General features: G+C 47.0%; 6 protein-coding genes across 7 annotated transcripts in view; 5 read left to right on the top strand and 1 right to left on the bottom strand.

Moving 5' to 3' along the window:
• The first annotated feature begins 10,378 nt into the window (after positions 1-10,378).
• cxcr4b (chemokine (C-X-C motif), receptor 4b) lies at positions 10,379-12,551 on the top strand. The gene is made up of 2 exons (XM_084478689.1): positions 10,379-10,450; positions 10,838-12,551. The coding sequence occupies exons 1-2, from the start codon at positions 10,433-10,435 to the stop codon at positions 11,948-11,950; spliced, it is 1,131 nt and encodes a 376-aa protein (XP_084334815.1). The 5' UTR covers positions 10,379-10,432; the 3' UTR covers positions 11,951-12,551.
• Positions 12,552-15,553: 3,002 nt separating this feature from the next.
• Positions 15,554-40,009, top strand: dars1 (aspartyl-tRNA synthetase 1). Its single transcript, XM_084478038.1, has 18 exons — positions 15,554-15,692; positions 18,088-18,184; positions 19,825-19,854; positions 20,558-20,615; positions 21,564-21,656; positions 23,453-23,555; positions 26,725-26,827; positions 28,134-28,214; positions 29,504-29,563; positions 32,870-32,981; positions 34,920-35,054; positions 36,749-36,896; positions 37,608-37,754; positions 37,933-37,975; positions 38,063-38,143; positions 38,539-38,650; positions 39,229-39,300; positions 39,397-40,009. The coding sequence occupies exons 1-18, from the start codon at positions 15,670-15,672 to the stop codon at positions 39,486-39,488; spliced, it is 1,590 nt and encodes a 529-aa protein (XP_084334164.1). The 5' UTR covers positions 15,554-15,669; the 3' UTR covers positions 39,489-40,009.
• Positions 40,010-40,796: 787 nt separating this feature from the next.
• LOC311358899 (protein lifeguard 3-like) lies at positions 40,797-43,757 on the bottom strand (the record flags this gene model as incomplete). The annotated part of the gene is made up of 11 exons (XM_084478999.1): positions 40,797-41,011; positions 41,188-41,241; positions 41,477-41,572; positions 42,326-42,413; positions 42,516-42,553; positions 42,720-42,759; positions 42,849-42,899; positions 43,004-43,057; positions 43,155-43,219; positions 43,301-43,368; positions 43,478-43,757. 11 exons carry the CDS (start codon positions 43,755-43,757, stop codon positions 40,862-40,864), a joined length of 984 nt encoding a protein of 327 aa, XP_084335125.1. The 3' UTR covers positions 40,797-40,861.
• Positions 43,758-45,203: 1,446 nt separating this feature from the next.
• Positions 45,204-49,745, top strand: pnkd (PNKD metallo-beta-lactamase domain containing; the record flags this gene model as incomplete). Of its 2 annotated transcripts, XM_084478494.1 has the most annotated exons (10): positions 45,204-45,361; positions 45,524-45,639; positions 45,848-45,960; positions 46,351-46,409; positions 46,679-46,771; positions 47,130-47,293; positions 47,741-47,827; positions 48,085-48,200; positions 48,501-48,694; positions 48,737-49,745. In XM_084478494.1, 9 exons carry the CDS (start codon positions 45,204-45,206, stop codon positions 48,672-48,674), a joined length of 1,080 nt encoding a protein of 359 aa, XP_084334620.1. In that variant the 3' UTR covers positions 48,675-48,694; positions 48,737-49,745. The 2 variants fall into 2 exon arrangements, with proteins under 2 accessions (XP_084334620.1, XP_084334619.1); XM_084478493.1 differs by having other exon boundaries at positions 48,501-49,745.
• Positions 49,746-51,898: 2,153 nt separating this feature from the next.
• Positions 51,899-57,126, top strand: tnfaip6 (tumor necrosis factor, alpha-induced protein 6; the record flags this gene model as incomplete). The annotated part of the gene is made up of 6 exons (XM_084478001.1): positions 51,899-51,998; positions 52,916-53,053; positions 53,960-54,121; positions 55,569-55,797; positions 56,529-56,569; positions 56,832-57,126. 6 exons carry the CDS (start codon positions 51,899-51,901, stop codon positions 56,951-56,953), a joined length of 792 nt encoding a protein of 263 aa, XP_084334127.1. The 3' UTR covers positions 56,954-57,126.
• A 1,508-nt stretch (positions 57,127-58,634) lies between these two features.
• The window catches only part of rif1 (replication timing regulatory factor 1), a 21,775-nt gene continuing 9,649 nt past the window's right edge, over positions 58,635-70,760 (top strand). Inside the window, exons 1-25 of the mRNA XM_084478274.1 lie at positions 58,635-58,690; positions 59,510-59,641; positions 60,316-60,394; positions 61,456-61,552; positions 61,671-61,801; positions 62,268-62,362; positions 62,628-62,817; positions 63,496-63,588; positions 63,738-63,876; positions 64,032-64,183; positions 64,338-64,455; positions 64,998-65,177; positions 65,502-65,612; positions 65,691-65,753; positions 66,335-66,441; positions 66,655-66,741; positions 66,827-66,900; positions 67,124-67,304; positions 67,749-67,856; positions 68,244-68,393; positions 68,494-68,593; positions 68,877-69,166; positions 69,619-69,821; positions 70,094-70,187; positions 70,317-70,448. Coding sequence (XP_084334400.1) covers positions 59,526-59,641; positions 60,316-60,394; positions 61,456-61,552; positions 61,671-61,801; positions 62,268-62,362; positions 62,628-62,817; positions 63,496-63,588; positions 63,738-63,876; positions 64,032-64,183; positions 64,338-64,455; positions 64,998-65,177; positions 65,502-65,612; positions 65,691-65,753; positions 66,335-66,441; positions 66,655-66,741; positions 66,827-66,900; positions 67,124-67,304; positions 67,749-67,856; positions 68,244-68,393; positions 68,494-68,593; positions 68,877-69,166; positions 69,619-69,821; positions 70,094-70,187; positions 70,317-70,448 — 3,090 coding nt within the window. The 5' untranslated portion in view covers positions 58,635-58,690; positions 59,510-59,525. The remainder of the gene's footprint in view (positions 58,691-59,509; positions 59,642-60,315; positions 60,395-61,455; positions 61,553-61,670; positions 61,802-62,267; positions 62,363-62,627; positions 62,818-63,495; positions 63,589-63,737; positions 63,877-64,031; positions 64,184-64,337; positions 64,456-64,997; positions 65,178-65,501; positions 65,613-65,690; positions 65,754-66,334; positions 66,442-66,654; positions 66,742-66,826; positions 66,901-67,123; positions 67,305-67,748; positions 67,857-68,243; positions 68,394-68,493; positions 68,594-68,876; positions 69,167-69,618; positions 69,822-70,093; positions 70,188-70,316; positions 70,449-70,760) is intronic.

Raw genomic sequence — 70,760 nt, 5'->3', positions numbered from 1 at the left:
AGCCTGAGGCCACGCCACAGAGGCCCGCTCTAATTCTATTAGTCTTTGACACACAGGAAAACATACATCACACAACCCTCCCACACACACACACACACACACACACACACACATGAGCGCACACACACACACACACACACACAATCAGACACACAAACACTTGCACACACACACACACAAACACGCACACAAACCCATGTACACACACACACACACACACAGACACACACACACACACACACACACAAACACACACTTAATGCACAGAAGGAAACTATAAACACAATACATACACTCATTAGGGAACACTCACACAACATGCACAAACAGATACACACACACAAACACACATGACCCACATCTTACAAATAATCATTAAGTTGCTGTCACACAAACATACACACACAAAGACACAGCAGACACTGTACACACCCTCATTACTTGGCACAAACCAACACACACACATTCATGTAACATATACTTATTATGGGAGCTACACACACAAACACACAGGAAAGTGTGTGTTCCAAATATTTCAGACACAGACACAACACACATCTTACATATACTCACTGCTGACAGACACGCATGCACATCAACAAATGAATCAACACATGCCAGACGCATCATTAATGTGTCTTGTGTGCCGTGCACATGCATTATACACACACAAAAACACACAAACCATGACACAATAAACAGTTAACTGAAATCAATACACCTCCCAAAACACACGCAGATTCCCATGCAGACAACATGCATACAATGCATGAGCAACATGTACGATACAGAAACCCTGTGCACATACACAGAGGGAAAACACACACACACACACACACACACACACACACACACAGACACACACACACACACACACACACACAGACACACACACACACACACACACACACACACACAAAAATGAAGTGCTCAGCCCAAGTAAGTTTGCGAACAGATGTAGCGAGCTGTCTCTTTTCTGTACAGATCCTAAAGCACCCCCCCCCCCCCCCCCCCAGACACACACTGCAGCTCCCCAGGGGGTAAAGTTGCCGTGATAGATCAGACATTGATTTGATTTTAAAGCGAGGCTGAGCGGCAGCTGCCCGCGCCCTCTCTGTCAGGGAGGTGAACGATGATTGAAGGATGAGTGTCTGGGGGGCGGGGGGTGGGGGCCAGGGGGGGCAGGAAACTGTAAGTGTGCAGGCTGGGGCCTGTGACAGACAATCCTCCTTCTTGTCCAAAAGGGTTAAGAAACTGAGCTATTGCTTCAGTGCAGACAGACAGAAGGCACCAGACAGAGCAAGGAGAGGACGTCTCCCACGCGTCTCTCTCTCTCTCTGCGATCACAACAACGCCAGGGATTTACTGGCTGTGCTGCTCAACAGGTCATAAGAGATCGGTTCACTTCAGACGCAGCCCGGAGGAGGAGTTGCAGCCTTGCGTTGCAGAGGTTTTGCGGCTGGACCTGGTCACGTGTTTTGATCAATATCTAGCGTGTGCACCATTGGGAACAGATGCAGTAAACCCGATCAACGCAGGAAACTCTGTGTAGCTTTACTGGTTCTTTGCTGGTTGGTTAAAAAAATATGTCTACTTCGTAAGTAGTATGTAGTATAAATCTACTTTGGACACAATGAGTATGTCCGAGGATGGGCCCTTCTCTGTAGAACAGATGTGGAAGAGGAGGAAGAGGTTGATGGCCATAACCGGGACCAAAGAGCTGCTATATTATAATTACATTTGCCCGTACTATTTGTATATGTGTGTTTATGAAACAGGAGTCGTCAGCGAAATACTGTCTTTTTGACCCAAATGTAAACTGTTTGTGGTTGGCAAAAATTCTAATATGATAACTTAAGTACAGGAAAATACCCATGGTCCTTCTGGGGAACGGCCATAGGACACAAGTGTTCACATTGGGGCATGCTGTTAACTGAAGCACACACACACACACACACACACACACACACACACACGGAATGGTAGCTGTGGCGGTTGTCCAGATGTTATGGATGATAAGGCCCGAGCCTGCGAGTCTCCGCGTAATGACACGCTCCGTCAGATCATCCCGGCTGTGTCTCTCTGCTGGCCCAGAGCAAATATCCTGAGTCTCCCAGCGGCTGGCAGATAATAACTGCTCTAAACAATATCGGTTCATAGTTCCTCATTCCTTTAACCTTTCTCTCTTCTTGTCTCTGTTTCTGTCCCTCTCACTGTAGCTCTCTCTCGCTCTCTCTCTCTCTCTCTCTCTCTCTCTCTCTCTCTCTCTCTCTCACTCTCTCTCTCTCACTCTCTCTCTCTCTCTCTCTTTGTCTCTCTCTCTCTCTCTCTCTTTGTCTCGATATCTCTCGTCCTCCTCCTCCTCTCTCTCTCTCTCTCTCTCTCTCTCTCTCTCTCTCTCTCTCACTCTCTCCCTCTCTCTCTCTCTCTCTCTCTCTCTCTCTCTCTCTCTCTCTCTCTCTCTCTTCATCTCTGTATCTCTCTCGTCCTCCTCCTCTCCCTCTCTCTCCCTCTCTCTCTCTGGGAGTGTAAAACCTCGGCCTGTCAGGGGAATGGCAGGAGCGTTATTATAACCGGCACATCACATCCTAGATGTGGCTACACCATAAATCAGAGATGGCATTTACTGACAGCCCAGTTATGTGAGCAGTATATCAAATAATTCATTAATGGGCGAATCTGCTGCCGTTGCTTCAGATCATAGACAGAGGGAGGAAATGTTGGCCCCGCTCCTCAGAACGCGGCCTCATGTCTGGACTGGAGCCCTCGACACGACACTTCCTCCATGGTTGTAGCGCCGGGGACCAGAACACGGGAGGCAGGCGGCGGGGAGGGAGTTGAGCACACGCAGCGGCACTCTGGAGTCGATGGATCAATCCCCAGCAGGGGGGGAGGAAAGTTTTACTGGTTTACTGGTTTTACTGGTTTGCTGATGGGGGAACACCGGCCAGCCTTGTGTCATAAACCGAAAAACGAATCCTCCACCCTGCTAAATAATCAAGGAGGTCCGGCTCTCAGGATGTTGGACCACACATTTATTATTTACTTTGACTTGTTTGTTTGTGCCTCAAAAACACAATAATACTCCCGGGTTTGGGGATGGGGGAGAGGGGAGGGGGGAGGGGGGGGGTAAGGGAGGAGAGGGGCGGCGGGGGGGGAGAAAAGGGATACACTTCCTATCAGTGGAGGGATCTCTACAGTCCTTGCGGCCCTTTAGAAAAAAAAGAAAACAATTCAATTGTGCTGGAAATGCTGAGAAAATAAACCCAGAGGCGGCCCCCCAACACAAAGACCCCGATGGGGCTCTCAGCCGCGGGGTCTTTGGGATCCGACCTGAGAGACGACAGAGGGAGGAAATTCTATCAGCTCAGCTCGGGGGGGGGGGGGGCTGTCTGTGTGTGAGGGGGGGGGCAGGGCCCACTTGTTCACTTATCCTTCAGAAAACAGTCTGTTTATGTATTTTTGTATTTATTCACAAGGGATTTTGCCTGGATGCCCCAACTAAGAAACAAACAAATGGGCTTCTGCCAAGGGGCTTAATGTGTTTGTCTTTTTTGTGTCTTTATAGATTTTATGTTCGGTATTCGCATATAGGCCGACAGGTATTTTGTTTAATCATTGAACTTCACAAATAGGGCATCGGCCTCCAAGGCTTTCAAGAGTCAACATGACTAGTCTCGGCTTCAGGGAAAAAGTATTATTCCAAGCTTGAGTGAACACTTGCTATTCCAAATCAGATCGATGACACACCATTCATGTTGCGCATTGCTTGATTCATCGCGCCGAGTAGACTAGTAGTCAATGACTCACCAACTCTAATGAATAGAAAAAACATGTTGTCGTTTTTGTCACTCACTCCCTCCCGGAGACGTTAGTGAGAGGAAATTTAAGAAAAAAACAACCATTCGTTTTCGGGGGGCTTCAGGCCCAGAGCGCAGACGGTATCATCTTTCAGACGACTTCAAAGCAACCCGCAGTGCGGACGGTTGTAAAGAGCGTCCCCTGCGCCCCGGCCGGAGTCCATCCATCCCCCAGATCGTCCCTTCAGCCGTCGGCCCGTGCTGGACCCAGTGTTGCCAGATTGGGCAAGATTCTCGTCCAATCTGGCAACATTGGCTGCAGCGCGCTGCGCGCCGAGTTAAGCAATGCTGTCAGGCTCTCCTAATGGCAACATAAGCCTGGTATTTTTTCCCCCACGTCTAAATAATGAATGGGATCTTAGTGCGCTTAGTAGTATAGCGCCAATAAATCATCGCTAAAAGCAACGTGTGCCGACGGCGACAGACTTGGCTCGCTATACTGACGGGTTGTATTTTTCTAACAAATTGGTTGACCTGCATAATAGGTCCTGTGACGGTGGACGGGGCCAGCATGTTTATAGACTGGTTGACTGTACAGGTTGAATAGAACATTGGATGTGTATTGATTGATCGGATGTATGCCTATTGGTTGATTGATGGATACAGTATATTAAGCGTTTCCATCCAAATTTTTTTTTTTTTTTCAAATACAATATAAAATGGGCTACAACATAAATGTATCTTTACAAATAAAAACATGTGTTTTCAGAAATACATAATCTATCTATCATGCCTGCCAAAAGATTTTGCAAAAAATATGGCATGTCTTATAGGCAGGCCTTCAAATCATATGGGGTTTAATCTGGGTTTAATCTGGGTTTAATCTGGGTTTAATCTCCATCTGCGTCGGTAGACAGAGAGTTTGTCTGGCAGAAAGCAGGCACCCTTCTCCTCCATCTCAGCCTCTCAGAGAAGAAGTTATCTTTCTGTCATCTGGCCCATTGTCCTCCTTATCTGAGGTGATCGGGGCTAAGCTAGGAGCCTTAGACGGCCTTAGACACACACACACACTCACACAAACAAGGACACACAAACAAGAACACACACACACACACACACACTCACACAAACAAGGACACACAAACAAGAACACACATACACACACACACACACACACACACACACACAAGAACACACACACACACACACACACACACACACACACACACACACACACACACGCACGCACACACACACACACACACACACACACACACACACACAGACAGACACACACACACACACACAGACAGACACGCTCCCTCCAGAGGCCCCGATGCAGGAGCATATGGAGGATCTGGGGCCATACTGAGCTGGATGAAAGGAGCCGGGCTAGGATCCTTTACGTGGGCCTTCTGTCACTCTCCAGCCCTGTGAAGAGAGCTGCCGGGGCCCTCGGAGTGAAGGGCTGGCCCTCACGCATTCAGGGGCCTTCATTCAGGAGTAGATGAGGGATGCGCTGAGTCTGACTCGGACACTGAGCCACATGTGGTCGTGGCTCTTCTGTCTCTTCTCTTCTTTTATCTTCTACTTTGGAAAGTGTGACAGACATTGATTTAACAGACCTGCCACACACATGTAAATGGCCGGATTCAAAGTGATTACGGTTAAAGGTGGTTCATTTGCATTGAGTTTGTGTGTCAAATCCGCTAATCGCCTTACAGGATTGGAGAGAAAGTGGGTGACTCTATGTTGTGTGTGTGTGTGTGTGTGTGTTCACATGTGTGCATTTGTATATATGCGTGTGCATGCATGGATGCGTTCTGGCCTGTGGTTGGAACGCTTGCGAGCACCAAAACCGCAGTTTAGACGTTGGTAGATGGAGCCATTGAAAGCACCCCTTTCCTACACACCAGCAGGCGGCATTTGCCAACCACGCTGTTGGCTGTTTTGGACTAAAGCCCAAAGGAATACCACATAAATATGCATATGTTATCTATATGCATCACATACAACACATGGACAGACACACATTCACACACGTTAGCACATGCGTGCCCACACTTTCCTTAACCGCTGCAGAGTACAGTGTCAATCATTTAAGTTCAATACATGATTCACTCTTTTTCTTCTCGCTGTGGAGAGATTGAGTGTAATCACGCTGAAGACACTTCTGTCCACTTCCTGTTGTTGTTCACGACTGTTAAACTGTATTTCGCATGGGTAGAACACATTGTGCGTTTAGTCTGAGCCAAACATATAACCGGTGTTTAGAGCAGTAATACACTGGTGTGTAATTCCACAGTTACCAGATAAATGAATCAATTTATCCACTGAATGGAGAGCATGTTCCCACGTAGAAACGTGCTTCAAAATGATCATGGTGAATTAACATTAACAACGTTCTCTTAAAGTGTTCCCGTTTAATTTCCGTTCTTCAACATTCGTCACGCATAAACACACTTAAACAGGTATGTTGTACAACGTGCTTAAAGGATACGCACGTATCCGTACGAGGGAACCTGTACACTATTTAATTGTAGTGCAACTTGTTTCATTCTTCCAAAGCCTGGAACAGTAAATGCCATGATTTAATCTCTTTTAGGATACGCTACAAAATCAAAACACATGGTATTGCTTTGAATGAATGTAGCATGAATGAATTGTAGGAGCATTGAGGCGTAGGCCTTGACATTGTCAATGCTACTATTGAGTCCTTAGGTTCAAGGGGAGGGTTTTTCAGAGCACACATATGGAACGGAAAATGCACCAGAAGTTTGGAAGTTTGGAAGGGGCTTTTTTAAGATAAGTGAACAGCTTTGTCTGCAAAGTAGGTCTATTGTTCGAATTATACATGAGCCTATGAGTATGCATTCAGAGATCATGAACTAGAGGTCTGATTCCACTTCTTCACCTTTTTTTAATAGATTGGTTTACTTTGCTTTGCATAATAGCTCCTATAACCCTGTATGTGGGGATTGCCATGTTCATGTCTGTTTATGTCTGGTGTCTGAAACAAATGCACAATACAACAACTACAACCAGTGAAAAGAGGGATATGTTCACTTTGCCAACTGTGTTATATTTAAAAACATGGAGGGATAATTTCTATGCCATCTTTGTAGTAGAGTCTTTCATTAACGGGGGAGAGGGAGTGAGATTAGGTTTTCCAATAACCAAGCTTATGTTTTCTTCAACATTTCAATCTATATTAAACAAACGTGTTGGCAGCAATGAAAAGGTAACAGTGCAGATTTAAATGAACATGCCAGTGGCAAATAGGCTTAACCTCAGATACAGACTAAGACATTATGTTGTAGCATAAAAAAAATGAGGTAAGGTAAGCTTATGGGGATAGATATCTCTCCCTTCCCTGACACAACCTATCCCAGAACACTAGACACAGACAGACCTTGGGGAGATGTGTGAGGGACGGGGTTGTGAGGGACGGGGTTGTGGGGGGCGGGGTTGGGTGCATAGCCATGTGATATCACTGATATCAAAGTTACAAATTCCAACATGAACACTGAAAATAACTGGGTGCTCAAACATGTATAAGCATTCCAGTGCTTACTTGTCATGTAAAAACAGAGAGATTCCACGCTGGAATGTTTCACCGTGAACAAAATATTGAAATGCATCCAATTTTGAATTCAACGGTTATTAATAGTTGGGTGAAGGAAGTGTGGATACATACTTTATATATATATCATATTTTCATTGGCACATGGATGATTCTTGTTCACTGTGATAATAAAAGAGAGCATGCTTATATGGAGTCAGACGATGCATCCCTTTAACAGTGTTAGTATATCTTTATTTTAGACCCTTCAGTTCATTTGAATAAAGTCACACACTAGCTTCCATCATAGCCACCCGATCCATAAAAAAGTGTTCCTATCAAACACGTAGTTCAGGACTCTGGAACTCCTGGTGCCGTCAGCACTTGTGACCCATCGCTGACCCACCTCCACCTCCGTGGGTTTGGAACCAGAGGATCTGCTCCTCCCTGACGGAGTGGGGCCTCGCATTCCCCTCGCTATCTTGCAGCCATTCTTCTGAAGCATTTCAATGCCCATTCTCCACCGCCGAGCCCCCCCCATCTCACTATGGTTCACACCGTTCTCTCAATTTGTATTTTAAATCTGAGTTGAGCAACTGCCAAGTGCTAAAAAAAAAACAATAGTTGGGCCTAAACTGAAATGAACAAATATCATAAAAGTGAGATGTAAATAAAATGCAAATCTACTTTTGACAGTTGTAATTTTACAAGCTTCAACGGCGCAAATCAGGACAGCCTCATTATGCACAGGATGACAAATGTTTGCAAGGAAACAATATTTGGCGTTGTGTGTGTGTGTGTTGTTAGGGAAATGGTTGCCCCAGTTGGATGGTTGACAAATGCTAAATCTTCCTCAGGGAAACTCACTTCAAACATTTTTATTTTTGGGATGCTTTGTTGCAGTTTTTAAAGGATAACAACCCACAAGTAGAATTTATAACAAATACTCCCCATCAATTTCGATTGGGTCCTTAGGGACCCAATCATGAGTAATGACTCTAGAATACCCTGTAGTACTAAATAGTCACATTGAAACTCACATAAATGAAAATGGGTGTGTTTTGGAAGGCTTTTTTACCAGTAGAATGTGATTGCAGCAGCTACCACACTGCTGCCTGACGTATCCCTTGTCATCGGCAGAGATCTTTTCAAGTGGCTCTGTTCACTTTTCACCACCGAACTAAATCCCCATTGCCCTCTAAGTGGTCTCTTAGCAACAACAAAAACATCAATCTCTTTCCTCCCCATCTTTCATCTTCTGTTTTTCCTAGATAGCTGTTGCTTTTTCATCCTCATTATTGGGACACAAGCGTGTTGTAGTTCTGATCCCCAAGGGTAAGCAGCTGTAGCTGAGAATTGAGACTGAGGAAAATGTGTTTGGATGAACATGCAGCTTATAAAGAGTACATTTTGGAATATATTTTGGAGTCTTCCATGATGTTAAAATTGGAAACTTGTATTGTATTGAAACATTTTGTTTAGATGTGCCACTATTTTGTCTTGTTAATTGGTTCTTATCATTTATAAGTATGTCCTCATAACACAGGACATAGGACACAGTCTGCTATTTTTTTCAAGGCTCTATAATGTGTTTATCAATGTTCAAGAATATTCTTAAATGTCCTTGGTTTTCATTGCCAGACTGGCTATACATAGCCTATGATTCCAAGACAATTTTAGTATATGTTCTTTGGTAGAATGAGACGGTTCGAATGAGACGTTTTCCCCCAATAGTGACTAATTACATTATTTATAAAGGATTGTGGTGTGCACCCAATGAAGCCGGATAAGGAACCACTGTTGGCCCCTGAGGGTGATAAGAGCAATACACCAATACAGTGCTCATTCTATTCGGCAGGAACTGTAGACAGAGAGAGACGCACACATTTGTGAATTGAGACAAAGCAGTATTATTTTTAAAACAACTATAAACCCTAAAATGCAAATTTAATTGGTCCAAATCAAATCCACTTACCTTTCTTAAAACGTGTGTCCTGCATACTTGATGACTGAATAAATACTACTGGATTAGGCTATAGGTCGGATTCTTATGTCACTCTAGTCCAATTGTTTCGGAATGTTTGTTTACTACAAATCACCCCGTTCCACAATCGGGGTGCTCGAAACATTTACATGAAAATATAAATCAGAGCAGGCGAATCTACCAAATGCTCTTCATTACTCTAAATCCCACTGTTATCGTGTTTCAAGTGACGTCACGTATTGTGGAGCTGCGATGGTCAGTTTTTTTTTTTTTTCTTTGCTTTAGCTGAGATCATAGTTATGTAGGCTAGAAGGTGCGAAGTAGAGTGTGGCCGAGCCCTGTCAACGCCAACTTAAGTGAAATAAGAGAGGGTGGGAGCGGTGTGGAGTACTCCTGGAGATGGATTAGGCTGCCCTCTGAGGCTATGAAGTGTTTGATTCAAGTCCCCGCGTGAGAGGGTTTGGGTCTCCTTCTCACGTGTGTGTGTGTGTGTGTGTGTGTGTGTGTGTGTGTGTGTGTGTGTGTGTGTGTGTGTGTGTGTGTGTGTGTGTGTGTGTGTGTGTTTGAGAGAGAGGGGGCAGGGTAATTCGGCACTTGAGTGCGCAGACCTAACACTTGAAAAGTGAAAAGACCCGCTGGAGGTAGATATTCAACCCACGTCAGGTGATAAATGAGTTATAATCCCACGTCGGTTGAATCTCTACCTCCAACAAGTGATAAAGATGCATGTGTTCAATGCCCCTACACCAAAATCCACGTTAAAAAAAAATGCAGGTGACGGACCTCTAAAACCAAGTTCGACTATACAGCTGATGCACTGGTGGGTGTTTGAAGGGTTTACGTTCCTTTATAGGCTGCCAAGTATAGCGACTTCCACTTTTCCACGACTCGCAGGGCTCCTCCTCCACTTGAGGGGGCGGGGGTGTATCTGGGGGTATGTCACTGGTTAATGGGAGGCGTCTGGAGGGCTGGTGGTAGGCCTATATCTATGCCCCCACCACCACACTGCCTCACACACCTCTTGCGCTCAGTCCTGCACACGCAGGTTACCAAAAACACATAAGAGAACGGGGTGACTTTAACAAAATGGATTATTACGATGAGGTAAAGTTGAATTTATGTTTTTGATTGATTGTAATTTTTTTTATTTGTTTTGCCCGTTTGTTTCTAAAGGGTTTACATCGCCATTATGGCTACTTAAGATATCTCCCATTGGCCCACGATTCAAACTTTTAATGATTTTTCTAATTGGCCATATCTTTTTTGTTCGTTATCTGTTCGTTGCAAATACTAAAAGTAAACGTTTGTAGTTTGTTATGTAAAGAAGCCGAGAGCTGCCATGGGTGCTGTAATATTTGTGTGCCCGTTTAGTCCCGACAACGCGGTAATTAACACGTTTTGACGAGATAAGAGTGGATGGGTTTACACCGTTTTTTTAAATTTTATATTAGGTTTTAATCTTACGATTGTTTTTTTGCTTGTTTGTTTCAGCATTTAGTGTTAGATAACTTTGACAACACCTCGGATGAGTCCGGGGACTTCAGCACCATGGACTTCAAGGAGCCGTGCGGCAGGGAGCTCAGCAACGACTTCCACCGGATATTCATCCCCACCGTCTATGGGATTATTTTCTTCCTGGGGGTCGTTGGCAACGGACTGGTCGTGGTCGTCATGGGCTACCAAAAAAAGATCAAAACGATGACAGACAAATACCGGCTTCACCTCTCCGTGGCCGACCTGCTGCTGGTCCTCACGCTGCCCTTCTGGGCCGTGGACGCGGCCAGCAACTGGTACTTCGGCAAGTTCCTCTGCGTCTCCGTCCACGTGATATACACCCTCAATGTTTACAGCAGCGTGCTGATCCTGGCCTTCATCAGCCTGGACAGGTACCTGGCCGTGGTGCGCGCCACCAACAGCCAGGCCACGAGGAAACTGCTGGCCGACAAGGTGATCTACGTGGGGGTCTGGCTCCCGGCCCTACTGCTCACCGTGCCCGACCTGGTGTTCGCCCAGGTGCGGGAGAGTGAAGACAGCGGCATGCGCTTCTACAACGTAGGAGACACCAGTGAGGCGATGGACTCCAGGCTGATCTGCGAGCGCATTTATCCCCAGGCGTCCAGCAACATTTGGATGGCCGTGTTCCGCTTTCAGCACATCCTGGTGGGCTTCGTGCTGCCCGGTCTGGTCATCTTCACCTGCTACTGCATCATCATCATCAAGTTGTCCCAGGGAACCAAGGGGCAGGCGCTGAAGAGGAAAGCCCTGAAGACCACCGTCATTCTGATCCTGTGCTTCTTCTGCTGCTGGCTGCCCTACTGCTTGGGCATCTTTGTGGACACCCTGATCCAGCTGAACTTGCTCTCCTCCGGCTGTGTGCTTGACCACTGGGTGCAGAAGTGGATGTCCATCACAGAGGCGCTGGCCTACTTCCACTGCTGCCTGAACCCCATCCTGTACGCCTTCCTGGGGGTGAAGTTCAAGAAGTCGGCGCAGAACGCGCTGACACTCGGCAGTAAGTCCAGTCAGAAGAAACTCATGACTAGGAAGCGGGGGCCAATCTCCTCGGTGTCCGAGTCGGAGTCATCGAGTGTCCTGTCCAGTTAATAAACATTCTTTAGTACAGGTAACTGTACTTGTTACTCTCAGGAGAGAAGAACCAAAAAACTAAGCTTTTATGTCAGCGGACTTACTACGAGTTGTACATGTTTGTAAAAATACTTATTCTTGATTATTTTTTACTGACTTACTGTAGCTATTCTTGTCTCTTATGAGGGTTGTTATTTTTTTTTACTTTAAATTTTTTTTATGATCGGGCAGTGCCTGATTCGGTCCATTTGTCATGTCTTTTGACTGGCGAAGGTGTAAATTATATTGTCAGATAGCAACGGATGACTATTCCAGCTGTCTGTCTTTTTTTTTGTATTTTTCTTACGTCTAATAGGGGAAGCATTCAAACCCTTTTATTGTTCTTGGAGTGGTTGACGCTTGAAAAATGTGTGTAAATTGTGTAAATATTTCTGAGCATTTGTGTGTTTGCACTTAAGATATGTGGTTATCTAAAAGCTATTATTTATTTCGGTCACTCACACTGGAAAAATATGCCTGCTGCTTCTTTTTTATTTGTACCAAATGCCCACGGTCATTTCAAGTTTGTTTGTGTTTTGTTGGGTTGTTTTAACAATAAAATATCCTCCTGTCCCTAGAACGAGTGTGTGTGGTTTGCATTTCTAGCCAGCCATCTCCCCTTGCAGCCTCCCCCCAGGGGGTGAAAGGGTTGGGGGGGGGGTGTCTCATTCTCTATTGAAACACAAATGTCTCTACCTGATCCAGGGAGAGAGAGGCAGCAGAAGGAGACTGAACACGTGGTCTGTGTAATTACTAGAACATCTGTCCGCTCTTACGTCTCTAGCAGCCATGACACAAAAGCTGCGGCCATCATGCAGGATTAGCACCCATATGGCTTTCTTAAAACACATAAATAACGTGTCCTCTATGTTTTTTGTTGTGAATGGGGAAGATATACTACCCTCAGGGCGGTAAACAAGTGTATTCTTTATCCACCCCACAAATTGAATCTCAAATGGGTCAATGGGTTAACCAGCCCCGTCCTGGAGCCATGGGTGCAATATAGGGGATCTAGCCACCCATAAAACATTCAAATGAACACCATTCAGGAGGATCATGGGTGATATCAGACAAAGAGGGAGAAAATACAGCCCTTACATTGGTTGGGTGGCTGCGTTTTACAAGCTGTAAATGCCCAACAGTAGATTTCATTGACTCTCCTAACGACTGGTTAAAGAAAGGTCATTAAGCGCCTGACTGTATACAGTCAGAATGACAATTCAATTGAAATATATATATACATTTTCACGGTTCCTTCTTCATCATTAATCCATTGTGCTGTATTATATTCTGCCCTGCCGCCTGAATCGCATTGGAGCCAGAGACCAAAGGAAGCAGACAGACAATGGCAAGGGAGAGGACTAGAGCGATAGCTCCTACGCATTGTGAAATTTGCATGCAGGACACATTTCAATGTCTTAAGCTGTGGGAAAAGGTGTTAAGTGGTCTTTTTCAGGTTTATGGGCATTTATATAGAGAAAATAGTCTAGTTTCTTACAAGCAGCTCACAATGAACAGGATAGGAGCCTTGTCTCTTTGCTTTTAGTTGTTAATGCTGTAGAGACATGATGTATAGATTAGCATAAGGGCTCTGCAGCCTCATTTGGCATTAATGAGGAGAGTGGCATTAACACATTACTTACAGTAAGTGCAATTGAATCCACCTCAACCCCCGCTTTCTATATGGCCCCAGAAGACCTTGTGGAAGTTTAAACGAGACCAGAATAAAGATTGACCATCGCATTCACAAGGCATTCGCGATTATAACCTTTATTTTCTGTATTTATTTATCTTGTTTGGTGATCTGTTTGTGCATTCCTACACACATAGGCAAAATGTGTTATGTGTTACTATAAATTGACAGATAAAACAATATACTTTCTATGCATGTGGAATTATCTTATAAACAATTGAAAAGCTGTGTCTACCAGTTACTTCACATCGTTTTCTGTGCCATAAATTATATCATGTTAAACACAATCTTGGGGTTGACTGTGGGACAATTTGTGGACATGTAGACCAATCTATATATGTTAACTATATGGATTGGATACACAGCACAACCAGACAGGCTAACAAGACACTACCATCCTCCTATAGTAACATCACAGATGTGAATCAGTATATCCTTTTATCCAAAGTGACCTTAATTGTTGTGGACACTTAAGTGCACACATTTTATGTTTTTATGGCCCCACTGGGAACGAGAGGCCCTAACCTATTCAGTGCCATGCATCAATCATCCATTTGCACCAAATGCTGTGCTTCTCCCAAACCGGCCTGTTTAACCATCAGGGTTAGGAAATGAGCTTTCCATCCTTTCTAACTTTTACTTCTCTGTGTTGATAAAGTTTATAAAACTATAAACTATTTAATCATGTTACTTTGCCATTTTTGTGCTTAAATAACTATAACCTTCTCTGATCAATCCCACTTTGGGTGCATTCCCATGTGAGCTTATTAGGAGTCTAACTGTCATTTTGTTGAAAATTGTATGATAATAATATGATGAATAAATTGTTTATTATACATGACATCATTTCTAAATAGTACTTTTTTCTGGATATAACCGAGTAATTTTTTTTTGCAAGACACACAGATGCCATGATGTCAATATCCAGTTTTTTTTTGCCAGGTTAAAGGCCAAAGCTGTTGAAATGAACAGGAAAAGGTCTCTGCCGGTTATTTAGTGACAATGTGCTTCCTTCTTCCGTTAGCTCAAGGCTAAACCGTGTCGGGGTCTCAACGACTCTGTCCCATGGACATACATGCGTATCAGAAATGGTGCTTGACAATAAGTTCATATCCCAACTCTCCTTGGGATTCTGCATAATGAGAGCAAACACACAAGTTACACAAGCAGTTCCTGTCGGGCCTTTACCTTAAGAACAGCTGGACAATGGTTTCCTTGCTGCTATGGTCAACAATCAAAGGGCATGCATGAATGATCATGGCCAACACCTTAGATTGCTGTGCATGGACGGTGCTCAGAAATGACCTCTGGGGTCCTGGTGCAGTATGGAGTCAGGAAAGCAATTTCACGGTAAGTGTGGTGGACGGCAATAAAAGACCTCCCATTGTGTTTGTTTAAATAGGAGAGAGGGAGTGGGAGAGAGAGTGTGTGTGTGTGTGAGAGAGAGAGAGAGAGAGAGAGAGAGAGAGAGAGAGAGAGAGTGAATTGCGTGTGGCTTGTGCACGTGTGAAAGTTGGTAAAGAATGAAATGTAATTTTAAAATGATTCATCGATTATAGTCAATGAGGACCCCAGTACTACTATATGATTAAATGACATTCCAATGCTCTCAGTGGCTCTCGGTCTCTCTCCTCCTCTCCTCTCCTGTATTTATCATATAATTTTATTCTTTAAGTATTATTATTATGATTCATTATTATTTTGCTTTTTTTAAATGTGTTCAAATCACAGGTAGAATCCTATTGTTATGAATCTATTCTGGACTAAATTTTTAAAGAAGGTGAAAGAGGAGAGGACCAAGTGCATCATTTCAACATTTGGAGGGGGGAACCGTAATATTTCGTTTGTTTCCAGCCGGAGCGCAGGAGGACTCGTGTGCATCAAGCATTTCCTTCCTCCCCCTCCCCATGCTCTGTCTGTGAACAGCTGATGAAGTGATCCTGCAGCAAACTTTCTAAGAAACGTGAACTATTTTGACGTAAACGCAAGGACAAAATCAGTTGACATGACTAAAGAGGATGCCCAAGGGTAAGAATGGCATGGCCGAGTCGTATCAGGTCGCTTAGAAGAAGAACTTTGCCCACAAGATCATGTTTCTTGTAGCTAAATAGCCCAAACATGCTAGCGTTGTGTGGTTTAAACCATTGCTCCAGCCGTAGGGGTTATTGCATCATCTGATGGTGTACGTATACCTATACACAGGTCTGTCTTATATGTAGTGACACTACTTGGGTCGAAGCAACACACACTTAAGAGAACGGGAAGCCACACAAAAAAACGAGTTGGACGCTCCCACTCTTAGGAGTTTAGATAAATAAGTCGTCGACACACAGACCTGGTGCTGAGAACCACATCTGGGTTGTTGTCAATTTAGTCAACATTTACAATGCAGTTTAAATAAAAAATGGAGCCAAGGAGCCTCGTTATGGTGTTTAGACGTACGGCGCATTCACAAGACCTGTTCGAACCTTAACAGTTCTTTTAACAGTTGTTGACTCATCACCTTTATATTAGGTGAGCTTTCACCATTTCTCAAGCTGAAGGGCAATCCTAATGGCTGAATGACCGGTTCTGCATATCATACATTTGATGTGTGTGGATAGAAGGAATAGGTGGGCCTGGCTGTAGTGTAGTAGGCCTATATGGAGATACGATGGTTCACATGAATGAAGTGACAGCAAAGAGGTGGGGCCATGGAGTGGTCTGACAGAAGAGGTCTTGCTATGCTGCATCAGAGGGTAAATAGCTACCCATATACTTAAGTTTATTTTGCAGAGCATAAATAAATTATTAGTGAACCTTGAAAATATTTTAAACTGTAAGCATAGGTAACCATTAGGAAATAATACATTATATGAAAAACCCAAAGGAAAGTTCAGTTTGTCCTAGAGGGAAAACTGTTTTTTCATGAACGTATGTTTGCCATATAAGCAGTATTTGAGCTGCATGTTAATTTGTCGTTTACTTATTATTGCATATTAATAATTTGACATTTAAATTAGCATAGTCAATATAAGTTTAATAACACAGGTTGCTGAAATGGAAAAATCCATCCAAATGGTGACATTGCTAATTAGACACAAATTCCACATTTACTGCATTTTGATGCTGTCGGTGAACCTTGTGAGGCAGTTGGATTCGCTATATAACAATTCTGTGGGAATTGAACTGGCCAGGCTTTAAGTTATGTGTTTGTACCAATCAGTGTCCTCTGGGAAACTAAGTCATACAGTGATAGACAGATGGTTCATCCAATCACATGCCAAGTATTTTTTTTGGATGTGCCTGCCTTTATCCAAACAGTTTGCACGGATGACTTCCCAGAAAGTATAATGTCATGTCAGGCCAGGGTTGGATATAAAATATTCAATGTGTGTATATATAATGCAATCCCAAACATTTGTTTGTAATGTTTATATGACCACTTTGTCATCCTGGTATAAATACACCATGATGTGAATATCCCTGGTATATATTTCCTGTTTTCCAATGATAAAAGGAAATGCAGTTAATAATAAACATTTTGTTTTGGCTGGGTTAATCTCAGCACTTGATCTTTGGTTAGTGTAATTTCCTGTGACAAAGGTCACGTACATTTTCTCATCAGACACCTGGCCATTGAGAAAAACAGCAGGCCGGGTGAATCGCTAATGCACGCTAATGCACAGATTCACAAACAGATTCTACTGTCAGAACTCATTAATTATCTGCAATATTTTATATAATCCATAATCTGTTTAGTGCAGACACACGACTTGGGTCTTGCCTGAAGGCCAACATCAAGTTTTTTGTTTTGTTGCGATAGAAAAAGATAAAGAGCATTGTCAAGAGAGCCAATAAAAATTTAAAATTTCTGATTTGAATGCTTCATTTCCTTTGTTTATGTTTACAAGACATCTAATACACTTTCAACCTGTGTGTGTATATGTGTTTACTTGTATACATCGCATTCTGTGGAACAATAAAGAGCATCCTGTATGTAATCAGAGTTGGATAATCCATAGTCCACTGATTAGAATAGGTGAAGCAACCTCCTTCCCTGCCATCACATAGCCCCCTTCCAGCCAACAACCCCTTCTGGGTCTCATTCCTCTCAGTGCCTGTGCCTACAGCTGGGTGGTTGTTTTGTTCCGAGGAGATATAAACAGGGGCTGTGATGGTGCACAGCCCACAGCTACTAGCTGCTTTAAACAAATTTGCTCACACCCTGCCAGTCGGCTGCTTCCTGCATGTGGAGGAGAGCGGGGGGGGGGGCCGGGTCAGAGAACTGGCAAGGGGAAGTGGACTCACGTGTGTGTGTGTGTGTGTGTGTGTGTGTGTGTGTGTGTGTGTGTGTGTGTGTGTGTGTGTGTGTGTGTGTGTGTGTGTGTGTGTGTGTGTGTGTGTGTGTGTGTGTGTGTGTGTGTCCACCTTCCTGTCCCAGGTCCACGGCAGAGGAGGCCCAGTCTAAGAAGGGCCTGAAGAAACAACAGAAGGAAGCGGAGAAAGCAGCGAAGAAGGCTGAGAAGCAGGCCAAGCTGGTGAGTGGGTTGGCCTTTCTCCCCTCCCCTCCCCTCTCCCAGACCCCCCTCCCCTCGCCCACCTCCACCGTCCCCTCTCCCAGACCCCCCTCCCCTCGCCCACCTCCACCGTCCCCTCTCCCAGACCCCCCTCCCCTCGCCCACCTCCACCGTCCCCTCTCCCAGACCCCCCTCCCCTCACCCACCTCCACCGTCCCCTCTCCCAGACCCCCCTCCCCTCACCCACCTCCACCGTCCCCTCTCCCAGACCCCCCTCCCCTCTCCCAGACCCCCCTCCCCTCGCCCACCTCCACCCTCCCCTCTCCCAGACCCCCCTCCCCTCGCCCACCTCCACCGTCCCCTCTCCCAGACCCCCCTCCCCTCTCCCAGACCCCCCTCCCCTCGCCCACCTCTGCATCCCGTTCTTCCTCGCCTGTGATCACGCACACACACACACAAACATTCCGTGGCGTTCCATGTTTGTTGGGTACCACAGTACCCAGTGTGGGGGTGGTCCGGCGGGGTGGGCACCCATTGTTTCTGTTTTTCTGCGGCCTTAGTGCTGTGTTTATGTCCACCCAAACAAAGAGCCGTTTTCTTTGAAGCACAGAGGTGTCCAAAATAAAAAGCTGCTGCATGCCAACGTCGCTGCGGCTGCTTTTCACACACTTTTGCGGTGGACATAACAAGAGGCCAAGAAACCGGACGCGTTTGTTTTGTCTGCTTTGATCCTTCAAGACGCAAGTGGAGTTTTATTGCTTCTAAAGCAATTAGGGATGTGAACTGTCAACTGACATTGCTGTCCATGGTCGACCTGTTTTACTCATCCAACAGGTGTATTTTGTGCAGCCTACCTCTACTTGGTAGAGCGCCGTTATGACCTTACAGCCCTTCAAATGGTGTACTATATTATAGGAATAGATTGAAATTTCTAAATGTATCCAATCTTATTATTTAATTTCCTTTAAGACCTGTTTTGATGTTATCCAATCACTCTCGAAGGATTCAATGTCGTACACCATTTACACATTTGACCCAGTCATACTGAAAGAGACAAGATCTGCTAGTTCCCAGCACCTCTAGTTCCCAGCCCATTTAGGGAACGGTTCATAAAAGAATGACTCATATGACTCATTGGCTGTTTATTTCAGACGTTTATCTGTTTTTCACTTCACTTTGCGAGGGGGCTGTGGGGTGGCGGGGTACTCCTGTTGCTTTATGAATATTTCATGAATATCTAAATGAGTCTTGGTATCGTCTGTCGTGGGAAGGGAATTAGTTCTGTCTGCGGTCGGTGGCGTCTCTTGCACTAAGGAAACGGAGGTCCCTCAACTCCCATGGCAGTTTCATGTTCCAAGCCAGTCTAGGATTTATCGAGTGAGCCCAAACAAATGTATTCTTTACGGAACAGATGTGTGTTTTGAGTTATTTTAATTTTATTCTCTAAAGTTGACTACAAAGTTAATTTGACGACGATGGACATGAAGGGGCTCCTCACCCGAATGTTAGGGGCTCTAAGTCCTCAGGGAAAGGACTTTGAGCCTTGTGCATGTTGGGTTGAAAGGCTAATGTTCGACCACCCTGGGTCATTTCCTGGGTGTTTTAAACCCTGCGTCGTTAAACCCCCAGGTTTCTTGTCCCCCTCCTCCTGTGTGTTTCAGGCCGCTGACCAGCAGGGCTCCGAGGAAGATGTAAGTAAGCCCCCCCAGACGGGCCTCACAGACCCACTCACTAGCCCCCTCTCATCCACATTCACACCTCTCCAATGGTTTGTATGCAAAACACTCTGGCCCGGTCACCGATCTGTGGCTTTCTCCACCTTCCTACGACTATTTCCTCCCTAAGCCCTTGATGGGGCTCATTATCTGCCCTCATCGCCCGCCTAACAGGAGATGCACGAGGAGTAATTGCCACCGTGGAGGCGTTTTCACAACACCTTGTCTGTTCAGTCTTTAATGGACCTCGGTTGCAAGCAGACAACTATCCCGCCCCCAGAGAAATAAATCCTTTAAGTGCAAAATGCTAAAAAAATAAATTAAAAAAAAGCAATTCAATCCAACCCACATAAGTTTTATTTTCTAGTGTTTTGTGAATGAAGCTGCTTTTCTTTTAATGAAACATTGCAGTGTTTTCCTAGTGTGCTTTTCTTTATCCGTTAAGCAGTCCTAACAGGAGAAACTATGTGCACTGTCCTAAGTCTATATTTTACTTGAAAGGGAATAATTATAATAAAAACCCAATAACTGTACCTAGATATTTACACTATAATTCTAATAATTACCATGCCATATAATTTCCCCACCTTTCCTTCTCCCTTGGCCGACCTCCCCAATGCACTGAGAAGCACAAACGCAGTGAATGTAATAACCTCCTTGTGTGTTCTTCCTCCTACAGGACTTTGCCAAGGATCAGTACGGCATTGCTGCTATGGTGCAGTCTCAGCAGAAACTGGGTTAGTAATATGGTCCACTTCTGCACCAAAAAGGTGTGTGTGTGTGTGTGTGTGTGTGTGTGTGTGTGTGTGTGTGTGTGTGTGTGTGTGTGTGTGTGTGTGTGTGTGTGTGTGTGTGTGTGAGAGATAGAAAGGGAGAGAGAGATGTGGGGTCATCTGTAACAGAGAAAAAAATTGCCAAGTGACTAATGGGTTGACTATGGCCCCCAGGGGCCCGACGTGCTCGGGGTGCCGCCACGTTGTCTGGTAGCTCTTCTGGTCCCGACACAACCTGCATGCCCAAACCATGGACAGACAGACAGACAGACAGACAGACAGAGGGGGTAGGGGGTGCTGCTAGGTGTGTGTGTGTGAGTGCAGGGGGGAGAGAGAGAGGGAATGTTTGTGAAGGCTGTGTTCTTCTCAGCCCCCCCACACACACACACACACACACCCAGACAGTGCGCCGCTGTGTCTGCTACCATGATAAGGGTGTTGAGCCCGCCCTCTGACTGACCCCCCCCCCCCCCGATCCAGCCACCTCCGCCCCCCAGATCATATTTATTCACCAGACATGCCATGGCTGCAATCTGAGCAGATGTGTGTGTGTGTGTTTGTGTACATATATATTTTGTGTGTGTTGGGGGTGAGGACGGAGTGTGTGTATGTGTAGGAGTGTGTTTATGTGTGTTTGCGTGCATGGACTTGCGCATTAGTTTCGCATTCCGTTGTGCGTGCAAGTGCAACGGTAAGCAGGGGGGGCATCTTGGGCCGCCAGCAGAGCAGAATGTCCTTTGAAGTTATCTTAAACGCAGCGCCTTTTCCACCATCACCCTGCCAAGACACCTATTTATACTGTGTGTGTGTGTGTGTGTGTGTGTGTGTGTGTGTGTGTGTGTGTGTGTGTGTGTGTGTGTGTGTGTGTGTGTGTGTGTGTGTGTGTGTGTGTGTGTGTGTGTGTGGAGACAGACAGGGAGCTGGTCCGTGTCCAGGACTTGACACCTGAGAAGGCAGACAAGGTGATCTGGCTTCGGGCCAGAGTCCACACCAGCCGAGCCAAAGGTGAGCCCCAATGTCCATCCCTGTTTCTTGTGCTTTTCTCTCTCAGCCCGTTGACCAGTTTTATAGTTGCTGTGTGTGAACCACGAGGCAAAAATGACATTGTGGCCCTCACGCACAGATCATCACTGGCGATTTGTGGGCCACCTCTGAAATTGTCCAATGTCCAGACCAAACGATGACTATAAATGCCATGGCCATCGTTTTGACTGTCATGCCCACCTTAGACCCAGTCGGGCCCCAGAACGGATGCCCGCCGCCTTCGTAAAGCAGGCCTGCACTGTCAAGGTCCGCCAAGTCAGGCGGGCCAGGATGTAATATGGTTTCTAGAAAAATCGCTTTATTTGGACGGCATCTGCAAAAAAAAAACGGGTGCTCCCTGAAACGGTGAATAAAAAAATAAACTGCATGCTGATGTAATGGAGGAGAAGGAGACAGCTGTGTTTGTGATGCATTACTTTGTGTATCAAGGAAGTAATGTATCCTAATGGTCTCGTTTCCGTAAGCGACACCGTCCTGTTTTGTACCTTCTGACAGGTATTTGGAACATTTGGGGTTGTGTATTCATTATATGCAAGTCATTTCAACAATAGAAGTCTTATTTGCGGTAAAAATAACACATTATTCATTAAAACACACAGTTCTTGTGAATCAAAATACCATTCTCTTAGTTTAGTAGTGGATGCCGTCCAACTTTATTGAAAACAAAAATTGCAGCTTACAAAGTTCATCATTTTAACAACACAAAACTCTACCATAGGGGCTTGGGAATAGCTCCAGATGGCCGCGGGGTCCGTCTTATTCTTTAATTATTGTTTAACCGGAAAGCCCCCCCCACACACTGCCACACAGGCTGAACCGGCCCTCCCCTCCCCTCCCCTCCCCTCCCGTCTGTTTCTCAGAGTTTAACAAAAAAAGCTGCGGGTGCGTTTTGATATCATTGCTCGGTCGTCACCGGCGACAAGCCGACAACAAGGTGTGGGGATCCTATGACGGTCTCCCGGCGCCAGGACCTAGCCCCTGACTGCCCCCAGCCGCGGCTGTCCGTTTGAATACAATGGACCCGTTGAGCTTCACCTCGCAGCCAACGACACAGCCGGGGCTGACGAGGTGTTGAGGAGCAGAGCAGCAGATAGGGGGCTGAGGTGCCCCCCCGGTCACCTCACTCACCCCGGCCCGTCTCTCCCATCCAAAGCTAAAGCCGGGCCTGTGATTGTTTTATTTATTATTTATTTTTTAAGAGTGGAATAACATTTGGGATTTGTGGGCCGCATGCGAACCCGCACAAAGGCTCACACGTAAACACGAGCAAACAAAGCCTGGTGGTCGGCCCCCAGCCTCTCAAGTGTTTGCCGACTATTCTTTATGCTGTTGACATTGTGTGTGTGTGTGTGTGTGTGTGTGTGTGTGTGTGTGTGTGTGTGTGTGTGTGTGTGTGTGTGTGTGTGTGTGTGTGTGTGTGTGTGTGTGTGTGTGTGTGTGTGTGTGTGTGTGTGTGCGCGCGCGCTCTAACAGTGGCTCTCACTTGTGTTCCTTCCAATTACCGCCTCCTTCAAAGAGGCACGGTCGTTAAGCACAGTACGGACGCGGCGTACCTGTGGGAACCTGTAGCCTCTCCCACGGACGGGCACACAGCTTCTTCAACTGTTCTCAGACCCCCCCTCCCCCCCCCCTCTCATCCCTCCCCCCCTCTCTCACCCCCCCCCCCCCCTCGCTCATCCTTATTTTGACGGAGCCCATTAGCCCTGTTTTGACTGGGAAGACCCGTTGACAGCCATTGTTGTTGTTTGTTTTTCCAGGGAAGCAGTGCTTCTTGGTCCTGCGTCAACAGCAGTTCAACGTGCAGGCCCTGGTCGCCGTGGGAGACCGTGCCAGCAAGCAGATGGTCAAGTTCGCCGCAAAGTGAGTCAGACTGCGCTTCCTGTTGGGCGAGAGGCAAGGGGGGGAAAATACAATGGTGGGAAAATCCTGCATCCTAATGGTCCTTGTGGCCCATTTTCACACATACGTGGACGTGTGCGGTGGTGGGAGTGCGGGCGAGGGCAGGGGGAGGGATCGATCACTTTGCACTTGACAACAGAACCCGACCGGTGCGACGGCGGGACCAGGGAGTGCTCTAATGGAGTACTTCCTGTTAAAATGGCCGACGCAGTGCCCCAGTTCGGGGGGAAGAAGGAAAAACTTTCAAAGCCAGGCTATTGTTAATAATGATAAAGGTCGGACGGAAGTCCATTACTTGTGTATTGTATGAATGGAGTGGTGTACCAAAGAACAATCAACAGACATTCTCAGTTAGGAGAGACGCCCTGTGCTTCATTGGTATTTCACTAAAGCCTTCATTTAAGCCACTAACAAGTCATTGATTTGGGAAGAGCTCCACAATATGGATGCTTCCTTTCTTCAGCCGAAAAGGAAATTAATAACTTGCAGAAGTAGCCCCCCTGAAGTCTGATCCCAGACCTGCTTGTCAGTTCAATAGTTGAGCTTCTCAAGGGGCCAACGTGGAACAGAAAGGACCGGCCAGGTCACAACCGCGGTCTGAACCAGTTGACCCATGTCAACATAACCCAATCCTTTTATCTGGAAACCCAGTGTAGACCTGGTTCCTCATCCCACAACGTTCACACACAGCACTGGGTCGTTTCCCTTGTGTTATTATCTCCCTACAATAGTAGAGTTGTATTGTGTGTGTTGAGGTGAGTTTCTTCATAGCTGTGGGCTGTGGAGAGCTGCCTTGTTGTTCGTGCATCAAACCATCAAATGATGAGTGGGCTGTCGGGTACTTCCTCATTTCACTTGTGCAACGCACAATACCGTTGGGATTATGTCGCAATCGCTGCACAAAGATGGCCGGGGGGGGGGGGGGGTAGTGAAAGTTATGACAACATTGGCCTTCACAACAGCCACCACTACCTCTTTCCCACATGACATAGAAATCACAAGACGACCAAACGGCTGGGTCACAAAGCGGCCTCCACCCAACAAAATCACATGGCTGGAGTTTCCTGTACCTGTTTGACCCCGGTCTCCTTGTTCTTTGTCCCACAGCCTCCGTCCATCGTTTCGTTGGGTTACAGGGAACAACCCGTTGAGTTACGCAGGACTTACTTTATGATGATGTTGGCCCAGTCTGTCTTGCACATATCTGGCACAATTCATCATTGCCACACTTGCATGTTATTTGTTGACCCGTTGTATCTGGCGATTGCAAATCCCTGAACTCCACTGACATGAATTGATTTAGAACCAGAATGCGTGTAAAGCACTTCATTGCTGAATGTTAATTTATAATTGCCATCATATGCAACATAATGCCAGTCATAGAGTGAGTCTCTATGGTGCTATTTCATATAGAGGTACATGGTGTCAGTTTGCCTTTGTTTTTTATGCTAGTACATCTTCATACACTAGGGAACCATGTGGGAAGGTTGCGTGGTTCTGAGATGCCATGTCGGGGAGAAAGATGGCTTTGCTAAAGACGCACACGTTAGTGAGATGACAGTGTATCTATATTGTTGTTATCGTGTGATTATTATTATATAGTTTAATCATCCTCTGCCACCCCCATCTGGGTTCACTGTGCCAGCGTTCTGTCGTGAGTTAATGAACGCTGGCCCCGCTGTCAGCTTCTAAGTTAGCACTGTGTGGCGCTGGAGGTTATTAAGGCTGGCACTTATTTATCTAGTTGATCCCCCCCCCCAACCCATGGGGGGGGGGGGGGGGACAGCAGCAGCAGCAGCTGCAGACAGACGGGTGGGGGGGCTGCGGCAGCCGCGTCCCCTCACCACTCCTCGTTTGTTCCTCTGGTAATGAGACGTAGTGGAGGATTACCCTGGCTCACGTCGGGCCCTCACAGGGGCCCTCGCTGAATGACCCCTCTGTTGCGCAGTGGAAGGACGACAAACCCATGAAGCTTTTTAATGATGGCCTAACACCGTTCTAACAACACAATCAGTCCCGTGTCAATCCTTGTCTTTAAGCCAACAAAAAAACATTGTTTCATTGAAAATGCGTCCTGTGTGTTTTTATTTCCCCCAACGGAAAGAATTCCTGCCATTCATACACTGTGAGACAAGGTGGTAAGCATGGAGCCAACGCCCTTCAACCGCTGAAAGCCAAGTAGTAGTGGTGGTGGCTGGTGGTGGTGGCATAGGCGGGAGTTGAAAAGCCACCAGGCTGTGTGCACATATTGCATGCCACAAGCTAATGTTGCCATGGCAATGGTATATCCTGTGTGTGTGTGTGTGTGTGTGTCGTATTTTTGCAGTGCAGGGAAACTTGTGCATGGCTGTGTACTTGTATGCCTCATAGAGTCAACCTCACCAACACAGTGCACCTGGTGAGACAATATATAAAAATACATCAAAGTCTCAGAGAGGCCCGCGTTTATGATTGACTGTGTGCAGTACTTAAGATCAAAAGCCCTGTGCAAGCGCTTTTGAGGTTTAATACAATCATACATCTAGGGGCTGGGCAAGAAATCCACATTATCGTTTAACGTCTTTGACTGGTATTGTATCATCATGAAAGGAAGATCTGACTTATTGTGCTACCCAGTGTGATAGTCTGAATTACCTTTAGAAGATATGCCCTTAAAACATAGCTGTCAAAGTCAAGGCCCGCAGGCCTAATCCGGCCCGCAGTGTAATTTAATTTGGCCCCCCAGATAATATGTAATGTCTATCAGAACTGGCCTGCCGGTAAATCACATTTCAGCGTTAACGCACGTCTTGGCGCGTCAACTCCAGCGGCCCGCACCCCCCACGGACCCTGTTATAATGCAATGTCCCCAATTAATGTAATGTGATTGGCTCGCGACTTTGTCCAAGATTTCAATTTTGGCCCACTGCATATTTGAGTTTGACACCCCTGCCTTAAATTGATCAAATATGAGTGAACATCAGAGAGAAAGGAAAACTATTTTTAGTCTGATGGCATACTTTCCATTTTTGTATACTTCAATGTTATTATCCTCTGTTTAAAACGGTAAAATTGGGATTGTGTACAGATGCTGCGATATCCATGCTATCCCTCCAATGTGTTAACACGCCCGTCCCCCCCCGTCCCCCAGCATCAACAAGGAGAGCATCGTGGACGTGGAGGCCACTCTGAGGAAGGTGGAGCAGAAGATCGAGAGCTGCACCCAGCAGGAGGTGGAGCTCCACGTGGAGAAGGTACGACACCCGCCCACCACCCCCCCCCCCCACCCAGAGTGCACAGCACGTGCTCACACCTCTCTGATGATGCACCTGCTATCTGCATTCACACCGTTTGATGTGGGGACAGTTCCCAGAAAAGCCATATTTTAAATCAAGTGAGAAGAGAGGATGTGTCAGCTTGAGAAGTCCCCCCCCCCCCCCTCCCTCCACCGGTCGGTCGCCAAAGTCCTTTGATTTGTTTTGTTTTTGTATTTTGCGCTGCAATGATTCATCGACAGGTCGATCGACAGACTGTGTCTTTATTTTGATGATACGTCCGTCGTAATACAGTCGACTCATTAAGGACAAATGTCAAATGTTTCATGCTTCATCAATTTCACTATTTGGTTTGTGGATTATTATGCAACAAATTCTTAAGTGTAAGATGCTTGTCAGATAAAGCAAGCAACCTCACTTTGGACTCGCTATGAAATTGACATTTCCTAAGACGACATAAATAATAAAGAAATTGTGTTCACTAGAGTAATCGACAAAGAAAATAATCCTAACTTGCAGTATTGATTACTTATGTATTATTAAATATCCACAAGGGTACCACTGCTGCCCCTAAAGGGACCAGCAGTGTTCTGTTCTCTGACGGGGTAGCCTGCAGCCTTCGTATGAAAAGAACACCACATGCAGACAGGCACACACAAACTGGTACTTTCCAGATCCCCCTCAAAGAAGTTTCACTCACACACACACACACACACACACACACACACACACACACACACACACACACACACACACACACACACACACACACACACACACACACACACACACACACACACACACACACACACACACCCAGGTTAACTCAGCTTGGCCAAAGCCTGGACACTGTGGTACTTTCCTACCAGAGTGTCCCGTTTCCCAAACTGAAAGCACCCAACACATTTGGGTGCTTTTCTCCAGATATCTCTTTGTAAACTTAAATCTTAAACAAACGGTGAATCCATTGATCATGATTGACCCTCCCTTCCTCCCAGCAGATATAAGAAGTCACACTATGGGTTCTATGGCTCATCACTGACCCTTCCTACACTCTGGGTTCTATGGCTCATCACTGACCCTTCCTACACTATGGGTTCTATGGCTCATCACTGACCCTTCCTACACTATGGGTTCTATGGCTCATCACTGACCCTTCCTACACTATGGGTTCTATGGCTCATCACTGACCCTTCCTACACTATGGGTTCTATGGCTCATCACTGACCCTTCCTACACTATGGGTTCTATGGCTCATCACTGACCCTTCCTCCCTGCCCATCAGATCTTTGTCGTCAGCCAGGCGGAGGCGAGGCTGCCGCTGCAGTTGGAGGACGCGTCCCGCCCCGAGGGCGAGGGAGACGAGGTGAGGTCACGGTGGCCAGTAGAGGACAAAAAGGCCTCAACAACATCCGCTGTATGGGTGGTGGGCCAGGGGCTGGCGCTGCTTCATGAACTGGTGTGTGTTCCAGTGGTTGAGATGAGCGTCAGTCAGCTGCTGGTACGACGGGGCTGTGACTGTACTCAACACCGTCAGCACTGTTGGTTTCCATCTCTTACTCTATTTTGGTATTTCCACATGGGAGGAATATGCCAAGAGCCTGCCCCTAGAGGTTGAATTGAATTGACTTTTTCCATTGAATGGAACGCAAAAACTTGAATATATATATATATATATATATATATACATATATCTCTATACATATATCTATATATATAGAGTACTTGTACTACGCCAAAATACTGCCACCAAAGTAAGCGTAGTGCTTCAGAGTGCATGTATTCCCCTGACCAGTATATAATGACCAGTATATCATGACCAGTATATAATGACCAGTATATCATGACCAGTATATAATGACCAGTATATCATGACCAGTATATCATGACCAGTATATCATGACCAGTATATCATGACCAGTATCATTGTCGGCACCACACTGGTCCCGCCAGGATGTCGGCAGCAGCGGCTCTGGTCCTCGCTGCATCCTCCCTGAGCCGGCTGTCCAGTGCGGCCCAGTGTTGACCCAGTAAGCCTACCCCTGCAGCCCCCCCCCCCCCCCCGACCACTCGTACGCCGGCACCTGCTGCCCCCAGTGTCTCTCTCTCCCTCCTCCCCCCCATCCGCTCCCTCCTTCCCTCCCGCGTGGTTCCGCGTGATCCTCTGGTCCGTCTGCCGTCTCCCTGTCCTCTGGGTCCGCCTCTCTGTGACCGTGGTCCTCTAGCGGAGCCGGATGTGTGGTCTGGAGGGTTTCCTGCCCCCCACCCCCTCCCACCAAGGAGGCAGTACTACTTCATTCTGCCACGAAACATTTAGAGAGAGTTGGCCGGGCGTGACAGATTTATCTATCTGCTCACGGCCGCCGTGTACAATCGCGTCCCATTCCTGGGTACTTATTTCTACTATCTACCTTAAGAGTTCATAATGCATTGAAGCATTAATAATGGGGTGGATTATATGGTCATAATATCATACATTGCATTTAAAACATTTATGTGTGTTTGAGTTATTGTTTTATAATGACTGCCTTTTTCATTTCAGCATCAGCATTGACGATGTTATTGTTGTAACGTGTCATTGTTGTAACGTGATGGCTCACATTGCTTGAACAACAACGCATCATTGACACTTTACACGTTTCCTCTCCCTCCCAGGACGGCAGAGCCACGGTCAACCAGGACACCCGTCTGGACAACAGGGTCATTGACCTCAGGGTGAGCCTCTCTCAGACCCTGTAACACGACGACTCCATGGGCCGCAATCAGCCAGCCACCATTTTGGTTCTATGTTCGGGTGGCGGCTTGTGTTTAGAACCAAGATGGCTGCCTGCGTGCAGTGGGGCGTGTCCTCAGCTAAGGCCTTGGCTGCTGTTTTCCTCCTCCAGGTCTAATTGACGCACACTTTTTGGTGTTCATTGCCGCCCCCGCACTGCCCACCTCAGTCACGAAGCACAGCACTGCAGCGTGATGTACATCCGCCCATAAAACGCTAATAACTTATTATAACTTATTACATTATCTGCCAACAAGGATCATTCCGTGTTATTGGATCATCTCTGGAGAGCCACCCACTTATCATGTTCGTCCACCATTTCACTTCCCCAGCGACTTGGTGAAATCGACTTTATTCTGGACGTCGTTTCTTTAGTTAGGTGTTTCTTTTTAAACCTGGCACGCACACGTGCACATTTTAGATCTGACTAGGTAAATGGTTCTTTTTAGTATTTATAGAGCCACAGGGCATGGATCAGAAAGTAAATAGCGTCTTTGGGAGGGGGCAGAGGGGACGGGGGCAGGGGGGGCTGAAACCATGGCATTGAGATCCTCTCCGGTTCCGATGCTCCGGTCCTTGGGTTACAAACCCGTCATGGCAGCGAGGTGAAGCAGAGGTGCAGAGCGCCGTGTGAACCACAACTACTGAGTCCCTTTGTTCAGCCTTCCCACACAGACACATGCACACACACACCTACACGCACACACATAGACAGAATGTATACACACATCTACAGAGACACACACCCACACAGACACATGCACACACACACCTACACGCACACACATAGACAGAATGTATACACACATCTACAGAGACACACACCCACACAGACACATATACAAACTAACCCTCATTTCACATAGACGCACACCTACACATGCACACAACTCCACACACACACACACACACACACACACACACACACACACACACACACACACACACACACACACACACACACACACACGCACACACACGCACACAGGCCCTCCTGGCGTCCCCCGTCACCCCCGGGGGTCTGTCCTGGCGTCAGAGCCACAGCTGTTTGAGCGCCGGCCGCTGGGCTGACCTGGAGCCCGTCGGCCTGTTATCACCTCGGCCCTTCAGAGCGGCCATAAAGGCGCTTCTCACACAAACACACAACACACACACACACACAGTCCTTCCTTGTGTCATGTTGGCTTTAATTTGAGGACTTCTACTAATGAACGGCTTGCAGCGCCCCCCCCCCCCCCCCCCCCCCCGGGCCCCTCTGACAACCCTGTTAAAGACAATGGAACAGAAATGGCACGGTGCCTTATGTATTTTCGGCAGGACTTTCTGGGTTGTTACGGTTGGTCCATTTTCGGACCAACTGTAGGGGTTCTACTTTCAGTGGGTTTGACTGCTGGGCGTGTTGCCAAAAGAAAGCACCCTGGATAACGGGTGTCAGTCTGTGTGAGGTCAGGCCAGCCGCATGACACCAGGGGGTGTGAAACAGCCGTTAGTGCGATGACGCATACTGAAATATATGTCTCGATTCATCCAGGGCTCTCTTTCGCACGCCAAATGTGAATTTGCGTACAGAAACAGTGTACAAACACCATGGCAACACGGCCATGCGTGACAGCAGCTCACCAGAGTCATTGTAAGCAGGAAATGTAGTTGCATAACTTTCACTTGAAAAAATACAGAAAAGGAAAAACCTTGTTCAGGCCAGATAGTGCGACTCTATTAGTGATTATCTCTCTGCGGTGTCTCTTGCTCTGAATGGCCGTGGACTCATAACGTCTCCCAACTGCCGTGATGCTATCTTCACGCAGTGGCCACACGCGCATTTGGCTTTGGCCCAGCTCTGACTGGATGTGGTGATATGTTCTCACCAGTAGAGCGGGGAGTCTGTCTTGGAGATGGTTCCAGTTCCCTGTGGCTGCTCACTGCAGGCAGATGTGAAGGGGACCAAAGAAACCAAAAGTGAAGGCACTTCTCCTGTTGTGGGAAACCGCTCACCACTTTGCAGAATGAAAGTTCAAATACCGACTTTCTTTTTGTTTCCCCATTGATTGGGGCGGTGGAGGGTATAAATCACTATTACCTTTCCATTTCTGACGCCTAGACAATGGACATTCAGGACTTTGAGCAAACCCTCCATTGACGGGAGGAACAGGTTATATGAAAGGGCTTTCAGTTAAATGGCCCCCATCTTAGCACCAGGTGGGGTACTGCTCAGCCATCCCAGATCTGCCCTATCTGGTGGTATAGTTGGGGCCCAGTCAGGGGACAGATCTCAGATAGATGAACTCAGATAGATCCTGAGTTCATTTTATGGGTCTGGATCTCCGCTCTCTTCTTCTCACTAGGGCAGTGAGAGCGTTTCTTTGTGGGCTCTGTGACCCCGCACGTACCCGCTAACAGTACCCGCTAACAGTTAGCATTAGCTTGCTGATGTGAAACCCCAGGCGCCGTAGCAGCAGCTCCCCTACTTTGCTTAATACACCTTCTGGTCAATTGCGAACATTTATCTATTTACGTCTGTCTATCTGGAATAACTATTGTTAAAAAGGTGATTAAAAGTAGTTCATATGGAAATATTTTGGTCTGAATAACTTGATGACAGATTTGAAGCCCGTTCAGAGAGCTGGTAGGATAGCAGAGTTTATTCCCTGTGGTAGGCTGGTTAAAAACATTAGAATAATCACGGATAACCGTCCATTCTCAGACACACGCAATGAATGCTTGGGCCACGCGACAATCCCGTCCACCCGCCCTGTTCATGAGGCTGAATAATACAGAGCTGAATTAAGTGGGTACGGGGGTTTTTTCTGTTCTTTTTTCTTTGAAATGTTGCATTAGTGATGAGTCAATGGGTGGAGGGAGTGTGCACACAACCACCGCGGTCCCCTGGCCCAACGGTTCAGGAAGGGGGCGACTTCGTCTTCTCTTTCTTCTTCTTTTATCACTCCGAGCTAATTCCGGCGTTGTATTTGTGGAGGGGGAAAAACGTGTCTGGATGTATGCGCCTCTAATTGTGTGTTCCGATTCCCCGAGGCCCCTGCCCTATTTCAACAGGCGCATATTCTCCAGAGAGCCCATGTCATTTCCAGAGGCGTGCATGAACAGAAATTGCCGGGTTTTTACATTTTTATGATTCCTGGGCGTCATAAATCAAATGAATCATAATGTGTTTGTGTGTGTCTGCATACATGACTCTTGTCTCTATGTGTGTGTGTGTGTGTGTTTGTTTGTGTGTGCGTGTTTCGTCACAGACCACAACCAGCCAGGCCATCTTCCGTCTGCAGGCCGGGGTCTGCATGCTCTTCCGGGAAACGCTCACCAACAAGGACTTTGTGGAGATTCAGACCCCTAAAATCATCTCAGGTGAAGAGCACACTCCTCCTTTGCCATAAGCTTATCGCCCCTCTCCTCCCTCCCCGCTCCTTTGAACGTTTCCCCCCCTTGAACTGTGTTATGTGAACGTTTACTTTTAAATCCCCTATCTGCCCCAGGCACAACTCATAGTGCGCTTCATTTAACCAACCAGGGGACCAGCTCCCTCCAAACCTCGACACCACCTCAGGTGGTGTTGGAGGTTTGGAGCGAGATGGTTCCTGGCTGATGGCGATTCAGATAGAAAGTGCCAGACGCGATGGAACCAGCTCTTTACTCGCAGGACGGCAGCCCTGATAAAGCGGGTTATTCAGCGTAAAGGCTCAGAAGGCACGATGGAATGAGATCGTATGTGATGAAGGCACTGCAATGTTTGTCTGTGGAGGAAACGGCGCGTAGACGCTGCCCTAGGTAAAGCACAGTTAAGCAAGCCGCAGATGGGGGCGGATGCTCGGAGTTTGAATGTCGAACAGAAATCAACCTGAGGTGTAGTTTGACACCTGTTATTTGTATGTGGGGAAGTGTGTTTTTTGTGTCTTTAAAAAAAGAAAAAGGGGATTGATGAAGTTTATACAAACCTTTCTCTAGGCTCCATCGAGGTGTAATGTGAATCCCTTCTTTTGACAGTTTCTTCTTGTGACAGTTGAAACGAGCCCTTGGTCTTTACGCCACTGGCTCACCTTTAGCACGGCATGCTCCCCCTCACCCACTATTCCACCAGTAAGACCGTGACCTTAACGCACTGCTGTGCGTACACACTTGTAGGTTTAGTCTTTGGTGTTTGTGTATGTTAAATGGAAACAGCCTCATGTGAACGTGGTGTGTTTCCACCCACTACATGTTATTACGCTTTCCTTCTCATTAGGTCGTTGTACATTTGTCTGTCACCACAACCTCCCACATGTTTCTCTCTGTTGTATTTCCCTCTGTGGTAACGCTTCAGTCTCACTTCTTCTTTTCTCCTGTGAGTTTCCTAACGGTCCACTCGGCCTGTCGGCGCAATATTCAAAAGTGCCGCTCTTTTACTTTTTGGCGGTATGTTTTTTTTTTTTCCACTACTTTCTGTAAAACCACATCGTCTTCTGTGGGGGTTAGGGTACGATATGAAAACACACCTCGCATGGAGCTTATCAGACACCACACCCTGACCTCAATGTTGACACACACACACACCCACCCACGCACACACACTCACGCACACACACGCACTCACTCACTCACTCACTCACTCACTCACTCACTCACTCACTCACTCACTCACACACACACACACGCACACACACACACTCGCACACACACACACTCGCACGCACGCACGCACGCACACGCACATGCACACGCACACTCACACTCACGCACACGCACACACACTCTCACACTTACGCCTCATACCCACTGTACACGTCCGTCGACGGAAGAGAGTGGGCGTGTCCGACGCATGGGGTAAAACACGATCTGCGTATAACGTGCGTATAACGCGATCTGATTGGCCAACGGATCCGTCGCTGCCTGAAAAGTTAAACTTTTCTCAACTTTTGGACGCAAGAGACGGAGCCGATTTGACGGACGGACCCACAATGCATTTCGGGAGCGTCCCATGTAAAGTCAATGAGGTCTGTGGCCGGACGTGTACAGTGGGTACGAGGCGTCACACTCTCTGACCCATGAATCAGTTAATCAAACTGTCAGTATAGCAGCAACACAGTATTTAGATTCGAAGAGTAGGCAGTTAGCTCTGTCTTGCTTGTTTGGCGGTAAGGGATAAAAAACGTTTCCCAGCGTTGGAGATTAAAAGTTGTGTGTGTGTGTGTGTGTGTGTGTGTGTGTGTGTGTGTGTGTGTGTGTGTGTGTGTGTGTGTGTGTGTGTGTGTGTGTGTGTGTGTGTGTGTGTGTGTGTGTGTGTGTGTGTGTGTGTGTCGTCCCCCCCAGCGGCCAGCGAGGGCGGTGCCAACGTGTTCACCGTGTCCTACTTCAAGACCAGCGCCTACCTGGCCCAGTCCCCCCAGCTCTACAAGCAGATGTGCATCTGCGCTGACTTCGACAAGGTGTTCTGTGTTGGCCCAGGTAGGAACCCACCTCCCACCTCACCGCCTGGTCCACCCCCACCCTCGTCATCCACATCACAACCACAACCTCATCCCTCTCTTTACCCATGTCATTCCCCCTCTCTTTACCCATGTCATCCCTCTCTTTACCCATGTCATTCCCTCTCTTTACCCATGTCATTCCCTCTCTTTACCCATGTCATTCCCTCTCTTTACCCATGTCATTCCCTCTCTCTTTACCCATGTCATTCCCTCTCTTTACCCATGTCATTCCCCCTCTCTTTACCCATGTCATTCCCTCTCTTTACCCATGTCATTCCCTCTCTCTTTACCCATGTCATTCCCTCTCTTTACCCATGTCATTCCCTCTCTCTTTACCCATGTCATCCCTCTCTTTACCCATGTCATTCCCTCTCTTTACCCATGTCATTCCCTCTCTTTACCCATGTCATTCCCTCTCTTTACCCATGTCATTCCCTCTCTTTACCCATGTCATTCCCTCTCTTTACCCATGTCATTCCCTCTCTTTACCCATGTCATTCCCTCTCTTTACCCATGTCATTCCTGCCCTCACGGTCTGGGGCATGTGGTCCATTTCTTTCGTCAGTATTGAACGTACACAATGAAACCGACCAGAGTCGGGGATACAGAAGGTCTAAATCAAACACTGGTGCCGTAGTTCCGCCGTGTAGCTCTGCCCGTTTAGCGGTGTGTCTGTGGTCTGGTGGCCAGTGCTATCAGAGCTTTGACCCCGTGGGACGCGTGCGCGCTGTTGGGGGGGGGGTGTGTGTGTGTGTGTGTGTGTGTGTGTGCGCGCCGAGGCTTCTTCCCTGATAGTACTTTGAAAAAGCAGACTACACACAGTCCCTCACAGTAGGGAAGGCACAGCACTACAGTACCTTGAACCTCTGCACACACAGACCTTCGACAGCAGGAGCAACTCAGTCAAAACAATCTCTTCAACCCATCCACACGCACAACATCACAACGAGAGAACGAGAGCCTGAGTCCTGCTCAGGGCCACCCCCACCCTCCACCTTGACCCGCCTCTAAAAACGGCCCGTTTGTGGAGAGCTCACTGTGGGCCTGGCTCGTAGTGGCTGTAACTCTGCACCAAGGCTGAATCTCTTGAACCTCTTCAATACTGTATTAGGGGTCCACTAATACCTATATTAAAGCATCCATAAAGCAGCATGCCATGGGACCTTTAAAAGGTTTACTCAGTGGATGAGTTTTGCTTGAAGAGTTCCTGTAGCCTGAATCTCTCCACTTTGAAAAGATGGCAGTGAATGATTTTCTTTCTTTCTTTATTCATAACTCGAGTGCAGTCTAGCAAGCTGTGCCGTCTCCCATTTCCCTTCAAGAGCATAGGAAAGTACTACTATCATTGAGTTTATTACAAATCATTCATAGTATCTCTGATGGTATCTTTGTAAACACCACATCTTCACATATGCCCATTGGTTCAATAGAGCTTTTCTCAGGAGGTAGAGCGGGTTGACTTGTAACCGAAAGGTTTTACATTGCTTTTGATAAAAGCATCTGCTAAATGCCCTAAAAGATTGTATGTTCAATATTCACATTGATTCAATGCACTGCCATCTATAGTTGCCTAATATGTTGGGGCAGCCCTGGGTCAGGCATCAGAGGATCTGATTACCCCTGTGCTGATGTTGTTGCCCCCCCCCCCCCCCCCCCGGCTCGCTCCACCAGTCTTCAGAGCAGAGGACTCCAACACCCACCGTCATCTGACAGAGTTTGTGGGGCTGGATATCGAGATGGCCTTCAATTACCACTACCACGAGGTCATCGACTCCATCACCGACACCATGGTGCAGATCTTCAAGGGCCTGCGAGACCGGTAGGGAGCACACGCCCTTCCTTTGGACTTTTACCCTTCATTTTATAAAGGTTTTTTTCCCAGCCGAGATCTGAAGTCAAAACTCATTTGTCATTCCAGCGAGTCAGTGTGATCATGAGTCAGTGTGATCATGAGTCAGTGTGATCATGCTGTTTTTTAGTCGATTCAGCGCTTCTGTCAAATTAAAGATATATATTCAAAGAGGCGGTGCTAATCCCTGATCTCAATGGGAGTCCACATGGCGAGCACACTCGAAGTACGGGCACAGATCAAATGCACAGGGCTGTTGTGTGTTATCCTGTTAGGGGAGATCTGAACTTCTGACAGAACCCACTTGTGGCGCGCTGCCGCCTCAACGGCAGGGACATATTTATCACGCCTCGGGGTGGATTCCTTTATCTGTCAGACAATCCATCTATTAAGAAGCGGCCCGTGTTGTCTGGTTTAAGTAGAGTGACATCTGCTTTGCTGTGTTGTCTACCACAGCAAACATAAAATATAGACATGGCCGTGTTGCCCCCTGGTGGTGGGACAGAGCATAACTCTTTACTGCGTCGTGGTACTTAAGAACTAGGCACTCTCTTGATGTGGTTATGCTTCGTGTGATGTCGCGGAGGGATTCGCCCCCATGAGAAAATAGAGTGTCTGGACTCAACGCCCTCCGGCCAGGAGAACCAGAGCGGAGCGTGATGCTGGGGATGTTGTTGTCAGATTCCAGACGGAGATCCAGACGGTCAGCAAGCAGTACCCCAGCGAGCCCTTCAAGTTCCTGGAGCCCACCCTGCGGCTGGAGTACACGGAGGGCGTGGCCATGCTGCGGCAGGCCGGCGTGGAGATGGGCGACGAGGACGACCTCAGGTCAGAACCCGCCGGGCTGAAGGGCCAGCGCTGCGTTGGCGCTGCTTTAGGTTCTGTTTTTAGGTCTGGTCCTGTGGGGGGGGTTTTGTGCTTGGTTAGTCTTCTTTTTGTATGGGAGAAAATAATCATCTTGTAATCATCATCAGGAGGTTAATCTGGTGTCTTTGTTTTTACACAGCACCCCCAATGAGAAGCTACTGGGCCGCTTGGTGAAGGAGAAGGTGGGGATCTGAAACCTTCGCTCTGCTTCACGTTGGGCGTTCTCACTCTCCCAGTCCAAACTGATGAGAATCTTTATTTCTCCACAGTACGACACTGACTTCTATGTGCTGGACAAGTACCCGCTGTCTGTCAGACCGTTCTACACTATGCCTGATCCTAGCAACCCGGTGAGTCATCCCTCCTCTGTCTCTTTCTCTCTGTCTGTGTTTCTCACTCACACACACACACACACACACACACACACACACACACACACACACACACACACACACACACACACACACACACACACACACACACACACACACACACACACACACACACACACACACGCGCGCTTATGCATACATATACACACACACACACGCACCCTCATCCACAGATACACTGAATATATTATACTTATATTTATATTATATTTATAGTATACATTTTTTAATATTATATTTAGTATATATAATATACTAAATTCTTGTTGCAGTGCACACTGTAGAATCATACGCAGATAATGTTCCACATCTTGATTTGTGTGTTGATGTTTACTCTCATTTCCATCCTCCAGAAATACTCCAACTCCTACGACATGTTCATGCGGGGGGAGGAGATCCTGTCTGGGGCGCAGAGGGTGCACGATCCCCAGCTGCTGACAGAGCGAGCCATCCATCACCAGATTGGTAGGGCCTTCTCACAACCCCAGACGCAATGTGATCAAACTGATCAAACCGGCCCATATATCTGATCCAAAGAGAGTTCAAACCGCTCGCTTGAAACTCTGCACTGCCGTCAGTTGCAAGTGTCGGGCTACATTGAACTAGACAGATCAGATCAACAGCAGGGAGCCAGAGGCGCTCCCCTCTGACCCCCCAACCAGAGTTGCTCCAACGGGCATGTCCTCATGTAACTTAGGATTCAGAGCTAGTCAAGCAGTGTGTTATATTCTTCATTTCAAAAGAACAAACTTTGATTATTACTGTCAAAGCTGTCAGCCTATTGCTTTTGCAATACAGAGCTAGATTCCAAGTTTCACTTTTCAGTTTTCTTTAGTTTAATTACACCATTACAACGTTTGTACTGCTTTGTGTTAAATGGGATAACTCCACGAACCCCATCATTGTTTTTATTGCCTGATTGGGTTCAGTGTAAAAGTGTGAAATGTACTGCTAAATGTTACTGCTAATTTCATAATTGCAATCCTCCATCATAACGTCCAAATCCTTCCCCTTGTTTTCATTTGCCCTGTGTGTGAGTCCAGATCTGGAGAAGATCAAGGCCTACATCGACTCCTTCCGCTTCGGAGCCCCTCCCCACGGCGGCGGTGGAATCGGTAAGCAGAGCGCCTTGTTTGACCACCATCCTGGTTTCCTGATCTGTTGCGTTTCCAGTGGTTGACGAAGCGATGTCGACTCTCCCCGTCTCTCAGGCCTGGAGCGAGTGTGCATGTTGTACCTGGGCCTCCACAACATCCGCCAGACCTCCATGTTCCCCCGGGACCCCAAGCGCCTGACCCCTTGAGGGGGCCACGGCCCTCAACACTCCCCCCCCCCAGCCCCCGCTGGACCAACTCGTATGGACAGGGGGCCCCACCATCCACAGAGGGGGAAACAAGATGGAGCCGCTAGGGAACTAGGGCCACTCACACTCAGAAGTGCCGCTGACCATAACAATCAATAACCTAGGGAGTAAAACAATGAGCGTCTGCTTTGATTTACACAGCCCTCTTATTTGACACCCCAATTAACACATTCACACAAAGGGAATTTAAATCCATGTTTCCTTTTTTGGGGGATTTAACTTTGAGTGCAGTCACATGAATCAATATGTCTTGATTTGATTAATTAATACTTTCATCGATTCATAATAAGAGTGTTGTTTGTCTGGGAAACTTTGTTTTTAAAAGTGGGTGTCAATGATCACAGTACGCCTCATCAGTCACCAACACCTCTACAGCTGTAAGGACTTATGATTGTGGTCCCGAGATGTGTATTTCTGATGATTACTGCTAATGTTTTATAAACTACTTATAAAATGTGATCAATGAATGCTGTTTTTGTCCATCGTTGAATTATTCCTGCTATTTGAAAGGGCATCTTGAGGTGACCAAGGATTGGTTGGGAATGAGATGAGGTTGGGTTTCAGCCCTGATAGCGCGGTAATAAACACAGCTGCAGCATTCCCCTTCATTTCACTGCAGCCATCGCATTGGGTCCGAATGGTATTCTTCTCCTCAGACCTCATTGGCTGAAGGTATAAAAGCCCCCCTGAGTTGAATTGAGTCCCGGGCCGAAGCCCAGTTTATTGTTGGCCATCTCAAATGTTTATTAACAGCGGATGGCAGTTAGTGATATTATAACATCATAAATCCCACCCTGGATAGGTTCTTTTTTAACTCCTGAAAAATGATGGATGAAAAGATGGGTGGGATAACTAACCTAGTTCTAAAGAACCAACTATGACTTGAGGTTACACACACAGGGATGAATACAGTACACTAACCTGGTTTATAGAGCGGATGGAGGGATCAAGATGTTTTAATGTTATAACATACAAAATCAAGAATATTCTAAAACAATACTGATATCTGGTCACAACATGGTACATACGTTAATATGTACTATAGTGGGGAAGCTACTCAATGCATCAACACATCTGACCTCTGATGTTATCTTCTCCATACTTTCATGAACACGCAGAGATATACCGGTACTTACTCTGCACTTTATCTATAAAAAGGGCCAGGTTTCAATTTCATCATGTCATTTCCAATAGATGCAGTTTAATCACCACCTAACACTGAACCCTTGAACAGAACAAATAGATATCAAAGAAGGCCGATATTACTGTATGTCCAGGCCATGGACGGGTTTCAGCGGCTGCGTCTCCACGTCTTACTCTAAGGCTGCTCCGCCGATTTCCAAGATGAACAGGAAGATCTGAACGATGTCGATGTAGAGGGAGAGGGCTCCGTAGACGTACTCCTCCGGGCTGAGGGCCAACTCACGGTTCCCGAGGAGGAGTTGGGTGTTGTAGGCCAGGAACTGAGGCAACACAGGAGACGAGACGGGGGCGGGGGGGGGGGGGGTGAAACACAAAACCGAGAGAGAGAAGAGCAGGTCCTCTCTCTTGAGGCAAATGGGAACATGCGGACACGACGGCTCCCCGGCTCCCCCGGGCGTTGTGCGAGCGAAAGAGCGTGGCCCGGCTACTGACTCACCAGCGTGTAAATGACGGCTCCTATTGCAGCGTAGAGCATGTGGAGCCAGGGGATCTGTCGAAGGGGCGTACAAGATATGAGACGGGAGAGGGCGTGTGTGCGCGTGTGTGTGAGTTTGTGTGTGTCTGTGTGTGTGCGTGCGTGTGTCAATCCACCACGTTCTCCCCTGATGCTGGTGGTGCTCACACATCATGTGAGGACTCTGGAGCATTGGTCCGTTTTTTTCTTCCCATGAACGTCACATTCATACTTCTACTTTCTGACACCGCGGGAGAGGGAGATGGCTCACATATTGGAAGGAGAGCACCACGGCTGTGATGACCCCGAGGATCATGAGCAGCACGGCCAGGATGCACAGGAGGCCGCCGCAGGAAGTGAAGTCCACCTGCGGGGTTTCAAAAAGAAAAACAAGCAATTTCTATTTGATTTTGATTGTGATTCATTTGAGGTGGAGAAGGCTTTTTATTTTCAATGCATTTTTGTATCATATTTGTTGAAATTCTCTTTACATCCCAATGGTAACCGGTAAATCAAATGCTCTGAAAAAATGTATTGACAAATAAATTCAGTATCTGAGGATGTGGAAGGTCTGCAACAAGCCTGTCCAATCTGTCTATTGGGCCCGACAGAAATGATTGGATGGCCTACCTGTCTGGCGACCTTACCTACGGCGCATGACCATAGTCTTCGACAGACCTGTTGCTAAAGCTAGCAAGCTAGTCGTGTTTTGGGGGAGCGGCTTTCGCCTGGAGGGAGGTCTGAAAGGGGGGGCGGGATTGTTTCGTTTGGATCCTATCCAAATCTAGCTTACTCTGGCTGGTTTCTCGAAATTGTATACCCTTGTTTTAATAGTCTGCCAGTACAAAAAAAATGAATACTTTGGAAGGGTTATAATAATGACAAACAAATGTACTTCATGGATTCCTTCATGCTGTTGCAGCAGGGAACCAACTGTTTTCTTCCAAACAAGCGGTTGGATTCACATAACATCTTGCCCCAGAACAGACCATGAATATTTAAATATCTTAGTGCCTCGTTGTAATCGGACACAATGGGGCTCTTTTTACACTGACAAAGTATCTTGCACAAGGCAGCCACAGGCTACGCCTCTGCAAACAGGCCATGGTTTACAGCTCACCTTGGTTTGGATGCAGAAGATTGTGACCGCCAAACAAACTATTGTCGTAATACCGATGGCAAGAAACACAGCTTTTGTGTCATAGTAGCTGTGAAGAAAAGAGGATGAACAGAGAGCACAACTACTGCGTTAGAAATGTTGTAGGACATGAGCAAAGGCATAGATTGTAAAAGAGTAAACAGAAACTAACCTTGCGATGGTTCCAGTCATGTACGACATCGCAAGTGTCTAAGAGACAAACATAAAAACATACAACTATGCATAAATCAATATATATATATTATATCCTTTGATATACAAATGACAACATGATTTTTAAAACATGCCTTTATCTAAATCAAATCAAGATGAATTGATGATAAAATAATGTCAGCTTTTTAAAAGGTCTACTTACAAAAATCATTAGTAGCACAACATTCCATGGAAAGCGCCTCCTATAACACATATATAAATATGTACATCAAATATGTATTTGTCTATATATATATATATAATATGAGGGTAAAGGCAGAGCTGTGATTACCTTGGCTCCTTACAGCAGATGAGAACACAGTAAACTACAAAATAAATGGCACTATGGAAAGATAGAAGTTACAATTTCAAACATTTATGAATAAAATAACAAATTCAATGTATTGCTTTTTTGTTTGTTTGTTTGTTTGTTTTCCAGCCACTCACAATGACGCCCAGTACAGAGCTGGGTAGTGGATGACAAACAGTCTCACTGGGTCACTAGGGTGAAAGGGATTGTTAGTTATCACATTGACATCACATTACCTTTCATTTCCTCATCATTTTCATTTGAATGAGCACAAACAGAGGGACTTACACAAACGTGAACACAGCTACAATCGCAACAGTGAAGGAAAGTTGCGCAGCCAAAATGAAGTACACCTGCTCAAATACAGACAAACTAGAATATTGACGATGAACACATGTGTCTGCTATAAATGCATTAATAAATAAAGCACTTACTTTTCTGATGAAAGCATGCCGGACAGAAACACACTCCCATTGATCGCTTAGAAAGTCATCCATAGCACCTATACGCAGAACGCAGTAACAGTTGAGAATTAACTACTTGTACTCCTAGCTACTACTTGTTTGTATTGGTTGTACTCATATCGCTTGAGAGCAATCGCTCTCAGGAACCTTGGCTGTGAACGGACACTCCGGCGGACAGGGTGGGTATTGTGGACTGTGGTATCCCAGCTGGTGGGAAGCCCGTCCCCGCCAACAAGCCGCCAGCCTGGGGGGGGCTGCCGTGGCCGGGCTGCCCGGGGGAGGCGCCGGGCCCGGGGCTGTAAGCCGGCGGCGGGGCTGGAGGCTCGGGCCCAACGCCGTGGTCCCCGTTCTGTGGCTGATGCCGGGGGTCCTCGGACTGGGGGGAGATGGCTTCTTCATAGGTAGGAGGCTGGTCGTCTTTGGTCATGGTGAGGCAGCAGGGCCGCCTGTAAAGCAGCAATGATCAACGTTGTCAACACCAACATGCTCTCAGCATGTCGGACAACACAGTGTGAGGACAAACCACTGCGGATGAGTGCGACACTAATACACAGAGTCACTCGGAATGGTTTGCTGTGTGTGTGTGTGTGTGTGTGTGTGTGTGTGTGTGTGTGTGTGTGTGTGTGTGTGTGTGTGTGTGTGTGTGTGTGTGTAATTTGCAATTCACAATCCAAATAAACCCAAGCAGGCACTCTTTTTAGTCCTCATATTTATACTGCCATTTTATTTTAGTTAGTTTAATAAGACTACACATCCCACTGTATTCTCCTCATATATGACCTACATTCAACAAACCAAACAGTCAAACACATTGCATGCGTGACAGACAACTGTGAGAAGAAACTACAATTCGTAACACACATAGGCCTACTTCTAACCATTTTGGATTAATGAAACACACCAACAGAAATTGCACCTCCGAAATTGCACCCTAATACAATATCAAGGTGAAGTTAAAAAGAACTATTCAGGAAAACTGCGCACACAAAGTTGCTGAGAAATTAATTTGTCACTCTAGGATATGGGTGGGGAACAAAAGCGTTACCTTCGGGGTTTGGACTGGGATCAGAATAGATCGTGCTGTCTGGTCCAATGGCCTGAGGTGGGTCTCGTCTCTGTGGTATGCAGACATGACCCACAAGAGGTTGGCATCGCCGTAATAGGATATCCTCGAAGCACATTCAGACAAGTGTCACAACGTGAAGGCGAAAGTTGAAAAAGTTTCCTTCAAACCGAGGGATGAAAAAGTATGGGAAGATGTAACCCACAAACTGTCACATTTTAATCTGATAACCATGATTTGAACGACTCCAAAACACTTTCAGATCTTCTAAAATAGTAGGCTGTCGGTCAGGTAGTAGGCATCTAACGCTAGGGGGTATAACTATGTCGAGGGTAGATTGATCATCATTTGATCATTTGATTATTTAGCTGTATACAAACATAGCTTTTAAAGCCGTTTAGCCATACAATTTGGTTAATTCCCATGACACCCTCCTGGATGGTCCAAAAGAGAGTTATTGACGAGAGAGGGCGAAATCTTCAGCTAGGTGGATAAAGCGGAGAGAGGCGAAAGAGAGGGCGGGACTACCGCTAGAGGGATATCCGTTTCCGTTACATGTTTCAGATATTACTTGGTCCCAATTTTCGTGAAACCTCCATATGTATAATTATTTTCGTTGTTTTCGCTATTCTTGCCATTTAGTTATTATGCTTACTCCGGGGACTGTTAATCGATTTACACAGCTCATAGAAAAGAAGAGACCGGAAATGATGTTACAGTAGACCGGGGTAACGCTACAATCCAGGATCGTCTCTCATCCCAATTAATTCTCGCTCTTATGACTACGTCATTAAGCACGCCCACCCAGCCATGGCGCTTCCTGACTGGTCGGCGACCCTAGTAGCAACAGCATCCTTCTGCGGTGTTATCTTCATGTGTCTCCGTTTCGGCCGGACACTCCGGGTCGTTTTGAATAAATCCCTGGGCAGAGCCATGGCCCGCTCGGAGAAGCCCCTGTTCCGAATAGCGTGAGTAGAAACATGACATGTCAAACTCGACAACATCGTTTCCCTGTGCGGTGAGGTCCGATAGCTTAGCATCAATGTGGCCGTACGTGTTGTCTACTGCCTGTCAAACTTCAAATGTGTGTCACGAATGAGCCCTTGATTAAAAAAATCCCTTGTTTTCAGGTACACGTTGTACACAAAGACTCGACTGGGATACTTGTACTACAAGCGGCAGATGAAGAAAGCCCGGGAGCAGTACCCGACGGGACACTCCAGAGGCCAGCCCGTGGAGATGAATGGTATGCAACAGCTGTTCACAACGTGCTCTAATTAACTAGACCACTGTAGGAACATGATGAACCCGTACAGACAAAACACACGAATCACATGAAATAGTAAAACAGAAACGAAAACACTCCTGTCCTTGGAGGTATACTGTGTGTGTGTGTGTGTGTGTGTGTGTGTGTGTGTGTGTGTGAGACTGACGGTAATGTGTATCCTCATTAGGTATCAAGATAGTCCCTGTGTCAGTGCTCTCTGACAACTACAGCTACCTTGTGATTGACACCACCTCCGGCGAGGCGGTGGCCGTAGACCCAGCAGATCCACAGACTGTACAGGTGACCCCATTCACAACCTGCTTAAGGAGGATCCACCATGTCCATATGTTGTATATTATACATAGGACATATATTGTCCAGTAATATTCTATATACAGTTTTGTTTTATCTTTTTGTAAACAGATTCACAATGACATGTAAACATGACATTGACATGTAAACATCAACATGTATGCACACACGCAACACGTTTGTTCCTTGGTTTACATAAACCGGGTCAAAGCTCTGAAGATGATGATGCTGATTCAATGGAACTTCAACAATAATCACTTCCAGAAGTTGCGTGGGAACTTGTAGCAACAACAAAAAAAAAGCAACATGTGATACGATGGAAAGAGATGCAGGCTTCACAGTGTTGTAAATGACCATGACTCTGTGTTGACTCTTCAGGCAGCCCTCATGGAAGAACAGGCCGCCCTCAAAGCCATCCTCTGCACGCACAAGCACTGGTGAGAGAGCCTTCTTATGTGCCTTTCAGCAAACCAAACTGAAAGTCCTAGTGTGCATGCATTACACACTAGAATGGATAGCATTGTGCCAACGATACTGCTATTGTGTACAATACACAAAAGCAGTGGATATAGAGCGCCAACGACAACAGAGATGTGGTTAATGATCACAACCGTCATGTGATTTGAAGCCATATTCTGTATTCCAATGCTTGTATCCCGTGTACATCCAGCCTCTCTTACGCGAGGCATTGATTTGTTCCACTCAGGGACCACAGCGGGGGGAACACGGTCCTCAAGAAGCTCCACAGCTCCTGCCGTGTGTATGGGAACGCCGCAGACAACATTCCCGGCCTGACGCAGTAAGCGAGTTGCTCACGCTCCAGCATTACATTCTGCGTGCCGTTATGTCAGTCTGTTATTCAGCGACCTGGGGGAGGTCTACGGCAGGCGGTAACTCCCTGTGAGCCAGAGGAGTACACAGACCTGGTCACCCTTTAATGACAACACGTGAAATAACAGCACAGTCCAAGTCAACAGCAAGTAGTTTCAACACATCTCTTGTCGTTAAATGGGTATCTTCCTTAATGTGTGTGTGTGTGTGTGTGTGTGTGTGTGTGTGTGTGTGTGTGTGTGTGTGTGTGTGTGTGTGTGTGTGTGTGTGTGTGTGTGTGTGTGTGTGTGTGTGTGTGTGTGTGTGTGTGTGCGTGCGCTCCACAGCCCCCTCTCCCACCAGGACTCGGTGTCGGTGGGTCGCATGCACTTCAAGGCCCTGTTCACACCGGGGCACACGGTGGGTCACATGATCTACCTGCTGGAGGGCCGGCCCAACGGGACCCCCCACAGCCTCTTCTCGGGGGACCTGGTGTTCCTGTCAGGATGTGGTGAGCAGCACTCTGCCCCTCACCAGCGGCTTACTGTACCTCATCAACACCAGGACTCTGGCGACGGCTGCTTCCAGTCCCAAGGGATAAACACAAAGGGGAATGCGTAACGGGCCGGCCGTGGCTCAGAGACGGGCCGCCCCTGTTTTGCTTGATCAGGGCTTCCCCGCCGTAAGGCTGCGTTAAGGCGTCTGACGTCTCCCACAGGGAGGAACTTTCTGGAAGCCTTTCGATGCTTGGATTAAGAAGTACCGGCCAATATCTGTTGAGCCATTGTTTTGTTTAAAGAGTTCCAAGAAGTAGGGAGCGTAAGTTGTTTAGTTTCAATTCATCTTTAATCTTACGTTACCAATCCTCAACGGCTGATCAGATTATGATCCGTGTGTGATAAACACTACTAGTGTGTTCCTGGGGAGTCTCCGTGTAACGTCAGCCGGTCCTTCACAGGGAGGATGTTCGAAGGCAGCGCTACAACCATGCTGTCCTCCCTGGACACCGTGGGCTGCCTGAGTGACGACACGCTGCTGTGGCCCGGTAGGAACATCACTAGCCTGTTTACAAGAGCCTTGTGTTTGTGTTAAGGGAAGTCAACTTTTCCTCCTTGGTTATCTTTGTAGCAGATTTCCATTTTTTCCAAATTTATTTTTTGGCAGCTTAATCAACGGTGATGTGTGTGTGTGTGTGTGTGTGTGTGTGTGTGTGTGTGTGTGTGTGTGTGTGTGTGTGTGTGTGTGTGTGTGTGTGTGTGTGTGTGTGTGTGTGTGTGTGTGTGTGTGTGTGTGCTTGTCCAGGTCATGAGTATTCGGAGGACAACCTGCTGTTTGCTGCCGTGGTGGAGCCAAGCAACACTGCCAGGGAGAGCAAGTACCACTGGGTGGTGCAGCAGCGGGGAGAGAAGCTGTGCACGGTAAGGGACTGCAGCCCTTGTGATGAGAGCAGCGCTGGCACTTCATGTGATGTTTTACATGAACTCCCAAGGTCACAGCTGTGCTTCAGAAGAGTAGCCAGCAACGCAGTCCTTGTATCTCTCCCTCACGCTCGCTGCATGTAATCTGCTTAAAAACAGTTATTAGTTATTAGAGTTATTAGTCGGAACAGCCCAAACCACGCCATCTACCACCAGTCAGATGTATTTTGTTCCTCCACACACGCGTTCGCCTCCAGCCGGTACCAACCGGGCGGTGTTCGGTCTGCTTCTCCCCTCTAGTGTCCCTCCACCATCGGGGACGAGAAGGCCTACAACCCCTTCCTGCGGCTCCACTCCCCTGAGCTCCAGCAGGCCCTGGGGCTCCAGCAGCTCAAGGACGAGGACTGGACCGAGTTCAGGGCTCGCGTTCTGGAGGCACTAAGGAAACACAAGGACGTCTACAACCGCCGATAGGGCCCCACGCCCGGGGCCCCACGCCCGGGGCCCCACGCCCGGGGCCCCACGCCCGGGGGCCCCGGAGCGAGAGAGGAAAACTGAGGAAAACTCCCTTGTTTTGGAGCCCCGGATCCAAACATAGTGATAGAACACACTCTGAGATGACTTGTGAGGTTCATAGGCCGCAGTCAACACGGGCAAGCCAATTTCCATGCAACATAATGTGATCATGACTGTAATTAGCATGTGTGGCATGCTGTTATTTTTCTAGTAGTGACCAGTTTCCTGATTATTGTGGGTGGACACAATTTCAACTTTTTTGCTGTGAATTCTGAATACCACGTGGATTTAATAGGGGCATTTATGGTACTGTTTAGAATAACTGTAAGCATTCATTAGGTTCTTTGTGCAGTTCCCAAAATGTTAATGCTTTGTTTGTTCATTCTAGATCATTCTAGACATTCGAGCAGCACCTTTTTGTCTCTGTGTAAATAGTTTGATTCTAGCATATTCTTAAGGGGACTTTAGCTAGGACAGCCTTTTCTGTGGCCCAGTGTTTGTATGATAGGTACTGATATGGTTATTTGTATGTGAAAAACAAACATGGAGTCACCGTAGCTGCTAATGGTGGTTCCAGCGCAGTAAAAAAAGCCAAATGTTTCTGTGAACGTTTTGTTAGAATTTCCAGCAATTAATTGTTTTTACGAATTTAAGCTTGTATTGAGGTACCATGCAGAAAACTTTATGTTGGCACCTGTGATTAATTACTGTCTCAAATACCAGGGAAATATTGCCCACAAAAATTCATTTTAGAGCATTGAATCATTCCCATTTATTAGCCATTTTAATAAGGTACAATTACAGTTTTATACAATCATCTGCTTAAACATTATATAGTAACTCTCGTACTGTGACATGTTTTAAATTACAAGCATTTGATGGGAATATGCTTTTGGGTAGTCTCCAATGACTGGTATTATTTTGTAGCTGTTTTTGATGAAATTGTAAATGTGTCATAATACCTCATTGTATTTGATAAAGTTTAAAGTTTTTGACTGATAATAAATAGTTAATTGTTTATCTTTACAATTCAAAAGCACATGCCTACCTTGAGTTTGTTAAAATCCGGGGATGGATTTCTTGATTGCTTCAGGCTTTTACAAAAAAAGTTTTAAATGCTTTAGTTTAAAATGGTAATGGGTGGGTGGCCCTGTTGCTGTCTAGTCCCCCAACACTGAGGGGTCCAAATGGGTCTGATTATCACTGCCGCCCTACCCCCCCCAAACATTGGCAGGTTGTGAGTTACAAAATAACAACATTAAAATGTTAGTTGTACATGAAATGTGTGTGTGTGTGTGTGTGTGTGTACCTCCTTGTGTGTTTGTGTCAGTCTGCTGTTGGCGTCTGTTTTCTTGAGTGTGTGTGCATGTTTTGTTGTGTGTGCACGCATACGCCTGTGTATGTTTTTAAGACCACCACCTCTGAGGTTGCAAGTGCCAGTAAGCATGAAGTCATGGCAGCGTCACCCTGTGTGGGAGTTAAAACCAACCCCAGAACAATGACACTATTATATCTCCCGGTCCCGGCTCCCGGCCGCCTCCTTCCCTTGGGTTGTTCATCCATGTGTCCATAGCGTCTTCCTTCAGCCACATCAGCCTGCTGTGTTTGGTGACCATTGCGAGTTTGAGTTACTTTCCAAGTGGCCACATAACAAGGCTGCACGTCTGGACAATAAAACAAGGGCTACCCCTGACATTGTGTGTGTGTATGTGTGTGTGTGTGTGTGTGTGGTCGGCAGAAATTGAGTCCAGACATAAGCAGATACAGCAATTCTTTGTGCAGTTGATGCTTTCAATCAACGGGTAACATTTAGCTTCGTCATTCAGTTCAGAAAGTTTAAGTAGGAATAGAATATCGATTTTTATTTATGTAAGAAAATAAATATTGACCTTTATTTTCTCAATATCATTTAGTTTGTATCTTGTTCTTGATTCTAGCCCTTCAATCCTGCCTGATTTCCCTGTAGGCCAACTGTACAAAAGAAGACCAAGGAGGCCTAACTCAAACCCATAACCGAGAATCGTTGGTCATTGAGAGGTAATATTACAACAATTGAGGACTAATATGGGAACATTACTCCAGTAATATTTACTGTCAGAAGATGAATGGGTAGGCTAATATCTGGTAGGCTATTTTCACAGCCTCGGGGTCATTATCAGTGTGGCTCAATGGCAGGCTACATATAGGTCGACCTCTAGGGACAGTGTTTTGGAGGAATGATCTTGTTGGCCAAAATACGTTACTTTTTAAATTGAATTTTATTTTCGAAATGTATGACGCGTTTCTCAAGTCATGTGCCATCAACAGAGGGACATATAGTAACGGTTTAGGGCCAGCGTTTACCTAGGTATATAGGCCTACTCAAAGCTGTGAGCAATTAGACTCGGCATGGCTGTTGGAAACATTGTGGTAATGATGATAAATCTGCTTAAACAACGCGGCCTATATGACAATTAGTGCCTGAGGCTGAGTTTCCATGTGTGCCTTTAAAAGGGTTGTTGGACACGAGCAGCATTCAGAAGGCATAGGTCACTTCCTCTTCTCTGGATCTGGAACCGATTCAATACAAGTAGGCCTATACCAAGGACTTGATATGGGATGACTGTTTATTTCCGAATGATGTTTGGGAATTGTCTTTAAAAAAAAAAAATACGGCGGGAACACATGTGTTGGTTTACTTACTACGCTACGGTGGCCTTAATAGGTCTACCAACCTGAAATAATTGTCTATAGTCCAATATAGTCTGGGTAGGCCTAGGCATACATCCAAATAGCTTTACGCTATCTGTGGAGCTAGGATATTCAACCGTTTAAATATAGTTTTGAACTCGGGTTATATTAACTTCACGTTTATTTTATTTAGATCGAACTTATTTGTTAGGTTGTCGCCACTTTATCATTCACCCATGCGTAAATCTAGTGTGCGCGGCCTCGTTTCATTCTGACACCTCCTCACCACGCATAGCCTATACAGAATTTGACAGGCGAACCTCTTTTCCTGGAAAATGGTCCTACGTAGGCTTAGCACAGCAGGAATAGATCCCGATGTTGAGCAACGCCGCTCACTGGTTAGCAGTGACAGGGCATATAAGGAGGCTGCTGCCAGATGGGGAGCATTGCGCCGTGGACCAGCGCCGGCGAACATCTGGTTTGGAGAGCGGCTCGTTGCGCACTGCCTCAGGATGCGCGTCGTGGCTGTCCTATGGGTGTTTGGGTTTCTGCTGGATGAGGCGTATTCGTGGGGATTCCAAAACGGAGTGTTTCATAACTCAATATGGCTGGGTAAATAATGCTTCGTTTCATTGATATTTGTTTTGGTTTCCTCGTTCAAATCTGCCATATCCGAATAAGGCGTATTTGTAGGACGCGTTGTCTGTAGTGAGATTAGGCTTTTATTTAGTGTCAATTCCAACACCAATGTGCAATTTTCCTTTTCCAATTACATGCATTAAGCATCATAATATCATCGATTTCCTTTGACATTGTTCAAGCATGAAAATCTGTCTGAGCATTGGAAGGTTGAACTTGACCTTAATCATAAATAGGTTGAGAATATTTAGGATTACTGGTCCTCTTGACTTTGCTAATTTTCTTGGAAGAAAAGTGTGTTTTAAATATTCTCCAGAACCCCTCAAACAGGTTTTCTCACCTTGTACTTCAGAGTCACAGTACAATACACTTATCCAATTTAAATTTAAAGAAAAACACTTCATAAAATAAGTTCACCTGGTAAATATGGCTGCATTTGTTACAGACTCATACAAATTCACTCTTCCTGGTATTGCAGTATCATGTGTCATACCGAAACATCAGTGAGAGACCCACACCCCCTCCAACCACAGCCCACACACAAACACACAAACACACAAGCACTCACACATACAGACCCGCGCACACGCACACACGCTGACCAACCACAGCCCACACACAAACACACAAGCACTCACACATACAGACCCGCGCACACGCACACACGCTGACCAAGCCAGCAGTGTCACAAAATGGACATCTTTAATCTCTGTTCTTTGAGAGAAAACTTGATATGTGTATCGGTTTCTCCTAGATGCAGATAATCATTGTTGTTACAACTGGAAGCCACTGGCAGTGTGTCAGTGGCGGTATGTATCTTGGCTCATGAGCGGGAATACACTGTTTTATGACTGTGCTCTCCCCCCGCCCCCCCCCACTCTCTCTGACAGAGCAAGCAGCTGGCGTATACCACAGGGAATCGCGCAAAGGCAGATACCAGCTGACGTATAAAGAGGCAAAAGCTGTCTGCAAGTTTGAAGGAGGGAAGCTGGCCACCTATGACCAACTGGAGGCAGCGCGCAAAATAGGTGAGTTTAATTTCGGCACACACCAGACACACACACACACACACACACACATTATGTGATTATAAAACGGTCCATATGTGGTCCACACTGGATACCACATGGTTACTACCTGGGCCAGGTGACAAACAACTGAAAGAACATGGATTGAGCTGGACCTTTCCCCATATGTCCCCTGTCTGCTCATAGCATCTAAACTATAACATTCCACCAGGATAGGTAGTCCATCGCTGTAAACCCAGCGGAATGCCTTTAAAGTTTGGGGAGGGGGAGTCACAACTCGCTCAGCGAGGTGAACAGAGCTTGTTCTTCTCAGTGCCCGATAAAAAGCGTCTCAAAAGCGTCTCCCTGTGGGGCTAACCCTTGTAAAAGGCCATGTCCAATGTAACCTAGCTCCAGCAGAACAGTAAAAGGAGCCCGTTCACGATACAGTCCAGGGGTTCAGTGTTCCCATGGTACAGGGATTGAATCCAGTCCCCCAGTCTGTCAGTGGTTACAGCAGAGTGCCCCCCTCAACCCACCCCCCATCACCAACACCACCACCGTCCCACACCCCCATGGCAGTCGTAGCAGGAGGTCCTCGTCTCCTTTAAAGCCCTGCTCCCCTCGCTGGGGTCCGTAACCTGATTCTTCCGTAGTCACAGAAAGCTTGCAAGGCCGTTTCTTTTTAATACCCCCTGCAGACTTGAGTTTCCAGTTGTTCTCTAGAACCAAAGTTAACATGACAACACAATACTTACAGTACAACGACAGAAACGGGTCGTACACAACACAAAGAATTGCATCCCTGCACCACGGCACAAAAATAAAGAAATATGCACAAATACACACGGCACAAATGTATATTTTCGTGCTTCGTTTATTGCTCTTTTCATCACCTCTATGAACCTTGTTTTGCGGGGGCTTTAGGTCTCCATGTGTGCTCGGCGGGCTGGTTCGATAGAGGCCACGTGGGCTACCCCATCGTCAAAGCCGGCGCCCACTGCGGCTTCGGCAAGATCGGCATCATAGACTACGGCTACAGGATCAACAAGAGCGAGAAGTGGGACGTGTTCTGCTTCAACCCAGACAGTGAGTATACAGTGTATGAGTCAGACACAGACGTCAGAGGAGAGGCTGAGGTTGAGCAATGGTAAATATCTGTACGGACTGAAACATGTGTTGTAAAAGTGACCTGACTTCCAACTTCAGCAGCCCAGTTCCATCAGAAAATAAACAAGCCCCCAGGAGAGAGTGTAGATTACAAAACAGTAACCCCCCGTTATCCAGCCTCTAGAGAGCTAGTGTCCCAATCTCTCTCCCAGCGTGTGAGTTATCAACCCCCTCCGAACAAGGATAACCACACAGGAAGTCCAGCCTGTGGCTCAGGATAAGAGTTCAGTGGGTAGGAGGAGCACCAGGGCAGCAGAGCAGTGGAGCCATCCCGGGGGGTGAGGGCTGACTGTGGGCTGACTCTGGGCTGACTCTGGGCTGACTGTGGGCTGCTGCTGTCAGACTCCGGTTAGCTCCACCACTCAGTTTATGTCATTGTGAGTCAGCAACAAAGTGGTGCTGAGGTTTTCCCTCCTGCTGCCATGATCTCATTGACGTAAGCGCGGCGTTAATGTAGGTTAAACCTTAACACTGACCTAATGGAGGCTGGAGACGTTTATACAATAATAAAAGACAGACCGTTTTTTGTGAAAACATGGTTTGTATTGAAATGTCAAAATCAAGTGCTGTTTTAAATTGAATTGTTAAATTTTTTGGTCCTTTTCACTAAATGATCTAGATGTGTAAATGAAGACCATATGGCTTAAAAAAAACCTAAGATTTTATTACTATTATTATGTAATTAAAGCACAGTTGGCACACCTGTTATATATTGTCCCTATTCAGTGCTGGGATTTACTTTCCTTTCCTGCAGCTTTTGCTGCATTCTGTGAACATACACAAAATACAACAGCATCAGCAGCTTCAAAGAACATTGTGATTTAACGCCATTAGGAGAGATTTTCCCTAATTATTTTTATCAACGCTGTAGTGAAAAGGCATATAATAAAGTGTGTGCTTTACTAGTTACAGATAACGCTATCATCCATTGCCAATCACAAAATAACATAATAAAAATCCATACAAAGTTTGACTATGAATGTGCAAATTAGATTGGATATCAGTGGGCAGAGTGTATTTTAGTTGTGTAATTATTAAAGTAAATATTCAACTTTGTTTGTGTTTTTAAAATGTTATTTTGTGGTGCTTTGACCGTATTGTTTTTGAGTCGTCAAGGAAACATCTCAATGCATGAGTGGATTTATTTGCCTCTGTTAAAAGGCAGAGGTTATGGAAAATTACCGCACCCCCTTGAACCCTTAGAACAAGCTTATCCATTAAAGAACGTTTACTTTACCATGCATTCACCAACATTATTCCCCAACCTTGCATTCGTTTTACACACACACACACACACACACACACACAGCCACACCCCCACTCACACAGTTTTCTGAGCACTAACTCTACATGCTGTCCCACACAGCCAAGGAGTGCGGGGGCATCCTGACTGAGCAGCAGAGGCAGATCCGGACCCCGGGCTATCCTGAGGAGTATGAGGACGAGCAGATCTGCTACTGGCACATCCGCGTGCGTTACGGCCAGCGCATCCGCCTGCACTTCCTGGACTTTGACCTGGAGGACGACACCTCGTGCATGGCAGACTACCTGGAGGTCTACGACAGCTACGACGACATCACAGGCTTCGCCGGGAGGTACTGTCGTCCTGCAGAGGCCCAGAGCACATTGAACCTTTTCAGGTGTAGCCGTAGGATGAACACAGGTGTTATTTGCTGCTTTGACGTGCCAGGGCGCGGTCGTAGACTAAACTAGTGAAGACAACCCGCCCTGAACATGGACCCTTTTCAACCCTTTGGCCAACTCAGGTGTTGGTAGATGTAGGTAGGCAGGTGTTACATTTATGTGGGTCAAAGCATTAGCCAGGGTCAGTGTGTGTTTTCCTCAGTATTTTAGGACCACGATGTCCACCACACTAGTCCAGACACATCAGATACAGCGTTTTCAAATGTATCCGAAGACGACATCTCTGCGAAAATGGTCTATTATTAATAATGATAAAGAAAAGATGACAAAAATCGACCATAATTTACCTTTGAACCATACCAATGGCATTCCATGTTTGTCAATACCACACCATGCTGGTTCATGCCACACCTTTCAAGCCCATACCACACCATAAAAGCCCATACCACAGCATGCTAGGACATACCAGAGCATGATAGTCCATACAACACCATACTAGACCATACAACGCCATGATAATTCATACCACAGCATGCTAGTCCATACCACGCCATGTCCATACTAAGCCACGCTAGACGAAACCACACCATGCTAGCCCATACCATGCCATGCTATCCAGAGTAGGCGGCTGTATATGATTACGCAATCCTTGTTCAATGTATCTAACCAGGTCTCTATGCAGGTTCTGTGGTGATGACCTCCCAGATGACATCATCAGCAGTGGTGAGAAGTTTGATTATACGTCCAAACACTGATTTAATGTTGACTGTGATGTCCCTCAGGTAGACAGCAGGATACCTGCTTGCACACAAAGGTTTTGCTTTAAACATGTGAAGACTACAGCGAAAGAAAGTGACTGAATTTATATTCAACACATTGAGGGATTTTCTTAGATTATTCTTGTATGTTGAGAGCATGGGCATGTTTACAATTATATGGTGGCACAAGTGTAAATAGTTGTCCTTTTTTTTAAATTTTTGTCCAGGAAATGTGATGACCCTGAAGTTTCTCTCTGATGCGTCGGTGTCAGCGGGGGGCTTCCAGATGCAGTACATCGCCTTCAACGCATCACTTCTCTACCAGGGCCACACCAGCCCCCTCCCCTGACCTGTCACTCACAGTCTGACCACCAGCCCCTCCCCTGACCTGTCACTCACTCTGACGTACACCAGCCCCTCCCCTGACCTGTCACTCACACTCTGACGTACACCAGCCCCTCCCCTGACCTGTCACTCACACACTGACGTACACCAGCCCCTCCCCTGACCTGTCACTCACACTCTGACGTACACCAGCCCCTCCCCTGACCTGTCACTCACACTCCGACGTACACCAGCACTATTCCTTGTGTCGTGATGACTTTTATTAAGTTCTTGCTGTAACTCTTGCTTTCGTATTTTTTTGATACAGTGATATTACAATTATTTTACATTTTTATTTTGTGTTCTATTTAACTTGGTGAATGTTTGGTTCGTTTTTGAAATGCCATACTTGAAAACTAAATAGACCCAAATTGCAATGAAAGTGGTTATCAGTTCTGCTGTGGTTTATTTCATTAGTTTGATTTGATTTTGTTTTGATTTTTAAATTAAATACAATTAACAAACTTGACATGTGTTCATGTGGGAACGACCAGATGCATACAATATCTTATATATATATGATATATATATATAATACATTTATATACATGGTTATATTACAATATCCAGGGTTGCAATGCAGACCAGCTATATGGGAGCAGTGGCGGCGCAAGGGGGAGGGGCTTATAATATTTTGGCGAGAAGCACAGGATTGACCAGACAGGAGCCCAAGTTATCTCGTGGCCCATACTCCGCACAACCCTGAGAGTTGCCTTTATGTAAACCGCATACACACACACACACCTGAAACATACATCATACACACACACACCTGAAACATACATCATACACACACACACCTGAAACATACATCATACACACACACACACCTGAAACATACATCTTACACACACACACCTGAAACATACATCATACACACACACACACCTGAAACATACATCATACACACACACACCTGAAACATACATCATACACACACACACCTGAAACATCATATTACCCACAACCGCGACCGCCTCGGTGTCGCCGAGCCTCCCAGGATCTGTAGCGGCACTTGGCGACCATGGCCGTGATCAGCACAATAATATAATAGTATATATATATATATATATATATAAAGAACATCGGACTGACTGTTATAGTATGTAACAAAACTGAACTATGAAATTATATTTTTCATTTGTGTAAGTGATGATGACCGTGGCTGCTTGTTGTGTCATTTGATTGATCTATTCGTAATGTATTAGCCCATGCTTTAAACAATCTAGCCCCCAGTAGCTCCCGCAATCATAATTCTTTGGCGCCACTACTGTATTGGAGTACTATTAAATATTATATATAATATACATTTTGATACATGTGTGTGTGTGTGTGTGTGTGTTTGATGATAATAATAATAATTATTATTATTATAATAACCCTATTGACTATTAAAGTATTAATATTAATATTATTATTATCCATCCAATATATTATACATCCAGCCAATGCTTGATGGAATTTCAGCAAGACTAAAGAATTTTGTGGCTCAAGATGCATGGGTTGCTGGCTGCACACTACTGTTGTCAAAAACTGCAGAAATTTAAGTTATCCTTTAAGTGTATCCTTTAAAGGCAGAGTAGGCGGGCCGGGATGTGACGTACGCGGGGTCAAAGTTGATTTCGTACGTCGGCGTGGTAGTTTGGCGCCAGCATTTCGCGGGGAGCAATAATACAGCAGCAGAAGCAGCATTAAACAATAGGTAAACAGCGGATTCTGAGCATATTATTACCAGGCGAAGTTGCGAGCTATCATTGTGTGCAGCTTGCGTGGATGTTAGCGTTAACTATTTCAGCTTTCTGTCTTCCGCCCAAAAAATAACGAGGTGAGGTGGGCTTCTGTGGTGAATGTTTTTTTCAGCGAGTGTAGGGTGTCAAAATTGGCCCATGGTGCCGAAATGTTTACCTCTGGTTGGATCCGAAGTCACTACAACAGTGCTCTGAACGGTTCGGCTAACCAATGCGTTATGGCTATACTTTATTTACGCGTTGACACTAATATGGGTGCATGTCGTGGGTCCAGATGTGTGCATGTATTGTCATGATGCTACTGCTAGCACTAGGATAGTAGACATTCTGCCCCTCCTTTTTGTATAATCATACATTATCGTAACGTTACCAATCGACGTGCGTCTGAGGCCGTAACGGTAAACCCTGCTGTTTTAGTTACACCGAATGAGCTTTTTTTCTATTTTATTTTCTCCAGTGGTCCATCTTTGTGAAAGTAAGCTTTACAACCCCTGGACACAAGTTGGTATCAGATCATGGATTTGGTAGTTTTCCTATTGCCATATACGTGGATTTCAATATCCACGACTAATCCACTTAGGTCGTCCCAATAGGGCATTCCCTCTTACTAGATTTGCTATAACTGTCTCACTGTTACCAAAATCTTATGTATACAGGTATATAACTGCCCTTTTGGAATCACCTAAGGGCATACTAGTTCTATTTACTTTTGTATGTCGTTCCTGCACTTTGAATGCGTTCACATAATGAGATGTCCCCCCTGCTCTCCCTAGGCTGCGCGTGGGGAGAATGATGGCCACGGCAGCACCAGCAATCGGCTCCAGCCTCTTGCCATTACTGGAGTCCCTGGAGGACAGCACTGCGGGACAGCCAGAGCAGACCGACGTCTACCTCACCATAGCCAGGTAGGTGGTTCCCCTAGCAGCACCCTGTTGTGGCTAGGGTGTTGGACGGTGAGGCTGTTCAATTCCCTGGCTGAAAGGTACTGGTTTTGAGGCCTGTTGTAGGTAGGTAGGTAGGTAGGTACGCAGAGCCAGCCGTTCCCACACGCAAAGTCTGAGACGCAGTGTTGAGCACCACACGCAGTGTTGACTTGTCGTGAAGAGAACTGGATTGACATAAAAGCATGACTAACCACTGACAGCATGGCTACGAACAGGCCTGTGGTGAAGCGTATTTCTTTTGAAATGTGATTTATAGCAATTGCTCAGTAGACTTAAAAACTATTACATTAAGGATTGATAAACCCATGGATCCAATTATATACTGAATCATCTGTATCAAGCCGTAACTACTTGTACATTTCTGTGAGTGACAATGCTGACAGCCAATGAGAATAGGTTCTTAAGTGTCCTCAAGATGCCGCACAGCATAACTTGCTCTTTCAAACTTGGCATGACATTGTGCAAAATAACATAGGCCAAGACTGACCTGGCATCCTTGAGCAAGATGCTCAACCTTAAAGACATGTATCTGTATTCACTGCCAGATGCTTTTGATAACGCGGATGGCTCAACGACTTGATGGTGACCAACATGGTAAATAATGGACCATGTCGTGTTGTTTTTGTCTTTGGCAGCCGTCTCAGCGGAGAGGAAGGAAGGCAGTTTCTCCCTGCAGTAGAGAAGAACTTTGCCCGCCTGGGCAAGGCCATCTTGGTGAGTCTTCACTTAGAGATAGTTTTGGTTGTAGCACGCCTTCAACATTGCCCCTTGTGTCATGAAGTCATCGTCATTCCATGCTCAGCGTCATCCTAACTGTTCACACCAAAAGACACATTTTTCACCTGGTCGTGCCATCGCCAAAGTTGTGCCGCGCGACAAATCATAATCTGTCGCTGTGCAGTTATGTCAGGCGAACTTTGTCTCGCAGCGAATTTTGTCGCGCAACATCTTTTGCCCGCCAACGGTGCTTTATGCCAATTCATTCTCATCAACCACGGCCGAGATAACCACCACTGCGTGTCTGTACCTGTTGTGGTAGAGGGAGAGACGTCGTTTATGGGTTAATAATATCATCCGGAGGCACACACAGCTTTGTGCCGTGATATTATATATATCTTATATAATATCATATCATTTTATATATCCGGGGGTCGCAAACGGCAACAATCACTTTCTCCTCCGAGCTGCGGTTCACTGCGGAGTGCAGGGAACGGTTGGCCGGTTGAACGCTGATTGGCTGTTTTACGTTACTTCACCCAGGGAGTGAACGCTGATTGGCTGTCACCACGCGAACGTCGCGGCAAAGTTCAAATATTTCAACTCCAGCGAAATTGTCGCGCTGCAAATCCTCGTGAACACGCTCGCCTGTGACAGGGCAAAATGTCGCGCCGTCAATCAAATCTTGCCACAGGTTTTTCTAGCGTCAAATTTCGCCTGATTCGCGTCTCTACGTTGACTTTGTATGGACTGGTGTTGCGCCGTCATGTTTGGTGTGAACACACAGTAAAGGTTGAATATCTAGCTCTTAACATTTTGTGCATGCATATTTTTCCCCATTTCATGGTATTTCTAACTATTTTGTGTTTTTTATATTTTACTTTATTTCTATTGTTTCTTATCATTTTCCATCTTTAGCAGAGCAATAATGACTTCATGATTTCCTTCGGGATAAAGTAGTCTGATTCAGAATTTCATTTATTTGCTTGGCCTTCCAATTGCTCTGATGGGAATTTGAATGACACTATTTGTTTGTTTTGTATTTCTTTCTTCTCTAGACCCACATCACTGGTCCTAACCCTGAGCTCAGCCAGGCAGCCTTGCAAGCCCTGGGCTTTTGTGTGTACCACGCACATGTTGTCTCTGGGGTTTCTGGTAAGCACACACTGAACATCTATAATGCACAGTGTCTAAATATGATTTAACAGGCTTAAGATTCAAGGAATTTTATAGTTTTAGAAGGCCAACTTTTGTTCTTTGTTTTCCACCCCAGAAAACTTTGCTTCAGAGATCTTATCAGCACTTTGTTCCCTGGTTGTGACCTCAACGGATAAAAACTCCTGCACCAGGGCATTATGGGTCATCTCCAAACAGAGCTTTCCCTCCGAGGTCGTGGCCAAGAAAGTGAGTCCCCACCGCTTGTTTACATACAGGGCAATGTACTTCTTACGATGGTTCATATCTTCACATGACCTGTCCGTGCAGGACGGTCATTCGATACTGTAATACCGATGATGCTGTGTGTACTGATGATACTGTAATACCGATGATGCTGTGTGTACTGATGATACTGTAATACCGATGATGCTGTGTGTACTGATGATACTGTAATACCGATGATGCTGTGTGTACTGATGATACTGTAATACCGATGATGCTGTGTGTACTGATGATACTGTAATACCGATGATGCTGTGTGTACTGATGATACTGTAATACCGATGATGCTGTGTGTACTGATGATACTGTAATACCGATGATGCTGTGTGTACTGATGATACTGTAATACCGATGATGCTGTGTGTACTGATGATACTGTAATACCGATGATGCTGTGTGTACTGACGCCCGTTTCCTTTGGTAACCCCAGGTGGACCCGCTACTGGAAATGCTGGAGCGCGTCATGAGCAGACAGGACATCCAGTCGGTGGTGATGGAGCACGAAGCCTTGAATGTGGTGATCAGGTAAACTACAGCTGTGCAGTTGGAGGCATGTGGCTCAGAAGGTTGAGCGGGTTGGCTGGTAACCAGAAGGTTGCTTGTTCGATCCCCGGCTCCTCCTGGCTGTTTGTCGAGGTGTCGAACTGCTCCCGACCTCGCCTTGCGTGGTTAACGTTCGTTTCTTTTACGAACCGTCACATGCTGGCTCTGAGACATTTTCTGACCGCTTCGTTCAGTTCTGGATCGCAGCGGTTGTGATCACCGTCGCCGTCCTTGTGCGTGTGGCCAGGTTGCTGGAGCAGGCCCCGGTCCCGATGGGCGTGGCGGCGGTGCGCTGGTCCAAGCTGGTCATCCCCATGGTGGTCCACTCCGCCTCCAAGGTGCGTCTCCGGGCGGCGGCGGCCATGGAGCTGGGTCTGCCCCTGCTGCTGGAGCGGCAGAATGAGGTCGCCGCCGTCATCGAGCCGCTGATGCCCACGGTGAGCAGGCAGCCTCTTGGCTTTCTGTGTTTATAATGACGTGTCATTCTATGTTTATAAGGATGTCATTCTATGTTTATAATGACGTGTCATTCTATGTTTATAATGACGTGTCATTCTATGTTTATAAGGATGTCACTCTGTTTATAAGGATGTCATTCTATGTTTATAATGACGTGTCATTCTATGTTTATAAGGATGTCATTCTATGTTTATAAGGATGTCATTCTATATCTTGGTTTTCTCTGTTTATAATGACGTCATTCTATATCTTGGTTTTCTCTATGTTTATAATGATGTCATTCTATATCTTGGTTTTCTCTATGTTTATAAGGATGTCATTCTATATCTTGGTTTTCTCTGTTTATAATGACGTGAGTCACTGTCTGGTCCAACACAGTATTGTCCAATATTGATGCCTGCAGACATTCTTTGGTATACAGATCTCTATTTAGATCTACAGTACTTGTATAAATGCCAGGTGTACCGTTTTTGTTCATGTTTCGCCATCAAGTTCTTCATGTATTCCTCATTGCTGCTGCTAGCCTCCATTTCTTGTAGATGTCATGTACACGATTGATTGTATGAATGTTTAAGATGAAGTAAAAATGGTACAGTCTTGCCTACTTACAAACGTGTGTATCATGTACTTACTTCTTTCCCTCTGTGCCGTTACAGATACTCATACCGGAGCTACAGAAACTATTTGCGTCCAAGAACGAAGTGAATGTGCTCAAACTCTGGCCTCTATTCGTCAAACTTCTGGGAAAGGTAAGACGCTCGCTTGTAAAAATGAAAACGACAACATGCATCCAACGTTGAATGTTGTACCACTTTTTTGAGGGGGGGAGACTGAGGGAACCCAACATGGCTTCTTCCAAACGCCGTGCATCTAGACATGTTCCTTATTCCTCCAACAGCAACTCCACCGCGGCGGGCCCTTCATCAACTCCCTACTGCACCTGGAGGAGCTGGGGTTCCGCAGCTCCTCGCCCAACATCAAGAAGATCGCCTTTATCGCCTGGAAGAGCCTCATCGACAACTTTGCCCTCAACCCTGGTGAGCCATAGAGTCCACCTTCAGCTGAGCTAACCATTGTGTCGACTGCCCAGCTCCGATACGGACTACCCGGACCGTTCATGGACTAAACGTTTAGGGTTGAGGGAGGCTGATGGTCTCCTCCTCTTGGCTCCATGTGATTTCCCTCGCTGTAGAGATCCTGTGCAGTGCCAAGCGCATGAAGCTGCTCCTGCAGCCGCTGCTCTCCATCCACGTGCGCACAGAGGCCCTGCAGCTCAGCCGGCTGGAGGTGTGGTGGTACCTGGTGGTGCGGCTGGGCCCCAACCTGGGCCCCCACTTTGAGCAGGTCAGAGGGGCCGCGATGCTTTCTTTCTCGCGGCACGCACGCGAGGGGAAGACTCTTGAGTTTAGTTTTTGCAATTGTTAAGCACTTGGTGTTGCTGTTTTGCATGAAAAACGCTGTGTAAATAAAGTTTGGTTTGATGTACGTTTCCTGGTAGGTTTCCGTACCGTTACTCCAGTGCACCATCAGCACAGAATCGTCCACACTCCAGACCGGGACGCCAGCCAGAGGAGCAGGGCAGAGCAGCACCCTGGTCTCCTCCACTCCAAAGACCGGTACATCCACATGCTCTGAAACCTGCCGCGTTCCCGGGGTTAGAAGAGGGCACGATGGGCTGTGGCTCACAAAGCTTACTGCATCTCGCTGTTCTGATTGGCTCTTTTTGGTGTGGTGCAACATGTTGAAACGTGCGTAAAAATGTCCAACGATTTTCCGCCAATCCTAACTGGCCAGAGGCTGGACTTTGGAATTTCATATATGGCTACCCAGGTCACAAATACAGTAACGGTCACAAATACATTGGATGCACTGTTGTTGAAGTTTTTTTGTTTTGGTGGCGTGTTCTCGCAAGCTGTCGGAACACTGCAGGATGCAACACAGCCTGCCGGTTGCGGGCTGTTTGTTTTTACGACGGGGTCAGTTGAGACGTAGTCCTTCACTAGGTGTTGCGTGGCTGAAGGCAGCGCTGTAGTTCGACTACCATGCACACCCTGTGGTGACCAGCGCCTGCGTAGGTCCCTGATATTTAAATACATCACACCCTAGGGGGTGCAGTGGACATTTTACTGAATGCTGTATTTCTAAATCCTTCCCCCAGGTAATCCAACGTGCTTCAACAGCCCTGCCAACACGCCGCGCCTGAACCTCAGCAGCAGCCAGCAGGCCGGCCACAGCTTCCCCCCCATCCAGCTGCTGGGCCTGGAGATGCTGCTGCACTACTTCCTGGGGCCGGAGGTTGTTGCCGCGGCAGCCAGGGTCAACCTGCAGCTGACACTGGGTGAGGGCGTCGGACATGGTGGCCTACATGGTGGCCTGCTTGAAGATGTTGCTTGAATGCCTTTTTTTTTTCTCTCTCTCTCTCTCTTTAGGCATTTATGTCACAGTCCTCTGTTTTATTTATTGGAATATTTGGGAAGATCCAATGTTTTTGTTGTTAATGTTGCAAAAAAAGGCTGTTTTGAATGTTTTTCCACAGCAGTATTGATTGACGCTCTGTTTGTTTGATTGATTCACTTCTCAGCAGTACAAACAATCTTTAAAACTCTCACAGAATCGACGAGGAGGCCAATAGTAATTCCAAATCTTTTCTCTTCATCTTCAGAGCCGCTGACCCACTCCTTCCTGTCGGGGGGCTCTACCTTCTCCAAGCACGCAGCCCTGCTCATCTCCCGCGTTACGGACGGCTTCATGAGCGTCGGCGCTGATGCCCCAGGTAGACCCCAAGGGGCTGAAGGATGAGATGCAGGGTACTTAAACAGACTCGACCTAATCGACATCACTTCCTTTGTAGATTCCCTCCTGGTCCTCATTTGGAGGAGCCTGGTCAGTTTGGTCAGCTCCACGGTAGACTCTGGTAAGTGTTCCCTGACCAATCACAAAGTGACGATCTCCTCAACACCTCCTCCACCTCCACCTGCCGGCCCGCCCCGTTCTCCTCTTTCTCACACGCTTTTCGATGAGGACGTTTCATGTGTTTTTAAGTGTGTTGTGGCGGCTGCTGTTTTGCGGGGGGGCTCTCTGTGGGTCGGCACCCAGCAGCGTCACACAGAGTACACTGAGTGGGCCCCTTGTCACGGGCGGGGCCCGCGAGCCCCTGGCCTCGCCCGCTTCACCCGGCCCACCCTACACCATCTCAATCAGTTTAAGTCTGAGCGGTGCTGGGGGCCGTTTGTGGCTCTGTGTCGCTGTGACGACCTGTCCACTCTGAGGGGCTCCCCGGGGCCCCAGTGATGACCATCTACTGGCACTGTTGGAACACACTTCTTATTTATACACACTACTTGTTTTAGTACATGCTTTTGTCCAAATCCCGAATACCATGCTGTGTTTTTCATTTATAAGCAGCGAGGCATCTCACTCAGGGATGCCCTCGGCTGGGCCCCTTGGTTCAAACCCCTGAACTCAAACATGTGTGTTCCTGTGCCCCGGTCGCAGGGAGCGGCAGTAAGAAGGAGCGGCAGGGCTCCGAGGTGCTGACTCTAATGCTGCAGGCCCTGCAGACCATCGCCTCCTCAGAGGCCCTTCCAGCCAGCAGAGTCCTGGTAAGAGCGGAGCCCCACTGGTACAGGTTGACCCCATCAGGGGGAAGGCGTGGCTCAACCCTAGGTTGTGGTTCACCTGTAAAGCTTTTGCTCATGCGCCTCCTTCTCTTGTTTTGCATGCAATGGTCTTGTTTATGTCTTTCGATGCATGTTACGCTTCCTGTGTGGAACTGGGTATCCCTTGCTCAGACCCCCCGTCTTCTGCTCTCCCAGGTCCTTTTCGAGATCACGGTGAAGGGCATCCACCCCAGGGTGCTCGGCTCTGCAGCCTACCAAGTGGGGAAGATGGACGTGCTCAATGTAAGGGCTAGTGTTGTCACAGACATTTGTGTGTGTGTGTGTGTGTGTGTGTGTGTGTGTTAATGCTTTTGTCTCTCTGTCTCAGGGCACCCCAGCACTCTTCCTCATCCTCCTCCTCTACAACAGCAACAAGCTGTCGTCCTACGCAGAAGATGAGAGGTGAAGATGCCTCTACATTGATTTTGTTTTCCAGGAACGGTTTCTAGGCTTTTTCCATCCAGATGAGACGACTCAGTGTGTCGTATGGGACCGATGTCTGACCATAAATGGTCATGGCTGTTACCATTTGTGGTCATCACTGGTCTATTTCATGAGCGTTAAATCGTCTTTAGAGTTTGTGGGCGTGGGTGTCCTGACCGTATATGGTCTTTCCCGTCCCCAGGTTCTTCCAGTGTCTGACCACGCTGGTGGGCTGCGGCCTGGCCGGCCCCACGTCGTCGCTGGCGTTGGGCGAGGCGGTGCTGGGGGCGGTGGGCCGCAGGGCGTCCTCTGTGGCCAACAAGGAGCACCTGTGGCGCATGTGGAGCGCCGTGGTGACGCCGCTCACAGACGCCATCACTCAGGTGTTAGGCGTCAGAGCAACCCTGTTGCACTTTGTCCTTTCTGCTCAATGATGGTGAAGGTGACCTCTTATGCCTCCAGGTGTGAGTGTGATTACAAGCCCTTTTGAAAATCTGCCTCTTCTGACATCACAAGTGGGCGTGTCCACCTAGATGTGTGCTGATAGGTCAGTCAGCGTACCCAGTGGACCGGAGCAAACGCTGCTCATATGTCCGTCACACATCTGGGTGGACACGCCCACCTGTGATGGTCCAAACGGCTTGTAACGGTTAATCACACGCACAGCTGGTGGTGTAATAGGTCACCTTTTTAAATATCTTTATAGGAACTGTGTCTGGAAATTGTAATTATTTCTGTCAAATAATTAATTAGAAAACTATTTTACTTGTCATGGTAGTTGTACGAGTTTTCCATTTAAAGTTTGTTCTCTCGCTGGCTTCCTTTAGTCCAACGAAGTGAACCAAGGCGACGCTCTGGAGCACAACTTTGGCGCGGTCCACTCCTCCCTCATGTTCCCCATCACACACCTCCTGCTGGGCGCCCCTCTCCACCAGGTGGGTCCTGGGGTCTCACTACCACCCACTCACCATGCTCACTGGCCTCGACCGGCTCTGAACCATGTGCCCTTGAGTAGCCTGGTTCGGCCTCGTTGATGACCTTGATCTCTTATATGGTCTGTGTTTATACTGCGCTTTTCAGACCAGTGGCCTCTCAAAGTGCTTTACAATATTGCCCTAACATTCACCCATTCAGGCACACACTCACACACTGACAGCCAGCTGGCCGGGAGCAGTTAGGGTTCTGCGTCTCGCTCAGGGACACCTCCACACTCGGAGGAGCCAGGGCTCCAAGTAGCAGCCTTCTGGTTACCAGCCAAGCCGCTGTACCTCCCGAGTCACATGCAGCCTATATCACTATTGTTCACTAAAAACCCTTCACAGACGACCCACAAGTCCTTGCTGCTGATGTGGTCCAAGCTGTACCGGGTGTTTGCCCGCTGCTCCGCCCTGGTGCCCACGGTGGAGGAGAACGTCTGCTGTGAGGAGCTGTGTATCAAGATGGCCTCCGTCCTCAACACAGAAACGCTGGCTGTGAGTTGTGGGCGGGGCTAGCAGGGACACTAGGTGGACACGGTGAAGGGTGGCTGACCGGGCTGGTTGTGACTCGGGGGGGTATTTGGTTGTCTTTCAGCACCCTGCCACCTTGGATGCGGTCTCCAGTATTCTCCAGGTCATGGTGGAGTGTGTGGACTTCTCTCCGTACACGCCCACGTTTCAGCAGAAGACCAAGTGTAGGTTTTGTTTGTTTCCGTCCGTGCAGTGGTTCAGATTCAGCGTACCAAGTAGTTATCCTGTGGGAAATATGCTCTGCTCAAGATGAACAAAAATAATAATACAAATCGAAATCGGGGTGAAAACAAACAGAAATGCATACTAGTAGGGTACACACTTGTTGCATGTCAAAAAAGATGCACACCTACAGTACACAAAATGCAATCTAATATATAGCTCAAGTCCCTGAAAGGCCTGGCTGTTGCACGTTACTACAGCAGCTGTAAATGTGCCCCCCATCAGCCCCCCGCACGCCCGTCAACTGGACTCGCAAGAGGAGCCAGGCCCTGGGGAACCTGGCCGCCTTCCAGGCCCGCCTGCTCCAGGCTCTGGACGCCTTCCTGGTGGCGGACGGCCCCTCAGAATCCACCGGGCTGGCGCTGGTCTCCATCCTGTCCACGCTCTTCAACAGCCTGGCCCAGGCCACACCCCTGCGGGCGGTGCTGGGCTCCCTGGCTCCGCCCCTCGCTGTCCTCTACAGGCGGGCCAACACCAGCGAGACCCCCACCTTCTCCCCCCAGCTGGTGACGAAGGTGGGAGTTTTTATAGTGTTATGGTGATCGGAGTTAAAAGATCGGGGAAGCATTGGGTTTTCTAGCCTCTAATAAAGAGTGTGAAATGTGGGTTATTGCAGTCAATGCCAAATTAAAGGATTTGGCCGGTTTGCTAAGACCCCATGTTGAAGTGGTTTATGTCGAGATGTCGAGATGTATTTCAGCCATGATTTATTTTTTTGTCAGCTCTTCAGTTAAACACTGTTAAGGCAAAAACAATGATTTTACACGTTTCTCCAAATGCAGACTTACTTTACTAAAGATGATACTATGGCATTGATCACTATGTTGACAATAATTGAAGATATGACCACGTCAAAACGAAGCGGCAACATGGAATCTTATTTGGGCTTATCTAGTGGGGTTCTCCACACTATCTAAAGTGATGGTGCTGTGCTGAGTTGTTGCCCTCCTCTGGCCCCTCGGTGCAGCTGGAGAAGTTCCTGGTGGAGGTGCTGGTCTGCCTGCAGAGTCGCTCCACGCTGGCCTACGACGACCAGCTCCTGGTCTACCTCTCCCCCCTGCTCTGCGTCGCCTTCCCACACAAGAACAAGGCGCTCCGTACGCAGGCCACGCACTTCTGGAACGCCACCTTCGCCAAGGCGTCCAGCCTCACCTACCCCGACGAGCTGAAGTAAGACCGAGCCCCGCCCCGCTGGGTCGACCTGTTTAACATGCGTTGTTCCGTAGCCTTAAAGGTGGCTCATCACACTCACACCTGGTGTCAGTGTGATGAGCAGTTACACGCCGTTTTGAAAATCGGGCTCTTCCGACATCACAAGTGGGCGTGTCCACCTAGAACTTTTCAAAACGGCTAATCACACTTGCACCTGGTGGTGTGATATGTCACCTTTTAACGTGCGTTGTTTTGTAGCCTTAACGTCTGTAACGGTTGCCCTCTCGCAGGCCGGTCCTGAGCCAGGTGAAGAGGAAGACCCCCATCATCCTGCCAGGCTTTGAGGTCCTGGCCATGTCTGACGAGCACAGCGGACCGTATTCGGTGGGTGTGCCTTTTGTTAAAGGGTGTTCTCGGGTATCAGTAGCAGCTCCTTCCCGTTTGTTATTGGACCTGACTGTGTGTGTGTGTGTGTGTGTGCGTGTGCGTGTGTGTGTGCGTGCTTGGCTGCAGAGCGACTGTTCGCAGCTGGAGACAAAGCTGAGTGGTGTGCAGATGCCGTCGGCGGGGAAGAGGGACTCCCTGCTGAGCAGGGCTACCGAGCTGAAGGACCACAGCTCCAAGTCCCTCGCCAAACCCGTCTCGGTAAGAATGCGGACATGTTTGATTTTAAATGGGAAGTGTATTGTTGTGCTTTGACCTTTTTTATTTTTCATGTAATTTATTTGATTTGTATAAAATTTTATTTTGTACAATTTCATTGGTAGTTTACTATGAGGGTTACATGCATCATGACGAAAAGGGTAAATAAATGGTAAATGGACTGCTTATATTTAGCGCTTTTGTAACCAGTGGCCACTCAAAGCACTTTACAATATAGCCCAACATTCACTCATTCATACACACATTCACACACAGCCAGTCAGGACCAGTTTGGTTAAAGTGTCTCTAATGGGC

The sequence above is a fragment of the Micromesistius poutassou genome (genome assembly GCF_964030765.1).
Source record: "Micromesistius poutassou genome assembly, chromosome: 14".
Classification (NCBI taxonomy): Eukaryota; Metazoa; Chordata; class Actinopteri; order Gadiformes; family Gadidae; genus Micromesistius; species Micromesistius poutassou.
Note: the sequence above shows the minus strand (reverse complement) of the source record. Positions and strands in the feature narration are given on the sequence as shown.

Coding starts and splice junctions, on each gene's coding strand:
- dars1 (XM_084478038.1), top strand. CDS start 15,670: ATGACTAAAGAGGATGCCCAAGG. Junction 29,564..32,869: donor ACAGGGTCATTGACCTCAGG/GTGAGCCTCTCT, acceptor GTTTCGTCACAG/ACCACAACCAGCCAGGCCAT. Junction 36,897..37,607: donor TTCAAGGGCCTGCGAGACCG/GTAGGGAGCACA, acceptor TGTTGTTGTCAG/ATTCCAGACGGAGATCCAGA.